This window comes from Miniopterus natalensis, chromosome X (assembly GCF_054644295.1).
Source record: "Miniopterus natalensis isolate mMinNat1 chromosome X, mMinNat1.hap1, whole genome shotgun sequence".
NCBI lineage: Eukaryota > Metazoa > Chordata > Mammalia > Chiroptera > Miniopteridae > Miniopterus > Miniopterus natalensis.
The window spans coordinates 72,288,822-72,360,910 of record NC_142103.1 but is presented as its reverse complement, the minus strand read 5'-3'; the positions used below and the strand labels follow the sequence as shown (position 1 = coordinate 72,360,910).

The following is a 72,089-nucleotide window of genomic DNA, read 5'->3' as shown; positions in this document are numbered from 1 at the left end:
GGATTGCATGCTGAAACACTTGAAAAAGGGCTTTTCCGGGGATTATGGAATCAGTATGAATCTTGGCACCCTTCGCACTTTGTGCGAGCTTGAGTGGCCCTCTTTTCAGGTCGGGCGGCCTTGGGAAGGAACCCTAGATGTCCCCACAATCCGCGGAGTCTGGCAGGTTATTACTGGGAACCCTGGTCACCCAGATCAGCTTCCTTAGGTACACTCCTATTTAGAAATAGCACAGACCCCTCCCCCTTGGGTACGGTTCTGCACAAATAGGCAGGGAGAGGCTAAGGTCTTCGTCGGTTGACCCAAAGGGAGACGAGCTTTCATGGGTGATCAAGAAGACGAGCCTCCCATGATGCAACCCCCTTATTCCAGGGGAGAACCCACGGCCCCTCCAGTGCTAGATCAGGACACCCCACCACCGTCGGCATCGCCTCCAGCCCACGGAGGAGAAGGCCCTCTCACACCCTGACCCGCTGGAAGACTTTGCCCACGTCAGGGGGCCCTTCAGATGCCAGCCAGAGAGTCCCGAGAGCCCGACAGGCGGGACAAGGACGGAACAGTTCAGCCTGTCGCATCCATGATGTATCACATCCCCGGGAGGCGCATTTGGGCATTCAAGACCACCTAACCAAACGCAGAGACTCTGGTATTCCAGTCAGATGCCAATCAGCCTGGAACACCCCTTTACTGCTTGTCAGGAAACCCGGGGGCGGATACCGGTCAGTTCAGCATCTCCGCGCTATCAACAAAGTGGCTGTCTCTTTGCACCCGGTGGTCCCAAACCCGTGCACCCTTCTCAGCTAGGTCCCTGGCACTGCCGTGTGGGTCACCTGCCTCGCCTAGGAGCCGCCGGGTTCTGCCGGATCTGGATTCCGGGTTTCTCGGCAATGGCGAAACCCCTCTACATGCCCTAAGGGGCACAGACCGAAGCCCGTTGGGCTGGCCAGAAGAGACAGAGGAAGTATTCCGAGGCATCAAATCAGCCCTGGGACAGGCCTCGCCTTAGGACTGCCTGACATCGAGAAACCATTCAACCTGTTCATCCACGACAAGGACAAAATAGCCTTGGGGGTAACTCACACAGCCTGTCGTCCATGGCAGAGACCCATCACATACCTGTCTAAGAAGCTGGACCCGGGAGCCTCTGGATGGCCTCCCTGCCTCCCTGCCTTAGCAGCCACTGTCCTCCTCATCTAGGAAGCTGACAAACTCACGCTAGGACAGGGGTTAAGCATCAAAGTGCCCCACTCGGTCGTGTCACTTATGAACGGCCAACGACATCCGTTCCTCTCGAATTCTCGCCTGGCACAATAAGCATTCCTACCAGGACAGAAAAGCCGAGAGGCAGCAAAGGCCCTCCTACGGGAAATCATCCCCAGGTTTGGCCTGCCGCTGAGCATCCACAGTGACAACCGACCAGCCTTCGTAGCTGAAGTCATCCAGGCCCTTGGCATATTGTGGAAACTCCACACAGCCTACCGCCCTCCGAGCTCAGGGAAAGGATAGGGCATGAACCGTACCCTTAAGGAAGCATTAGCCAAGTACAGCCAAGAAACCGGTCTCCCCTGGGTAGACCTATTACCCCTATCCCTGCTGCGTGCCCGCTGCACCCCTGGAAGATTAGGTCCCTCCCCTTCTGAATTAGTATATGGAAGGCCTCCCCCAAGTTTAGGAAGCATCCCGGGGGACCTACACCAGGTAGGAGACAGGAGTCTGACAGAGCAACTCCAGGCCCTAGGAGCCACCCGTCAGAGTTACAGCGGTACGTAGTTGAAAGAGCCCCCATTCCCTTAGGAACCCCGGTACACCCATTCCAGGCCTGGAGACCTAGTATGGATCAAGGATTGGAAAAAGGAACCCCTCAGGCCACGCTCGACGGGACCCCACACCATAGTCCTCACCACCCCCACTACTCTTAAGGTTACAGGTATCACCCCGTGGGTCTATCATTCCAGAGTCCAGAAAGCCCACGACGCGCCTGAAGAGGGACACTCAGATGACTGGAAGGCCGACCCAGACCCAGATGACACCCTCAGGATCCCGCTAAGGTGAACAACTACCTGACGGACAGTGGAGACCTCTGTGGTTCCTGCTCCTAGGTGTACTTGTCACCCTGATCTTCGGACTCGACCTCGCTGCGACTGCCCCTCCTAATCGGACCGTACTCCCTAGAATTGTACTGTTTATTGTTGGCTCTCCCCGGGCATCATGTATGCACTCACTCTGCTTCTGCTCCTTGGGACCCTGGTGTGCTCTGAGGCCCCCACCATGCCTCAGTGTAACTGTAAAGAAAGGGTAAGAGGCAACTGGGCGGAACATACAGCCTACACATACATGCCCGCTGCCTGTTACCAAATCAGCCAGGCTACCCTGTGCACCTACCACAGTAAGAAGTATTGGACCGGGCAGATTTCTACTCACACTAACAACTGCGGGAAATATGGCCACAAAGGAAAGAGAGTGTGTTGGACCTACCTTACTCATTGGGGAATGTCAGATGGGGGAGGAGTCCAGGATCAGGCCCTCGAGGCTCAGATCCAGAAAACCATGCAGAAGACCATAGACACCTTGAAGGCCCTACATGAAGGGACAGGACACAGGGACCCTAGTCCCAGGCAGTTGGAATGAAACTCTTAACGATGAGAATCAGACAGCACCCCTTGGGCCTGCTGTACGGGGGGGTCCAGGTGAACCCCACAAGTTCCAACCTCACATGCCTTGTAGCCCTGTGACAAACTCTAACCGTACCATATAGACTATGGTAGGGATCCCCCAGACATGTGTTCACTGAACCAGACTCTTGCACAGGAAACACTCTGTGCACCACTAGAAATCTTCCTTTGTGGCACCTCAGCCTACAAATGTCTAGAGATGAACTGGACGGGAATCTGCATAAAGGTCTTTCTCACCCCTGACATCTCGATCCTCACAGAGCATGAGTTCGAAACTGCCTTAAACCACCCGGCCAGGTCCAAGCGGGCAGCCTTTATCCCTCTTCTGATCTTGGCTGGTATAGCAACGGGAGTAGGTACAGGAGCAGCTGGGCTAGGGACCTCGGGAGACTTCTACCATAAACTGTCACAGGAGCTCAATGATGACATAGAAAGAGTCGCCGACTCTCTCTCGTGTTCCTCCAAAGCCAGCTAAACTCCCTTGCAGCACTAACTCTCCAGAATAGAAGAGCCCTTGACTTACTGACTGCAGAGAAAGGTACATGCATTTTCCTAGGAGAAGAATGCTGCTACTTTGTAAACCAGTCAACAATAGTAATTCCTAAAGTAAAAGAACTCAGAGCAAGAATCAAACAACATAGGGAACAAGATGCCGCCAGAGGGTGGTGAGGATTAGGGCAATGGTCCTCCTGGCTACTCCCCCTCGCGGGATCCCTTGTCACCATCCTTTCTGTCACAATAGGGCCCTGCATCCTTAACCTCCTAATGAAGTTCATCTAACCACAGCTAAGATTCTGGCCTTACGTGGGCACCGGCCGCAAGATCACCTAGATGACGCGCTCTGAAGCACGTCTCAGGGGCATCAAAGGGGGACTGACAGAGAAGATTTAGTTTAAAGGTGACCGGGTCTTCCCCTGCTTCATCTGGCCACATTTCCCCCAGGCGACAAGCTGGATAGAAACTTCCCAATAGAAGGCTCACCCCGCCGTCATTTTAAGCAAGTTCTGGCCTCTACAGAGATGGAAGTATGTACCTTATATAACCTCTTACCTGCTCATGTTCGGGACTCAGACTTTGGCGTTGGACTCCTCTGGGTCCGCCGGCGTTAAGTCTCCTGGACCCAGAGCCTCCGAGTGCCACTTGGTCTTTGTAAGGTGAACGTCTCCGGTTCCGGAACGGGGTGGAGTGGGAACCTGGTGAAAAGTGGGGACATCTCTAGTTTTCTCAACAGTAAAGATGGTTTCAAAAACACAATAGGCTGATGAAAGGATTCAGATTTACTTGTGTACGAGGAGACAATGTAGATTAATTAAATTCCAGTTTTCCTTGCTTCAAGCCCTGTCTCAGAAAACTTTTCTCTTCCCTGATGCACCTATTTTGTTAGCTCCTATAACCCTCAAAATGTAAAAAGCAAAAAGGCCCACAAAAACAGCTCTGAAAAACTCCATTGCTAGAAAGAGATTGCACCAAGCCTGGGAGCGATAGCCAAGCTGAACCAATTCCCAGCCATTCCAACCACACATTTTTGAGAGTTACAAGACACTGAAACCTCAGCAATACCATAGTCATGGACCTGTCTCTTTCCCTGCACACGGACCTCTCATCTCTTTACCCTGTACAACCTCCATTTTGTTCCAGCTCAGAGAGTGACCTGATCTTATAGACACAAACATCAGCTGAATGAAGCCACTAACCTCTCTTTGAATCTCTTTTACTAGGTTTTTCCTCCCTAAGTTCTACCACTAATTTCACCCTGATTTTCTAGCGTCCAAAGGAAATAGCTCTAGGAGATCACTTGCACGAATTACAGTCACTACTGGGTGGATACAAACATTTCAAGGCAAGAACGAGTGTTCCTGATAATGAGATTCCAGGGAAACCTCTCCCCTCAGTCATCATAGCGTTCATGTTATACAGACCCCATGAGCAGTTATCTAGCAGTTTGCCTTCTCATCTGTTAAATGAGGATAATTATACTAACCTAAAAGAGAAGGTTTCTGTCATAAATGGCACCACATTACATACAAAGGACTTAGAGGAGTGCCTGACACAGTGTATTCTCAATACATTTCAGTGACATGATTTTGCGCAGCCAAGAGCACAAACTGTGGAATCAAAATTTTAGGGGGACTAAAGAATTTCCCTACACCCTTGGATTACAAACAAAGGGTGTCTGTGCCAAAATAATACAACCATGTATCCCATTAGATAACAAATATTAAAAAAGTATGAGTTTCAATTTGAAAAGATATTTTGCGGAAAAGTCAATAAGCAGAAATATGGAGTCAAATTTCTATACAGTTTCATTGTTTCAGTGATGCTGCAGTCCATGCACTTATATACCCCAGCGTACAGTCTAGTGTTTGGGAAAAGGGAACAAAATTCAATGGCTTTAAAAATGATGGAAGTTCTCTTTCAAGGAATCTTTTCATTACCACTATGGCAGGAAGAGTAACTTGAGAGCCTTGGGGACCTAGGCTTAGAGCTTATTTTAGTGCCTGGTACTCCTGAGGGCGGCCCGGTCTATTCATCTTTATAATTTCATTCCTCTCCATGCTCCCTGTCATGTGGACTGAGCAATGAGAAAATCTTAGAGACCATGTAGTCCAGGGCATGCCATACTCCTTGTCAAAGTAAAACAAACATTTCCTGGAAAGAATTCCAATATATACCAGAAAAAAGAGGAGTTTCTGTACTGGCAGCAGGGACTCTCACCACACCCTTCCCTAGATGTGCCCTCTGTTCAACCAACAGCTTAGCTTGAGTCTTAGAACTGAGGAAACAGCAGGCCCAGAAAGCAGAGACTCAGAGAGCAAAAACGGGAAAGCTGGCAGAGCTGGAACTGGGAGGGAGTTCTCTGGAGCCCTGGCCTAAAGCCCTGCAGGAGACCTCCAGGAAGAAAGTATTAGGGAGCAACTGCAGGACCAATCAAAGGACACTCTGTGCTAAAGAAGTTGTCATTATAAATGAGATCAGATGATTTGTGTACACTACTCCGTAAATTGAAACATTTGGTAAGAAACATGGGCCTTTTTTTCAGTTATGTGAGAGGCCTGCCAAAGCAGCCTCAGTAGTGTTCTGTGGACTTGAGGAGAGAAAGACTGTTGCAGTCAGACCAGGCTTGCTTCATACACACTACTCACTGTCAGATGTCCCTGTTCCCAATTCCCATAGCATGTCGGTCACACGGCCCCTAAGTCCATGTTCAGTGTGTTTTCCTTTGTGCACCCTGCCCCTCATTACATGGCCGAAATCAATCATCCAAGGTGGCAGGCTGGGGTGACTGTCGTTTTTAACCACTGGACCAAAGCACCTCATGTGCATAGGAGAACTGAAGTTCTAACCAAGTGAATATGCCGCAGGGCAGCTTCCCTCTGGAAGGACTCTCAGTGTCTTGACAGGAGATGAAGACAGGGAGCAGCAATGAAAGATGCACCTTCTCTACCAAGGCCAGTCTGTGCTACTTCTTGTTCCCTTAAATCTCACTTGAACTTGTTATGGAACGAAGGAAAGAGCCCTGGAACTGGAAAGACCTGGGCTCTGTCCTGAGTGTGTCACCAATAGGCTCTACATAGCCTTCAATTAGTCAACTGACCAGCCTGAGGTCAGAGAATGTGATTTTTAGAAATGCTATTCACATAGAGAAATGCTGACGTGCAAAGGCCCAGATCAAAAAACAAAAAACAAGCACACAAAGAAAAACACGCAGAAAACTTCTTGTATATTATAATCTAGGAATAGGGAAAGAGATCTTATCTATACATAAAGAAAAATATAATTTGAAAACATTCCCCAATATTTACTGAGCATCCCCAAATGCTAGGCACTCCTGCGGGTGCTGAGGGAAGGGGCAGCAGACATGCACTGCAGCCCCTGCTCTCCCACAGGGGCTGTGCTGCCATCTCTGGATCACAGGTCATTACATATTCAACTTAAGATTGACAGAAACTTTTGACACTTTGCAATATGTCTCCATTATTTTTCAATCAGATAATGAAAAATGTAAAAACAACTTTGGAAATGTATAAATGAATTGAAAAAGGAGGTTGAAGTCACGATGCAAAAATAAACCTTAATATGTTTAAAATGCAACTTTTGTTTGATCAAAAATGTCTAAGAAATTGAGCACAAAATACTCTTTGTGTGTGTGTGTGTGTGTGTGTGTGTGTGTTGGCTGTTGTCATTTTTTAAAAATTTTATTTTTGCTTAAAATATTACAGATGTCCCGTTTTCTCCGCAATGACCCATTCCACCCTGTCCCATCCCCTTCCCCAGTTCCTCTCCCCACCACTGTCCCTGTCCTTGGGTTGTGCATATAAATTCTTTGGTTAATCTCTCCCCGTCAACCCACCAGCCCTCCTCCATCCTTCTGAAATTCATCAGTGTGATCTATGCTTCCATGTCATTGAATCTATTCTGTTCATTATTTTATTACTTTCCTTAGATTTCACATATAAGCGAGATCATGGGATGTTTGTCTTTCGCTGCCTGGCTTATTTCACTCAGCATAAAATTCTCCAGGTCCATCCATACTGTCCCAAAGGGTACGAGGTCCTTCTTCTTTACAGCTGGGTAGTATTCCACAGTGTAAATTTCCCACAGATTTTTTATCCTCTCATCTACTGATGGGGCCTTGGGCTGTTTCCAGATCTTAGCTATTGCAAACTGTGCTGCTATGAACATCGGGGTGCATATCTTCTTTATGATTAGTGTTTCCGGATTCTTATGATATATTCCTAGGAGTGGAATCACTGGGTCAAAAGGCAGCTCTAGTTTTAATTTTTTGAGGAACCTCCATACTGTTTTCCATAGTGGTTGCACCAGTCTGCATTCCCTCTAGCAGTGTACCAGGGTTCCCCTTTCTCCACATCCTTGTCAACACATGTTGTTTGTTGATTTGTTGATGGCAGCCATTCTTACAGGTGTGAAGTGATACCTCATTGTGGTTTTAATTTGCTTCTCTCTGATGCTTAGCAATGGTGAGCATTTTCTCATATGTCTCTTGGCCATCTGTATGTCCTCTTTGGAGAAGTGTCTATTCAAGTCCTTTGTCCATTTCTTAATTGGGTTGTCTTCCTCTTGCTGAGTAGTATGAGTTCTCTGTACACTTTGGAAATTAGCCCCTTATGAGAGATACATCCTTGACCAATATGTTTTTCCAGACCGTGGGGTCCCTTTGCATTTTCAGGCTGTTTTCTTGAGCACAAAATACTCTTCATGGTCAATATTGGGTAATGGGACTGTGGTTTGAATTACTTTATTATATTTTATCTGCCCCTCAAGTTTTCTTCAGTAAGGTTTGAGTGACTGCCATAACTGAAGTATATATTCATAAAGGCCCAGAAAACCTAAAATGAGTTGGAGAAAGGCAATGAGAACCCCTTCAGAGAAGCAGAAATAAATGTTGCTAAGCAACCTAAGCAGCCGCCCAGAAGAAAAGGCAATTTGAAAAGCATTGTTCCAGTGTATAGAATACCCAGGTTCACTGCAGAACCCACTGAGGGAGCAATTTGGCTACAATGGGTCCTGAGGTTTTGAGGCTCAGAAGTTGCCTACTAGAGAAAAGAGTCTAACAATTTTTTTCAAACAGGAAAGGAGGGGAAGAGGAGGCTTGCGTTGATACCTGATGCAACACTGCCCTCTGCAGTCCACAGAAACTTAAGGCCGCAAACTGCAGGGTAAATTAACCGTCAGGGCTGACATTTTGTTTGCCTAAGAGGCTCCTTGGCCTGCAGACTTTGCGTTGGAGGTTGAGAAGTATCGATAAAAGGAAAAGAGCCTGCAAAAAAGGCCCCAGGAGGCCTCATCCCTAGTGCCATCCAAAGTCCAAGTTAATCCGAAAGCGGTGTCTAGTTGGTGCTGGGCTCTGAGTGCCCGGCCGCCCGCCCGCCAGCCCGCAGGAGCTCATTGCACTCAGGCAGGCTACCTGCCAAAGTCCACTGGAGGTTTAGGCCCGGATCCCGCTGCAACCTATCAGTTTACGGGTCTGAATCAGGACGTCCAGGCCCTTTCTCCCCACTGCCTCAGGCGCCCCAGCGCTCCACCTGTGGCATCTGTACAAGCGCCGTTGTCATCCTCGTCCGGGCTCCCCCTCTTCCCCCACTGTAGAGCCCACAGCCTCTGGAGTAGGGCGGCGGGAAGACTGGCAGCAACTTCATTGAATCCTAGTGCGCATGCCCAGTACTGGCCAATCAGTGCGCAGCCTGGTCAGCTTGAGCTTCCCTTAAGGGCTTCCGGACTCCCAGCAGGTGTCGCTGTGATTCTAAGGGCGGGACTATGCCATTGACTTTACTGGGACGCATTGGCTGGAACCTGTAGGTATATTCCCTAATTTTCCTGGGTCTTTTCATAGTCCCCCTGGGGTTCAGCCTTGGATCTCCTTGGTCTGCACGAGGAAATCGCGGAAAAGACGCTTTAGTTGCGTGATTGGGGGCCTTCAGTTCCTCCGATCAGCTGGTGTCTGTGTTGCACCTTGCAGCTGTCCTTGCTCACCTCTCCCCCTCCCTTCGCTCGTATAAAAACAAGCATAGGCCAATTTTTGTACAAGAAATGGCGCATTGTTTGCGAGATTAAGCGGGCCTGACTGATCTTGAGGCCCAGTTGCTCCCTTAGGTGGTATCTCCAAACAAAACCTTGTGCCCCGGTTCCACTATTGGTATTTCGCCTTCTCAATGTTCCTCATTGGTTTTCCACAAGTTGTTTTGACCCTTTATCAATGTTCTTCAGATACGTTCGTCATTCAAAACTCACTGTAGAAAATTTGCAGGACTGATTAAATATAATAATCTAAACCACAGTCCCATCACCCACCGCTGAGCATTAATATTTAGTGATGGATTTTCTTAGAGATTTTTCATACCTTAAGGTGCTTTTTAAACACAATGATATTCATATGATATTGTCACTTCCCCATAATTTATGAACCTGAGATTTTTCACATTAGTTACCTTTTGTAAAAATCATTTGAAAAGACCTGAGCATGTTTTTATTCATTTCGCTTCCTAAAAATCCACGTAGTCTAAAAGAGTGAAAAATTATATTTAAAGGCTGACACAGAAATCAGAAATAACCCCTGACCTGTAATCTTCCCAAAGAAAGAGGCTGTATTTTTTGCTGTTTTTGCTCCCCATTGTATTTTCAAGATGTCAAGAAAAGAGTGCCCACCGCAAAAGAAACCACGAACCAAGTGAAAAGACCACTTATGGAATGGAAAAACATATTTACAAACCATATCTGTGACAAGGGGTTAACATGCAAGCTATATAAAGAGCTCATACAAGTAACAGGAAAAATCCAAGTAACCCATTGTAAAACTCAGTGAGTACCTGGATAGATATTTTTCTAAAGGGGTATAGGAGAGGTCAACAGGTGCATGAGAAGATACTAAAGATCACTAGCTATTAGGAAATGCAAATCAAAATCACTATGAGTTATCACCTCATGCCTGTTAATATCGTCACCATAAAAAAGACAAGAAGGTAAATGTAGTAAAGATCAGTGTTAAAGTTTTTGTTGGTGATAATTTCATAAGGTATATAAATAACAAATAAGTATGCTGTACACCTGAAACTGATATAATATTGCACGTCAACTATATGTTAATTTTCTTAGAAGAAATAAAAAGCACTAGTCTGGTTGTGCAGTAAAGGCAACCCTTGTGCAATGCTGGTGGGGATGTAAATTGGTACTGACACTGTGGAAAACAGTAAGTATGATCCTCAAAATGTTAAAAGTATAACTATGATATGATCCAGCAATTTGGATTCTGGGAATATATCCAGAAACACAAACAAAAGAGGAAAAAGAAAACACAAGCTTCAAAATATATCTGCATCCTCATGTTCATAGCAGCATTTTGTACACAGCCAAGATAAACAAGCAGCCTAAGTGTCCACAGATGGATGAGTGGACAAAAAGTTACAGCATGTATATATTCATACAAACACACACACACACACAGAAGAAAATTATTCAGTTATTAAAGGAGAAATTCTACCATTGGGAACTACATGGATGGACATTGAGGGCATCATGCTAAGTGAAATAAGTCAGAGAAAGGTAAATCCTGTGTGATTTCAATTATATATGGAATTAAAAAAAAAAAGTCTTAGGAAAAGAGATGAGACTTATGGTTGCCAGGGGCGGAGGGTGGGGAAAAGGGAAATTGGAGGAAGGTGATACAAGGGCAGAAGCTTCAGGAATAAGCTAAATAAGGACGAGGGATGTAACTGCAACAGGACGGCTAGCTAACACTGCTGTAGGATGCCCTCTTCCCCAGTGAGTCTCTTATTTCATACTCATGTTGGGAGCAAGCATCTGATCACTTTCAGGTTCTTCTCTTTGTAAATACTTATTGTTTCATAATCCTGGGATCACACTGTATGAACGACTTCGTACCTGGCTTGTCCTCCTTTTTCATTTAGCACTATGTTGTGAGAAATAACTGTTTTTACATGCTTTGGAAAGTTTTGCTGGAAAACAGCCTCAAAATACAAAGCAACCCCACGGTCTGGGAAAACATATTTACCAAGGATCTATCTGATATGAGGCTAATTTCCAAAGTGTACGAAGAACTCATACTACTCAGCAAGAGGAAGACAAGCAATCCAATTAGAAATGGGTAAAGGAGCTGAATAGACACTTCTCCAGAGGACAGACAGATGGCCAAGAGACACATGAGAAAATGATCAACTTCGCTAATCATCAGAGATGCAGATTAAAACCACAATGGAGTATCACTTCACACCCGTCAGAAGGGCTGCCAACAACAAATCAACAAATGACATGTGCTGGCGAGGATGTGGAGAAAGGGGAACCCTGGTACACTGTTGGTGGGAATGCAGACTGGTGCAAGGACTATGGAAAACAGTACGGAGAATCCTCAAATAATTAAAAATGGAGCTGCGTTTTGACCCAGTGATGCCACTTCTCGGAATATATCTTAAGAATCTGGAAACACTAATCAGAGAGAATATAGGCTCCCGTATGTTCCAAGCAGCACTATTTTCAATAGTTAAGATCTGGGAACAGCGCAAGTGCTCATCAGTAGATGAGTGGATAAAAAGCTGTGGGACATTTACACCGTGGAATACTATGCAACTGTAAAGAAGAAGGGCCTCGTACCCTTTGGGACAGTATGGATGGACCTGGAGAATATTATGCTAAGTGAAGTAAGCCAGGCAGAGAAAGAGAAACATCACATGATCTCGCTTATCTGTGGAATCTAAAGAACTTAATAAATTGATGAACAGAATAGATTCAATGACATGGAAGCATAGATGAGACTGATGAATGTCGGAGGGAAGGAGGAGGGCGGGTGGGTGGAGGGGGAGAGATTAACCAAAGAATTTATATGCACAACGCAAGGACACAGACAATCGTGTGGAGAGGGACTGGGGAGAGGAGTGGGATGGGGTGGAACGGGTCATTGGGGAGAAAAGGGGACATCTGTAATACTTAAAACAAAATGAATAAAAAGTTTTGCTGGCTCTTTGACCCTCTTCCCAAGAGTCTTTTATTTCATACTCATGTTGGGGGCAGGAAAGCATCCTGCAAAGCAGTGTGCAATCGGCAGTGTCTGACTGAACTTTGGGGCCCTCTGTAAGGAGCCCTGAGACCCTGGACAAGCGACTCCTCCTGGGTGCCTCAGTTTCCACAGGTGTAAAACCAGGGCGATAACAGCATCTGCTTCACGGGTGGAGGCCAGCATAGAGCACCCAGCAGCTCGTAGCTGGGCCCTTGCAGAGCTCATGTTCTCGCCGTGGCTGCTGTCTCCAGTATTCCCTGTGATGTGTGTAGTCTGTACACAATTCCCAGCCACGAGACCGAGTGTGATAAAAGGCACTCTTTAAATTCACTTACAACAGTTACCTGTTCAATTACCCATGTCTGCTTTGTGGTGGAGAACTCACGAGTGCCTTGGAGGGACATTCAGTGAAGGAGATATACATGAGGAAAGCACATTGATCCCTTCCTCTGAGATATCCTCCCAGAAAATGAAAAGTATATGCAGTCACATCTAGAGCGACCTGCTTTCCTGCGCGGTTTCACTCTGTGGCCCAAAGCAGGCAAGGCCCTTGCTCATCTACCTCTTGTGTCATTTTCATCCCTGTTCTTTCTGATTCCATTCCCCTGACAAAACTCCCCACTAAAGGGCCTCAAAGACCAAAAACAAACGAAAATTCACAATACCAAACACATCACAAGGGATTTCGCTTTCCCAGGCCCGAATACACATTTTTTCTGTGCTTATGGACTAGCGGTGTTAGCACACGTAGACCCTCTTCTATAATCTCGCTCATTTGCGGCCTGAGCTTTCTCTTACCAAAAATGTCCTACTGCACGGATTCGGATTCAGTAGGTCACCCAGGCATGAACATTACTTTAAACTCCACACATAAAGGTAGAGGTGCCAGCTGTGGGAGCAAAATTCTTCTTCAGATGGGATGGCAGGGGCCAAGCATTAGAGGGGTTGGGGCGGGGCAGCCAAGAGATTTTACCTCAAAGAAACAGATGATGGCAGGGCTTCCATTACAGCGGTAACTCCCACTTTCCAGAATTATTCTACATGTCCACACTAAAAGCCACTTGTTTTTGGCACAGAAAACCTGTATGAAATCTACTTGTTTTGTGAGTCTTCCAGCAACCTGACTTGGCCCCATGGGGAGGGCCAACTGCTCCCTTGATCCTGTCCAGTGGGGCCCGGAGTTTACAAAACGCACTGAGAAGATCTGTGATATAGTCACTCCATTATTTACCCCTCAGGGCGTAAAGGAAATTCTTCTGATTGCTGTCACTTGGGAATGTAGCCGTAGGAAATTGTAACCCACCCCACCATCCTTTCGACATTCTCCCTGTAAATGTAGCTTGTAGATAAACAGCATGTTTGTACAAGAATCCTAGGAACTACTTTCAGAAGATACAGACTCTGACCTTCAGTCATCCTAGTTCCCGGAGGTTTGCTGACCTTCAGCCATAGAACCAGGATGAAGACCAGGGTGATGCTCACCAGACCATCACCTGACCTGTTTCAACATCCTTATGGGGATGGACTGGCCCCCAGGAAGAGAACTTTTCAACCCCCTCCCCTTGAATTCTTTGCTCTGCTTTCCCTCTCTCTCCTTGTAAAATCCGCTGCTTGCACTAAGATGTGGTGGCCATGTGGAGATGGGCTTTTGGTGGAGAGTCCCCATCTTCTCAGGTGTCTGACACTCGACTGGACCACCAGCATCTGTCTCACGAGTTTACCTGTGATCAGAAAATCTGGTTTTGAGAAATGCTGATGACATAGACAAATGCTGATGAGCAAAAGTCCAAACTAAAAAACACACAAACACAAAACAAAACAAAAAAATCTTGTAGAAAACTGTATATTATAATCAAGGACTAGGAAATGATGTAATATATACATATGTAAGTGTGTGTGTGTGTGTGTATATACATATGACCAGAAAAGTAACATTTGAAAACATTCCACAGTATTACTAAGCACCCCCAAAATGCTAGGCACTCCTGCGGGTGCTGAGGGAAGGGGCAGCAGACATGCACTGCAGCCCCTGCTCTCCCACAGGGGCTGTGCTGCCATCTCTGGATCATAGGTTGTTGTGTCTTCAAATTAAGATTTACAAAAACGTTCAACAGTTTGCAATATGTCCCCATTATTTTTCAGTCAGATAACTAAAATATAAAAACGACTTTCCAAAATGTATAACTGAGTTTTCAAAGAGGAGGTTGAAATCATGATGCAAAAATGAACGTTAGTATCTTCAAAATGCACCTTGTGTTTGATGAAAAATCTCTAAGAAATTGATCAGAAAATACTCTTCATGGTCAATGCTGGGTGATGGGACTGTGGTCTGAGTTACTTTATTATATTTTTTCTGCCTCCCACGTTTTCTACAGTGAGGTCTGAGTGACTGGCATCACTGAAATATATATTCATAAAGGCCCATAAAACTCAAAATGGGTTGGGGAAAACCAATGACAATCCCCTTCAGAGAAGCAGAAATCAATGTTGCTAAGCAACCTCGGCAGCATCCTAGAAGAGAAGATTTGAAAAGCAAAGCTTTCCAGGCTATAGAATACGAGTTTTCACTGCTGAACCCAAAGAAGGAGCCGTATATTCAAGATGGGTACCTCGTCTGCTGAGGCTTCTGAGTCTCAGAAAGTATCTACCGATTATAGAAAGGACTCATCCCAGTTTTGCGGGCGGGGAACAGGCGACTTGTCCAAAACCAAGATGCGCCACTGTCCTCTGCAGTCCCGAAAACGTGATGGAAAGTCAGTCGTCTTGGCTGACATTCCTCCCCAGGTCAGAGATCCTCGGGCTGCTGAAGTCAAGGGCGATGATGACAAGTGTCAGTGAATGGAAAACAACCTGCCCCAAAGGCCCCCGCAAGGCCACTTCCATAGTCCCGCCCTCAGAACCAGGGCAATGGGGCCTGAAGAGCAGGCCCGGCGAGGGGCTGACCGGAGCAGGTACTGCATTCCGATTGCAGGGTTCTAGGCATGCGCGGTGGAGCCCAGGGAGGTTGCTGCCAGCCTCCTTCCCAGCCTCTGCTGAAGGTTTTTGTCCAGGATCAGGACACAGAATGGGGCAGGCCCCGCGGTCATGGCCCACAGTTTGAGCCTCGATCTAGCATCCAGCAGATCGAGGTTCGATTGCCCGTGAGGGCACTTGCCCGGGTTGCGGGCTCGATCCCCAGCAGGGGCTGTGCAGGAGGCAGCGGATCAATGACTCTCTCATCATTCACGCTCTATCTCTGTCTTCCTTCCTCCCTCTCTAAAATCAATAAAAATGTATTAAAAAAAAAAAAAAAAAAAAAAAAAAAAGGATGAGGCAGGCGAGAGAATGGGATCTTTTTGCAGAGCCAGTGCTGCTTGAAACACATGCGCATCTGTCCTCACTGTAAATCATCTTCTAAGAGGTTGACACCGAATCTCCCACACTCTTGTCATCTATTCCACATCGTCATGATCCTATGGCATTTCAGCTTCCTGCATCTTGGCGTGTTCTGTCTTGTTTTGGGGACAGTAAATAACATAGTGAAAAGCAAACAGCCCTCTGCTTCTAATACCCATGTCTCGATTCCTTGGAAGCCAAGCTTCTAGGAAGTGTAGACTGCAGTAGATTTCCCTTTCTGTTACTTCTCCATTCCTCCTCAGTGACGGTTCAGGAGAGAGCAGTGATGCTAAGTGCAGGACTGAAGCCCCTGAGCAGGTGGAAGACATGGGATCCTGAGCACATGGGAGGGCTGGCTGCAGTCAGGAGCAGGCATGCCCAGGAGCAGCAGAGAATGTGAGCGCAGAACACGTCCAGTGTGTCTGGGAAGCTCGGAGAAGTCTCCCCCATTGCTCCTGTCTTGTGCATCAGAATGGAAGAGGGTTGCTAGAGGGTGAGGTAGTGATGTAGGTAGGATGAGTGAGGCAGGGAGAAGCCATGGTCTCATTTTCATGGATTTAGGACAACTCAGTAAGGTTAAACATTTTTATCCTCTGCTCAGGTGCACACATACAGCAGGGTTGACCCATTATTGGGGTGCAACAGAATAGGGAGAAAAGATACAGAAAGCCGTAATTTATAGGACTTGGTAGTCTGGGAAAGGCTGTCCCTGCTGGAAGGTGAGGAAGGCTGTGGGGTGCACACTAGAGGCCATCAGACTTTGAAGTCTTTTTAAGTGGATATTAGAAAGAGGGAGCCGGCTGAGCCTTGCACAGTGTTGAGGTGTTGACAGGGGAATGCTGGCAGTGGCCGTTGTGGAGGGGAAGGGGCTTCATGGCATGACCCCTGTGCAAATGCCGCTCAGGTGATCAGGAGAACACCCCTGAGGTCGGAGTCTCCAGGGCTGACCTAGTCAGGCTTCTGGGCCTTGATAATACCAGGAGGTTCTCCAAGAATGAGGGCTGAGGGGAGGTAGGTGATTGTGCCAAGGGAGCAGGATGTTCACAGGCTGGGGTAGGTGAAGGGTGAGCAGGGAATTTGTACGGCTCCATCCGTGGGCAGATTGGGCAGTTGAGGCACAGGCCCTGTCCATCAGCTGGCTGTTTGCAACAGGGCCTCAGAGGAAACTGGTAGCTGACAGAGGCCTCGAGACTGGCAGTGGCTTCAGTTTTGCACAAGGCGCAGGTCTAGAACTGTCCAATGGGAATGCAGCCCCGGCGGCAGGGTGCATTCTGGGACAAGCGACTTGAAAGAAAGCAGCTCTGGTTCCCAGGGCGGGACTGCGGAATATGGCGGCGGTGGTGTAGTTTCCCACCGGTTCCTTGCGCTCATCCCTGCTTTTTCTTACTATAACTGTCATAAAGTATGGTGAGCTGAGATATTGTTTATCCTGTTTTCTTGGAAATCCAGCAATAAATGGGAATTTTCCTGGAAGAATGAGCTGTCTATGTTTCTTTTGCCAGCAGGTGGCAGTGTTGCTCTTTTTTTCGGTCTTGCTTACATCTCCCCCGCCCTTTGTGCTTAAAAAAAATTATAAGACAATTTTTCTGCAATATGTGCTGTGGATCTTCCGCGATTGCTCTGGCCTGAGTGATCTGGAGGCCGCATTGTTCTCTTAGGTGATATCCAGAAAGAAAACTTTGTGCTCTGGATGTGCAATTTTTTTTTTTTATTTTATTCTCTGAATGGCCCTCAAGGCTTTTCCCCAAGTTATTTTGACCCTTCATCAGTAAGTTCTTCAGAAAAGTTAGTCACTCAAACCTCACTATAGAAAATTTGGAGGACTGATTAAATATTACAGTCTAAACCAGTCTCATCACCCACAACTGCCCATTAATACTATTTAGTAATGCATTTTCTTACAGTTTTTCATCCTTAAGTTCTTTAGGTGCTTTGTAAACACCATGACATTCCTATGGCATAGTCTCTTACACATCTTTTATTAAACATTGATTTTTCACATTGGTTTTTTTGAAAAATCATTTGTAAAGAGTTGGACATGTTTTTATTCATTTCTATTCATAAAAGTAGCCTAAAAGAGTTAAAAATTATATTTAAAGTCTTACAGAGAAATCAGAAATAACCCCTGACCTGTAATCTTCCCAAGGACCTGGGCTACATTTTTTGCTCACCATTGTATTTTCAAAATATCAAGAAAAGAGTGCCCACTGCAAAAGAAACCATCAACTAAGTGAAAAGAAATGGTAAAAAAGTATTTGCAAACCATGTACGTGACAAGGGGTTAACGTGCAAACTATATAAAAAGCTTGTACAACTCAATAGCAAAAATCCAAATAACCCTTTTAGAAATCAGCTAAAGACCTGAATAGACATTTCTCACCAGGTACATGCAAAGATGCTCAAGACCACTAGCCATTAGGGAAATGCAAATCAAAACCACCTCAAGCCCTGGCCTGCGTGGTTCAGTTGGTTGGGCATCATCCCGTGCACCAAGAGGCTGCTGGTTCAATTCCTGGTCAGGGCACATGCCAGGGTTGGAGGCTCTATCCCAGGTAGGGGCGTGCAGGAGGCAACTGAACGGTGTTCTGCTCTCACATCAATGTTTTTCTTTCTATCCCTCTCCCTCCCTCTCTCTCTAAAAATGAATAAAAATATTGTTTTGAAAACCACTATGCGATGCCACCTAATGCCTGTTAATATGGTCAACATAAAAAAGACAAGATAAGTCCAATAAACATCACTCCTAGACGTTTTGTGGTCATCACTTCATAAGGTACACAAAAATCGAATAACTATGTTGTACACCTGAAACTGATAAAATATTGCATGTCAACTATGTGTTATTTTTTTTTAAAGACAAAAAATAAAAACATGCTAGTGAGGATGTGCAATAAAGGGAACCCTTGTGCACTCTTGGTGGGAATGTAAGTTGATGCAGAAACTATGTAAAAAGCATGTAGGATCCTCAAAAAATTAAAAATAGAAATATCATATAACCCAACAATTCGGATTCTGGGAATATATCCCAAAAAGCAACAAAACAAAAGAAACAAAAAGAAAATAGAAGCTTGAAAAGAGACCTGCATCCTCAGGACATAGCAACATTTTTTACAATAGCCAAGATAAGGAAGCAACCTAATTGTCCACTGATGGATAAGTGGACAAGAAGCTGTAGCATGTATCTATATGGATACACACAGAGAGACACTGGCATATTATTCAGCCATTGAAAAGAATAAATCCTACTGTTTGCAAGCACATGAGTGGGACCTTGAAGGCATTATGTTAAGTGAAATAAGTTAGAGAAAGATTAATCCTGTATGATTCACTTTTAAGTGGAATCTTTAAAAAAAGAAAAGTCCAGGGAAAAGAGATGAGACTTGTGGTTGCCAGGGGCAGAGGGTGGGCTGAAGGGAAATTGGAGGAAGGTGATGCAAAGGCAGAAGCTTCAAGTATAAGCTAAATAAGGACGAGGGATATAACTGCGACAGGACGACTAGCTAACACTGCTGTAGGATGCCTGGGGAAGGGGTTGAGGGAGTCAGGTCTAGGAGCTCTCATCACAAGGAGGAAATTGTTTTCTTTTTGTCCATATTTACTTCTTTCTATTGTATCTGCATGAGAAGATAGGTGTTCGCTGAACCTACCGTGGTAATCATTTCACAGTATATGAAAATCAAACCATCACGCTCCACGCCTGACAGTCACACAGTCATGTGTGTCAATTATTTCTCAATAACACTGAGGGGAAAACTGTGTGTAGCAGTGTGTTCTCAGTATATATATTTTAAATAGTTGAGCAAGCATCTGATTTCTTTCAGGTTCTTCTCTTTGGAGATACTTATTGTTTCATAATCCTGGGATCACACTGTATGAACGACTTCCCACCTGGCTTCTCCCCCTTTTCCATTTAGCGCTTTGTGGTGAGCAATAAGTATGTTCTGACGCGCTTTGAAAAGTTGGCTGGCTGTTTGACCCTCTTCCCAAGAGAGTCTTTTATTTCATACTCCTGTTGGGGGCAGGAAAGCATCCTGCAAAGCAGTGTGCAATCGGCAGTGTCTGACTGAACTTTGGGGCCCTCTGTAAGGAGCCCTGAGACCCTGGACAAGCGACTCCTCCTGGGTGCCTCAGTTTCCACAGGTGTAAAACCAGGGCGATAACAGCATCTGCTTCACGGGGTGGAGGCCAGCAGAAAGCACCCAGCAGCTCGTAGCTGGGCCCTTGCAGAGCTCATGTTCTCGCCGTGGCTGCTGTCTCCAGTATTCCCTGTGATGTGTGTAGTCTGTACACAATTCCCAGCCACAAGACCGAGTGTGATAAAAGACACTCTTTAAATTCACTTACAACAGTTACCTGTTCAATCACCCATGTCTGTTTTGTGGTGGAGAACTCACGAGTGCCTTGGAGGGACATTCACTGAAGGAGATATACATGAGGAAAGCACATTGATACCTTCTTCTGAGATATCCTCCAGAAAATGAAAAGTATATGCAGTCACATCGAGAGCGACCTGCTTTCCTGCGTGGTTTCACTCTGTGGCCCAAAGCAGGTAAGGCCCTTGCTCATCTACCTCTCGTGTCATTTTCATCCCTGTTCTTTCTGATTCCATTCCCCTGACGAAACTCCCCACTAAAGGGCCTCAAAGACCCAAAACAAATGAAAATTCACAGTCGCCAACACATCACATGGGATTTTGCCTTTCCAGGCCCTAATGCACATTTTTTTCTGTGCTTATGGACTAGCGGTGTTATCACCCATAGACCCTCTTCTATAATCTGGCTCATTTGGGGCTTGAGCTTTCTCTTACCAAAAATGTCCTACTGCACGGATTCGGATTCAGTAGGTCGCCCAGGCATGAACATTACTTTAAACTCCACACATAAAGGCAGAGGTGCCAGTTGTGGGAGCAAAATTCTTCAGAACAGATGGCAGGGGCCAAGCATTGGAGGGGTTGGGGCGGGGTAGCCAAGAGATGATTTTACCTCAAAGAAACAGATGATGGCAGGGCTTCCATTACAGCGGTAACTCCCACTTACCAGAATTGTTCTACCATTTCCACACTAAAGGTCACTTGAGTTTGGCACAGAAAGGTGTATGAAATCTACTTGTTTTGTGTGTCTTCCAGCAACCTGATTTGGCCCCATGGGAAGAGCCAACTGCCTCCTTGATCCTGTCCAGTGGGGCCCAGACTTTACAAAATGCACTGAGAAGATCTGTTATTTAGTCACTCCATCATTTTTCCCTCAGGGCATAAAGGAAATTTTTCCGATTCTTGTCACTTGGGAATGTAACCTTAGGAAACTGTAACCCACCCCACCATTCTTTTGACATTCTCCGTGTAAATGTAGCTTGTAGATAAACAGCATGTTTGTGCAAGAATCCTAGGAACTACCTTTAGAAGATACAGACTCTGACCTTCATCATCCCAGTTCCCGGAGGTTTGCTGACCTTCAGCCATAGAACCAGGATGATGAGACCAGGGTGACGCACACCAGACCGTCACCTGACCTGTTTCAACATCCTTATGGGGATGGACTGGCCCCCAGGAAGAGAACATTTCAACCCCCTCCCCTTGAATTGTTTGTTCTTCTTTCCCTGTCCCTCCTTGTAAAATCCTCTGCCTGCACTGAGATGTGGTGGCCATGTGAGGGTGGCTGTTTGAGGGGAGACCCCTTTTTCTCAGGGTTCTGACACTCGAACAGAACTCTCACCTTTTTACGAGCAACTGTCTCATCAGTTTACCTGTCTGTGGTCAGGAAATGGAATTTTTAAAAAGGCTAATGACGTAGACAAATGCTTACTTGCCAAGGGCCAAATTCAAAAGAAACGAACAAGTAGAAAAATGTACATGATAATCAAGGAGTAAGAAAAGATGGAATAGATATATAAGGAAAAAAGTAACATTTGGAAACATTTTGCAGTATTTCCTGAGCATCCCTAAATGGTTGGTACTGCTCCACATGCTGAGGGAAAAGAGTGCAGCGGACACGCACTACAGGCTGCTCTCCCAAAGGGGCTGTGCTGCTACCTTTGGATCACAGGACCTGGCATCTTCAATTTAGGATTTACAGAAACTTTCAACAGTTTGCAAAATGTCTTTTGGTCGCTAGATCCCAAGCCCTGGTGGGGGCACAGGCAGGATGGAACCTATTGTAGCCTCTCGCTCTCATCTTTCCCCCTCTTCCTCTCTCCTCCCCTTCCACTGGCTCTGAAAAGCAATGGAAAAAACATCCTCTGGTGAGGACTAAAAAAAAGAAAAATCTCTAAGAAATTGATGACAAAATACTCTTAATGCTCAATATTGGGTAATGGGACTGCGGTTTTAATTAGTTCATTATATTTTATCTGCCCCCAAGTTTTCTACAGTGAGGTGTGGGTCACTGATAACTGCAGTCTGTATTCATAACGGTCGTAAATCCCAAAATCAGTTGGGGAAGGCAATGAATACCCCGTTCAAAGATGCAGAAACAAGTTTCGAAGCAAGCAAGATGCAGCTCCGAAGAGAACGGCAGATGAAAAGCAAAGCGCTCCGTGTAAGGACTAGAAGCTTCCAGTGCCCAACCCGCTGAGGGAGTAATTCAGCCAAGATGGCGGCTGAAGCTCGGGAAGGAGCGACCAATGAGAATTGAGCCTCGGCTCATTTTTTTCCAGTAGGAAGGGCGGGGAGGAGGAGGCCTGTGCCGCACGTGAGGCAACACTGCCCTCTGCAGGCCACAGAAACCGAAGGCCGCAAACTTTATGAGAAATCACTGTTCCTACCTGCCGTTTCTCGCTGGTCAGAGACCCGCTGGCTGCTGAAGGGAAGGGGGATGATGACAAGTACCAGGGAACCGAAAACAACCCGCTCACGGAGCCCCACCCGGCGGCTTCCACAGTCCCTTCAGAGGAACCAGGAGCTCGCAGACCCAAGGTGCTGCACCCTGATTGGAGCGTTTCTGGGCATGCGCAGTGATTGCAGTGAGGTCGCTGCCAGCCTCCCTGCCAGCATCTATTGAAGGTTTTGTCTTAGATCTGGAGAAAGAGTGGGACAGCACTGAGGATGGGGTTTTCTTGCAGACCCATTTATGCTTAGAACCCCTGCACATCCGTCCTCACTGTAAAGCATCTCCTTTGAGGCTCATGCCAACTCTCCAACACTCTGTTACCTATTCAACATGCTCAGAATCCTTAAGGATTTCTTCTGCCCGCATCTGGGGTGTTCCGCCTTCTTTGGGCAAAGTAAAATATATACTGAAAAGCAAACAGCCCTCTACTTCTAATACCCATTTCTTGATTCTTTGGGAATCAAGCCTCTAGGAAGTGTAGACTGCAGTAGGTTTCCCCTTTCTGTTACCTCTCCATTGCTCCTCAGTGAAGGTTCAGGGGAGAGGAGTGATGCTAAGTGCAGGAGTGAAGCTCGTGAGCGGGTGGAAGACAGGGGATCCTGAGCACAGGGGAGGGCTGGCTGCAGTCAGGAGCAGGTAAGCCCAGGAGCAGCCGAAAATGCCTGGGCAATAACGGCAGATTGTGTTTTGGAAGCTCTGTAAATTCACCCCTGTCTTCTCATTGCTCCTGTCTTCTCCATTAGATTGGAGGACGGTTGCTAGAGGGTGAGGTAGTGATGTAGTTCGGATGAGGCTGAAAGTGAAAGACAATGCTATCCTGTTCATGAATTTAAAACAATTCAGCAAGGTTACAATTTTTTTACTCAGGTGCTCACATACAGGCAGGGTTGTGTCCCTAATTCGGGCACAGTAGGAGGGCATAAATGGGGGGAGATTGGAGTAAGAGGTTGTGTAAGATGGGGAGTTTATAACCCCAGGGAGGCTGGGCAAGCAGCAACTTGGGGGAAGGTGAGGAAGGCTGTGGGGGTCCACACTTGAGGCCCCGAAAACTTTGAAGATTGTTTAAGCAGAGAGATTAGGAAGCAGCTGGCTGAGCCTTGCACAGTGTTGAGGTGTTGACAGAGGGCAATGCTCGAGGTGGACATTATGGATGGGCAGGGGATTCAAGGCATGACTCTGCACAAGGTGATCCTCAGGTTTTCAGAAGAACAACCCTGAAGTTGGAGAGGCTCCAGGGTTGATGGAGTCAGGCTTCTGGGCCTGATAATACCAGGAGGTCCCCCAAGAGTGAGGGTTGAGAGGAAGTAAGTGATTGTGCCAAGGGAGCAGCATGTTCACAGGCTAGGGTGGGTGAAGGGTGACCAGGGAATTGGTATAGCCCCATATGTGAGGCAGATTGGGCAGTTGAGGCACAGCATCTGGACATCACAGTTCCTTTCCATCAGCTGACAGTTTTCAACAGGGACACAAACGAAAGTTCTAGCTGAGAGTTGCTCAGAGACTAGCATTGCCCTTACTTTTTCTCCAAAGGCAGGTTTAGAACCCCGCAAAGGCCAAGCAGCCCTTTGTCCCCTGGTAGGTTCTGTGTCCTGGGACTTCCCTTATTGTTGATATTTTTTCCAGGGGGGGGACTAAAGAAGAGGTGTTAGTGTTGTTTTGCAGTAGTCTGTGCGGTTCATCCCTGAGGTGTCTGACCATCACTGTCATCAGGTATTGTCTCCTGACATATCATCTCTAGTGTTTTGTTTTCTGTAAAATCCAGCAAAAAACAAGACTTTTCCTTGAAGAATGATGGGTCTCAGTTTCTCTGGCCACCAGGTGGCAGTGTGGAAACATAAAAATTTTCCTTCCCCCTCCTTTTATGTTTGAAAAAAACAGCTTGAAACCATTGCTGAGAGAATTGCTCAACTCTTTCAGCACAGGAGCTGGCCTGCTCCTTCCTGGGCTGAACTGCTCCATTCTTCCTGGTCCCTATTGAAAACCTGGAGCATTAGTTCCAGAGCATCACGTATTTGTGATTCCCTGAATGGTCTGCTCATTGGCTTTTATCTGTTTATTTTTCAGTTACCCTAGTCAAACCTCAATGCAGAATATTTGGAGGACCGGTAACATAAAGTAATGTAAACCACAGTTTTATCACCCACCAATGACCATTAATAGTTTGTGAGAAATTTCTTTCCAGGTCTGCCCATCCATACAGGTGTATTGCACACAGAATGAGATGCCTGTTGCATTGAGGCTTCATATCTTTTACTGATCTCGGGTTTTTCGCATGAGTTAGGTGTCCTCAAAACCACTGGAAAGGACCTGAAGAGTTTCTATTCACTTCTCTTCTTAGTAGTCTATGTAGTCAAAGTGAAAATGCACCTGGCTGTGTGGCTCAGTGTTTGAGCGTCCACCCATGAACCTGGAGGTCATGCTTTGATTCCTGGTCAGGGCCCATGCACAGGTTGTGGGCTCCATCCTCAGGAGGGGCACACAGGAGGCAGCTGATGAATGATTCTCTCTTGTCATTGATGTCACTATCTCTCCCTCTCCTTTCCAGTCTCAGAAAAGAACCAAAAAACGGAAAATGTGATATTTGATAACTTAGAAATAAGAAATAGCATATGACTCCTATCTCAACTTTAAATACCAACCTGTTACCTTCCTAAGGATAGGAGCTATATTTTTCGCTTTAATTTGCTTAACACTGTATTTTCAGATAGGAAATCCACTTGTTTTGTGTGTGTTCCAGCATCCTCACTTTATTGCCCTTATGGGTGAAGGCCAACTACGCCCTTGGTCCTGTCCACTGGCCCTGGGAATTTACAAAGCCCACCGACATTTGTCATATGTTCATGCCAGTATTTTTCCCTCAGGGTGTAAAAGATATTCTTCCTATCGTAGTCATTTGTGAAGACAGAGAAAAGTCAAAAGAAAAGAAGAGTAATCACCCATATCCCAACCACTTTCAACATGCTTTGCATATCATCTTCAGCTTTATATCCTTGGGATATTTCTGTATCCAGTATTGAATTGTGAAGATTTTATGGTTGACGTTAGGTCCTTCAGATATTTTCTTGAAATTCTACTTTATTTATACTGAATCAAATGTATATTTCACTACTCCTACATGGTTTTTGAAGTACAAAAAATAATGATATTACAAACTTTTTGAGTAAACCTATGCCCAGATTTTAGACAATCTGCTTTGCACAGAATTCTACACGTTGCCACATATTGCCACATTCCTTTACCCAGGAACATAAGTCAGGGCGTGCATTGTTGTATCTTGCAAGTATTGAGAATTAAATCTGGCAATTTGCTAAATTTTGAGGTAAAATATATGTCGTATAGTTTAAAGTTTTTTTTTTATTATTTGTAAGATCCAAAATCCTTTTATACATTTAATATCAATGTATTTACTTGAAATTCTCCTTATGTAATATGATTAATGACTATTCATGTAAGGAGATTTAATTAATTTTAAATTGAATACTTGAGAAAATACGAAAAAAATTTGAGAATTATAAAATAAAATGAAAAAAAGAGAACAAAACCCAAATGATGGTAGACATAAGTTTAATAAATTCACTAAGGCAATGTCTAACTTGCCTTCCTTCTCTTCACTCCGATAGGAATACTTCTCTGGGGCACCCGATCACATGTAATGAAGCCCTGCAGCAGTGCCCTGTTCAAACAGCTCATCCAAGCTACGGACAAAGACAGAAGACTGAAGAACAGACAGCTCCTCCAACTCTATACAAAGGCCTTCTTGCCCAGCTGAGTGTGGCTCAGCGGTGGAGCGTCGAACTAGGATCCAGGCGATCGGGGTTTGATTGGTGGTCAGGGCACATGCCGGGGTTGCGGGCTTGATCCCCAGTCGGGGGCGTGAAGGAGGCAGCCGATCAGTGACTCTCTCATCACTGATGTTTCTATCTCTCTCCCTCCCTCTCCCTTCCTGTCTCTAAAATCAATAAATATATATTTTAAAAAAATACACAGGCCTTCTAGACTGAATTCCTGAACCTTGTACATCCGTGGGCTACCTTCTGAAAAGAATCAGGTGAGAATGAAAGGCCTTCATCTTGTGTAAGAGGACACAATGTAAAATGCTTATACCAGGACCCAGCTCTCCTTCTTTTAAGCCTTGTTGCCTTAAAATGTTTTTCACTTCCCTCCCCTGGTGTATGTCTTTTGTTAATTCCTTTAACCCTCAACACTTAAAAATCAACATAGCATATAAAGAGAGCTCTCTCCAGCCGGTGTGCCCCGTGGTTGAGCATCAACCCCTGAACCAACAGGTGTTCACTTTGATTCCGTCTGGGCACAAACCCGGATTTTGGGGTCCATCCCAAGTGGTGGGAGTCCAGGAGGCACCAGTGGAAGTGTCTCTCATTGATGTTTCTATCTATTCCTTTCCCTTCCTTTCTCTTTACAATCAATAAACACATATTTAAAAATAAATAATAAATGAATAAATAAATAAGTATGAACTCTTGGGGCAGTTGCTGGAATGAGACTACAAGGACCGAAGAGGCACGAAGAACCTGAATCAGATTCCAAGACGGTGGCAAACTGAGTGGAAGCTACACTGACACTCTACTGGAATTACAACTAAAATTTAGGAAAACCATCCTGAATAATCAACTGCAACTGAAGATGAGCTGGAGAGCACCCTCATAAGCAAGGAGGAAAAGTGGAGACCAAATGGAAACTGGTGGGAAGTGCAGAGGCGTGAGAGGGATGGCTGGGCTCCCATAGGCAGCAGCTGAAGGTCTGGAGGGAGATCTCAGCTGTGGGGGTTCCCACTGAGGACTCTGGGGCTTAAACCCCAGGCTGGGCTTCCCAGTGAAAAGCACCAGAACTGAGGTGCCCACATAACAACTGGTTGTGAAAAGCAGCAGGGTTTCTGTCTGCCAGGCAGAGACAGCTGGAAATGCAGGCACCCTCTTAAAGGGCCAACACACAGAATTTCCTGCGCAGCCACTCACCTTGGGCTCCAGCAGAGGAAAGGCAGAGTGGACTACAGCTGTGTGAGGAGAATTCAGGGTTGTGGGCACTAGAGATAGAGCTCAGAGGGCAGCCATCTGGAATCCTCTGCTGAGTCATTCCCCCATACTTCAAATGCCAAAAATTCAAGACAAAGAGAGAATATTAAAGGCAGAAAGAGAAAAGCAATCTGTTACCTACATAGGAGCTCCCATAAGGCTGTCAGCTGATTTCTCATCAGAAACTCTACAGGCCAGAAGGGAATGGCATGAATTGATTATTCAAGATAATGAAAAGCAAGGATCTGAAACCCAAGACTACTGTATCCAGCAAGGCTACATTCAAAATAAATTGTGAAATAAAGAGCTTTCCAGAGAAAAAAAAGACAAAAGGAGTTTATCACCATCAAACCAGCATTGCAGGAAATGTTAAAGGGACTGCTGTAATAAAAAGTTGAAATAAAGAGGAAGAGAAACACATGCATAAAGAAATACAATGGGAATAGATAAGTACCTATCAATAATAACCTTAAATATAATTGGATTAAATGCTCCAATCAAAACATAGGGTAGGTGAATGGACAAGTAAACATGATCCAGTTATATGCTGTGTACAGGAGTCCCACCTCAGAACAGAAGACTCACACGGGCTGAAAACAACAACAAACTTCTAGAGGACTTTAAAGGAGAGATCAACAGCAATACAGTCATAGTAGGGGACTTTCAGCACCCCACTGACTTTACTGGGTAGGTCTTCCAGACAAAATATCAAGAAGGAAACAGTGACTCTAAATGACACACTAGACCAGATGGATTTAATTGACATTTACAGAACATTTCACCCCAAAGCTGCAGAATATACATTGTCCTCAAGTGCACATGGGTCATACTCAAAGATTGTCTACATGTTAGGACACTAAAAATCTGTACAAATTTAAGAAGACTGAAATCATATCAAACATCTTTTCAGACATTTACATCATGGAATACTATGCAGCTGTAAAAAAGAAGGATCCCTTACCCTTTGAGACAGTAGGGAGGGACTTGGAGAGTGTTATGCTGATCAAAATGAACCAGTCAGAGGAAGACAAGTGTCACATGATCTTACTCATATTTGGAATATAATGAAGTAAATAAGCCGATGAACAAAATAGATCCAGAGACAGAGAAGCATGGAAGAGTCTGACGAATTTCAGAGGGAAGGCAGGGGTGGGTGGGAAGAGAACAACCCAAGAGCTTATATGCATAACCCATGGACACAGATTATAGTGTGGTGAAGGTCTGGAGGGGGGGTACAGGATGGAGGGGATTATTGGTGGTGGGGGAAGAGGACATTTTTAATACTTTAAACAATAAACATAAATCTTTTATTTATTATTATTATTATTTTAAAAAATATATCTTTATTGATTTCAGAGAGAGGAAGGGAGAGGGAGAGAGGGAGATAGAAACATCAATGATGAGAGAACCATTGATCGGCTGCAACCCGCAACCCGGGCATGTGCCCTGACCGGGAATCGAACCCTGATCGCCTGGATCCTAGGTCGACGCTGAACCGCTGAGCCACTCCCGGCTGGCCAACATAAATTTTTTAAAAAGAAGTTGAATCCATTGCCAGCCATTGCAATGACTCATTTGTGACAAGGAAAAGAAATGGAAACCTGAGGAACACCAGAGTCATGGACCTGTCTTTGCCTTTCCCTCTAAATGGACCTCTCATCCCCTTTCCCTGTACAACCTACATTTGGCTTTAGCTCAGAGTTACCTGGTCTTACAGAGATAAACATTAGCTCAATGAAGCCATTAACCTCAGTTTGAATTGCTTGTACTAAAATTTCTCACCAAGTTCTACCATAAATTTCACCCTAATTTTCTAGCATCCAAAGCAAAGAGTTCTACAGGATCACTTGCATGACCTACAGTCACTACTGGGTGGGTAGAAAACATTTCAAGGAAAGCACCAGTGTTCCTGATAATGAGATTCCAGGGAAACCTCTCTCGGTCATCATAGGGTTCGTGTTATAGAGACACCCTTCACAGTGATCTAAGTAGCAATATTCTTTCTCATCCGTTAAATGGGTATAATCATACTAACTTTACATGTCAGGTTTCTGTCACCACTGGCACCACACTAAATACAAAGGACTTAGTGGAGTGCCCGACACATAGTATATTCTCAATACATTTTAGCCCCATATTTTTGTAACACCTAAGAGCACAAGGTGTGGAATGATAATTTTAGTGGGGGATAAAGAATTCCCATACATCCTAAGATTACAAAAAAGGGTGTCCGTGGGAAAATAATAATCCAAAACTGCCATTAGTTGACAAATATTAAAAAAAGTGTGACTCAAATTTCTATAGAGTTCCATTTGTAAAAATTTATTGTTGCAAGTATTACAGATGTCCCCTTTTTCTCTCCATTGACCCCTCTGCCCCACATCTGCGCCCTGCCCAGGCCTTTTCCACACTATTTTCTGTGTCCATGGGTGATGCATATATGCATATAAGTTCTTTGATTAATCTCTGCCCACCCACTCCTCCACCCCCGCCTTCCCTCAGCGATTAGTCAGTCTGTTCCATGCTTCTATGTCTCTGGATCTATTTTGTTCATCAGTTCATTTTGTTCAAGAGATTCCATATATGAGTGAGATCATATGGTCCTCCATGTGTTTGAATGTTTTTGAGTGTTTTTACTGTAGTTAATTTCTAACTTTATGCCATTGTCATCTGAGAAGATGCTTGATATGATTTCAATCTTCTCGAACTTGTAGACACTTGTTTTGTGTCCTAATGTGGTCTATCTTTGAGAATGTCTCATGTGCACTTGAGAGTAATGCATATTCTGCAGTTTTGGGGTGAAATGTTCTGTAAATGTCAATTAAATCCATCTGATCTAGTGTGTCAGTTAGAGTCACTGTTTCCTTCTTGAACTTTTGTCTGGAAGACCTACTCAGTAAAGTCTGTGGAATGTTAATGTCCATGACTATGATTGTATTGCTGTCTAACTCTCCCTTAAAGTCCTCCAGCAGTAAAATACATCTAGGTGCTCCTATATTGGGTGCATATATGTTTACCAGGGTTATATCCTCTTCTGCGATCGTTCCCCTTAATATTATATAGTCACCTTTATTGTTTTCATTTTGAGGTAGGTTTCTTGTAGACAGCATATACTTGGGTCACGTTTTCTATTCCATTCAGCTACCCTAGGTTTTTTTATTGGAGCATTTAATCCATTTACATTTAAGGTTATTATTGATAGGTACTATTTTAATTCTTTTTTAAAGTTTTTATTGATTTCAAAAAGAGAGATAGAAACATCAGTGATGTGAGAGAGTCACTGATCGGCTACCTCCTACACACCCTTTACTTGTGATTACACTTGAACCCGGGCATGTGCCCTGACCGGGCATTGAATTGTGATCTGGTTCATGGGTCAACACTCAACAACTGAGCCACTCCAGCTGGGTCCATTTTAATTATTATTTTTTAAAAATGTTTTAAAATAAATTTGTCTTAATTTATCTTTATTGTTGAAAATATTTCAAATGTCCTCTTTCCCCCCAGATTAATCCCCTCCACCTTGCACCCCCTACTTCAAGCCTTCACCAGACTTTTGTCTATGTCCATGGGTTATGCATATAAGTTCTTAGGTTATTCTACCCCCACCCAACTCCCTGCCTTCCCTCTGAGACTAGTCAGTCTGTTCAATGCTTCTATGTCTCTGGATCTATTTTGTTCATAGGTTTATTTTCTTCATTATATTCCACATATGAGTAAGATCATGTGACACTTGTCTTCCTCTGACTGGCTTATTTCGCTTAGCATAATACTCTCCAGATTCCACCATGCTGTTTCAAAGGGTAAGGGGTCCTTCTTTTTCACAGCTGCATAGTATTCCATGGTGTAAATGTCTGAGGAGATGCTCGATGTGATTTCAGTCTTCTTGAATTTGTAGAGACTTGTTATGTGTCCTTACATGTGGTTCATCTTTGAGAATGACCCATGTCACTTTAGAAGAATATATATTATGTAGCTTTCAGGTGAAATGTTCTGTAAATGCCAATTAAATCCATCTGATCTAGTGTGTCATTTAGACTCACTGCTTTCTTCTTGATCTTTTGTCAGGAATATCTATCCAGTAAAGTCAGTGGGGTGTTAAAGTCCCCTACTATGAGCGTATTGCTGTCGATCTCTCCTTTAAAGTCCTTTTTGCAGGCTCCAGGACCAACATCAGTAGTTGCTGAAGTACCACAAAACTATGCTTTTGAAATCTCTTCATGTCCATTCCCCACATACAGCGATTGAGCTATGTTATGTCTGTCAATCACTACACAAGCCCTTTTTGGGGGGCCATGTTTTCTTATCCATTCAGCTACCCTATGTTTTGATTGGAGCATTTAATCCATTTATAGTTAAGGTTATTATTGATAGGTACTTATCTTTTGCCATTGTATTTCTTTATGCATATATTTCTCTTTCTCTTTATTTCAACTTATTATAGCAGTCCCTTTAACATTTCCTGCAAAGCTGGTTTGGAAGTGGTAAATTCCTTTAGCCTTTTTTTTCTCTGGAAAGCTCTTTATTTCACCATCTATTTTGAATGTAGCCTTGCTGGATAGAGAAGTCTTGGGTTTCAGATCCTTGTTTTTCATTACCTTGAATACTTCATGCCATTCCCTTCTGGCCTGTAGTGGGAGCTCCTTTGTAGGTAACAGATTGCTTTTCTCTTTCTGCCTTTAATATTCTCTATTTGTCTTGAATTTTTGGCATTTTAATTATGATGTGTCTGGGCATGGGCCTCTTTGGTTTCTTCTTGCTTGGGACTCTCTGTGTATCTTGAATTGTGTCATTTTTTCCTTCACCAGGTTAGGGAAATTTTTTGTCATTATTTCTTCCAATAAGTTTTCTAACCCTTACTTACTTTCAACATCTTTTAGCAGTCCTCTGATACGAATATTGTTACAAGTCATGCTATCCTGCAGCCCCCTTAAACTATCCTGTTTTTAAATTGTTTTTTCTTTTTGGATCTCTGGTTGAGTGATTTTTTTCTACTGTCTTTCAATTCACTGATATGATCCTCATTTCCCCTAATCTGCTTTTTATGCTTTCTAATGCCATCTTTATTTCTACCACATAGTGACATACTCCAGTCCAGCACTTACAGTTTTTTGGAGGGTCTCTGTTGCAGGTCAATGTCAGACACTGTGACTGGCCTTGAAAATCCATATGAAGCTTTCCACACTCCACAACTTGTGGATCCCTCTGCTGGAGCTGGGTGCTTTTGGAAAAGACCAAGAAGTGCACCCAGGTCTGCTTTTCCAAGCCCTCGGTCCAGAAGCAAATCAGTCAAAGACTCAAAGCATACAGGTATTTGCTTTTGTCTGCAGGCTAATTGTTAATCTTTTACTGAGCCTCAGGCTGTAGACCACTGCAAGGCATAAATTCCACAAGGTGGGGCAATTGTTGCTTACCTCCTAGGCAAAAGCTGCCTGGATGATAAAGGTCTCCTGAGAAAGAGGTCTCCTGCAGTATTGGGGAATGACTCAGGATAGGAATCTGAGCGCTATCGTCTTAGCCCCCAGCCCTGGATTCTCCTCACACAGCTTTAGTCCACTCTGTCCTCTTTCTGCTAGAGCCCAAGGTGAGTGGCTGCACAGGAAACTTTGTGCATTGGCCCTTTAAGAGGGTGCTTGCATTTCCAGTCATCTCTCTTGGCAGACAGAAACCCCTGCTGTTTTTCACAACCAAATGTTATATGGACATCTTTCTCAGTACTGGTGCTCTTGGCTGGGGAGTCCAGCTTGGGGTTTAGTCCTCAGAGTTGTCAGTGGAAACCTCCACAGCTGAGATATCTTTCAGGACCTTCAGTTGTTGCCTGTGGGAGTAATGCCTGTCCTCTCATGCCTCCGCACTTCCTTCCAGACTCTATGCAGTCTTCACTTTTCGTCTTTGGTTATGAGGGTCCTATCCTGCTAGTCTTCAGTTGATTATTCAAAATGGTTTTTCTATAATTTAGTTACAATTCCAGTTTGGTCCTGGGAGAGTGTCAGTGTAGTTTCCATTTAATCCACTGCCATCTTGGAATGTAGAGTTACATTTTTTAGTGATGTTGAAATCCATGCACTTATATAACTCAGGATACAGTGTAGTCATTTGAATAACGGAGCCAAACTACTTTAGCTTTAAAAAAGATGTGAGTTTGGCTTTCAGATAATGTTTTCATTACCACAAGGACAGGTATAGTAATTTGACAGCATTGGGGATGTAGGCTTAGAGCTCATTTAGTGTCTGGTACTCTTGAGGATGGCCCAATCTATTCATGTTTATAATTTCATTCCTCTCCATTTCTCCTGTTATGTCTGTGGGACTGAGCACAGAGGAAATCTTTGAAATCATGTAGACCAAGAGATATTATATTCTTTGTGAAAGTAAAATAAACGTTTCCGGGAATGAATTTCAATCCACACAAGAAAAAAGAGGAGTTTTTGTAGTGGCAGTAGGGGCTCTCTCACCACACCCTTTCCTAGATGTGCCCTCCTGTTCAACTAACAACTTAGCTTGACCTTTCTTCTTAGAACTAAGGAAACAGCAGGCCCGGAAAGCAAAGAAAATTAAAGATCAAAAACAGGAAGGTTGGCAGAGCTGAAACTGGGAGGGAGTTCTGTGAAGCTCTGACCCAAGGCCCTGCAGGAGAACTCCAGGAAGAAAGTATTAGGGAAGAACTGCATGTCCAATCAAAGGACACCTCTATGGTAAAGAAGTTTTCAGTATAAATGAGTTCAAATTATTTGTGTATGCTATACTTTAAAAGGAAACTTTGATAAGAAATATTGGACTTTTTCCAGTTATGTGAGAGGCCTTCCAAAGCAGCATTAGAAGTATTATGTGGACTTGGGGAGAGAAAGACCATTGCAGTCAGACCAGGCTTGCTTCATACACACTACTCATTGTCAGATATCCCTGTTCCCAATTCCTATAGCATGTCGGTCACAGGGCCCCTTAGTCCATGTTCTTTTATCCACCCTTCCCGTTACTACATAACCCAAATCAACCCTCCAAGGTAGTAGGCTAGGGAGAATGCAGTTTTTAAACACTGGATCAAATCACTTAAGGATGTGTTGCAGAATCAAAGTTCCATGAAGTGAATATGCTTCAGGGCAGGTTCCTTTTGGAAAGGCTCCCAATGTACTGACAGCTAATGAAACCAGGGAGCAACAATAAAAGATGCACTTTCTCTACCAAGGTCATTCTGTGCTACATCTTGTTCACTTAAGTCCCATTGAAGTTTTTATGGAATGAAGGAAAGAGCCTTAAGACTTGGGATCTGTCTTGATTCTGTTACCAACAAGTTAAATGGCCTCCAGGTAGTCAAGTGACCAGTCCGAGGTCAGAAAATCTGATTTTAAGAAATGCTCATGACATAGAGAAATGCTAACCTGCAAAGAGCCAAATGAAAAAACAATAAACAACATGTAGAAAAATTTTTTGTATACTATAATCCAGGAATCTAGTACTAGGAAAAGATGAATTTTAATATATCTTTATTGATTTCAGAGAGAGGAAAGGAGAGGGAGAGAGAGAGAGAGAAACATCAACGATGAGAGAGTCATTGATTGAGCCCGCAACCCGGGCATGTGCCCTGACCGGGAATCGAACCCTGATCGCCTGGATCCTAGGTCGACACTCAACCGCTGAGCCACGCCCGGCAGGGTGGAAAAGATGAATTTTAGATATACATACCGAAAAATGACCAAAAAATAAATTTTGAAAACATTTCACAATATTTATTGAGTACCTGGTAAGTGCTACAAACTCCTCCAGGTGCTAAGGGAAAGAGTGCAACAGACATGCACTACAGCCCCTACTCTCCCAAAGGGGCTGTGCTGCTATCTCTGGATCACAGGATATGGCACCTTCAAGTTAAGATTTACAGTAACTTTCAATAGTTTGTGGTATGTCTCCATTATTTTTCAGTCAGGTAACTAAAAATATATAAGCGACTTTCAAAAGTGTATAACTGAGTTTTCAAAGAAACGGGCAATAAAATCCCTGACATTACTCTTAGGAATATTTTTTCTGATATATCTCTTCAGGCAAGAGAAACAAACAAAAAATAAACACATGGGACTTTCAACAAACTAAAAGGTTTTTCACAGCAAAGGAAACCATCAACAAAACGGAAAGGCAACCTACTGAATGGATGAAGATATTTGCCAATAATACATCTGATAAAGGGTCAATATCCAAAATTTACAAAGACCTCATACAACTCAACACCAAAAACCCCTCAAACAAACCCATTAAAAAATGGGCAGTAGACCAGAATAGACACTTCTCCAGAGAGGACATACAGATGGCCAAGAGACATATGAGAAAATGCTCAACGTCGCTAATCATCAGAGATGCACACTATAACCACAATGGGAGATCACCTGGCAGAATGGCTTCATCAATAAATTTACAACAAGTGTTGGTGAGAATGAGAAGAAAAGGGAACCCTCGGGCACTGCTGCTGGGAACGCAGACTGCTGCACTCACTATTTAAAACAGAATAGAGGTTGCTCAAAAAATTAAAAATGGAACTGCTTTATGACCCAGCATTGCCATTTCTGTGTATATATCTGAAGTTACCCAAAACACTGATTCAAAAGAATATATGCACCCCTGTTCATTGCAGCCTCATTTACAGTAGCCTCGATATGGAAGCAACCCACGTGCCCATTAATAGACGAGTGTGTAAACAAGCGGTGGTACATGCATACAACGGAATATTACTCGGGCATAAACAAGAATGAATTCTTACCATTTGCAACAGCATGGATGGACCTAGAGGGTGTTATGCTAAGTGAAATAAGTCAGAAAGGGAAAGAGAAATACCATTTGATTTCACTTATATGTGGAATCTAAAGAACAGAAATTAAAAAGCAAAACAGAAACAGACTCATAGATACAGAGAACAGACTGATAGTTGCCAGAGGAGAAGGGGTGGGGGACTGGGTAAAAAGGTGAAGGGATTGAGAAGTACAGATTGACACTCACAAAATAGTCATGGGGATGTAAAGTACAGCATAGGGAATATAGTCAATAATATTGTAATATGTATGTATGGTGCCAGGAGTGTACTGGAAATATGGGGGAATCACTTTGTAAAGCATATGATTGTCTAACCACTATGCTGTACACCTGAAACTAATACAAAATAATACTGAATGTAAACTGTAATGGAAAAATAAATTTAAAAAGAGGTCCCTTGCCCGGCTGGTGTGACTCTGTGGTTGAGTGTAGACCCATGAAACTGGAGGTCACGGTTCCATTCCCAGGCTGGGGACAAGCCCGGGTTACAGGCTAGATCCCCAAAGGAGGCGTGTAGGAGGCAGACGATAGATGACTCTCATCACTGATGTTTCTATCTCTCTCCCTCTCCATTCCTCTCTCAGAAATCAATAAAAACATATTTAAAAAAATACAACATAATTGGAATCATTAGTAAAAAAAACCCCACAAAGATAAAATAAATAATAATAAAAAGAGGTATTCTTTCCGCAGAGATGGCCTAGGGTACAGTGAGACATATGGTGTGTCCTAGCTCCCCTTCCTGCAGCAAGGTACAGACTCACAAGCGACACATGCCCCTTCCCCAACCCTCACAAAGAATTGGGGATGTGGGGTAGAAATCTGAGTGAGCATTTTCACTGAAGCTCACTGAGCACATCTACACATGGACCATTCACATGTTTGCATATCAAATCACTTACCAGACTGGAAGGCTCCTTTGCTCCCCCTATTCCAGCTCAGAGGGCGGGCCCTGCTTATGATCAGCACAGTGGGGCAGAATAAACAGACCAAAGGGCCCCTGCATCTGAGGGGCACCCGTGAAATTGGGATGTCAGCACACTGTCCCCACACGCTCCTCTTGTACCCACATCCAATCTGTCCCTGCGAGAGGGGACCTTGGGGTCCTTGCGTCCTCCTGCCTTTAACCCAGGACAACGTTTATCTAGCATGCCATCAACGGACCCCTAAAACATCACAGCAAGAGGAGAGGCCCAGCCAGACTCACCGAGTGGAGGAGCTGATGAGGGTTGTCACTGAGGCGAGCAGGGTCTCAGCAAGGCCGTCCTTGTCTACACAGGCCATGCCAGGCTCCTGTCCGTTAATGACAGGGGCCTTCACTCCAAGGCCTGAGTCCTGGAGTTGGGCTTCAGGAAAAGGTCTCCGGGGCCAGGAATGGAAGGCTGCGGGAAGGTGCAGAAAGTCATTATTTTTATTAGGAGAAGGCGGTGTTTTCCTTCTTATTTCTTTGGAAGGTAAATCGTGCCAGAGTCCTCCCTAGAGCTGAGAGGCTGGGGTGAGAATCGCAGTAGTTGCTGACAGACCCAGAGTATGTCCCAAGATCTCTTGCTCAGCCTGCTGTGTCCTCAGGGAACCTCCTCTTCAAGGGGGAGGCTGCCCTCGTCTCCTACACGACTGGGCCCTGAGCAGGGGCACTGCCTTTTGTCCAGGGAGAGCAGCAATCAAACCCTCCTGGTGATGGGCAGGTCTCAGGTCTCTGCTTTTGGGCACCTCGGGTGCCCCTGGCCCCTTCAGTGTGTTTGCCACAGAGGAGAGCCCATTGAATACTGCAGACCCAACAATTACATGTGAGAAACGGGGTCAGGGGTGACAGGCTCACTGTACATGGGGCTCCGTGACTTAGAAGACCTTTCATCCCATTGCCCCATTTGGTTCCTGCACCTCAGAAAATCATACCTTCTACCCCCTTCATCTTAAGGAGAAAAAGTGTGCTGAGGCTGTAGAGTCTCTCAAGGGGACAGCCGGGTCTAGTCCCAGAGAAGCCACAGTAATCTTGGGTTTCAACCTGGTGACCTAACGCAGTCAACTAGTGGGAAAGTCCTCGTTCTCCATTTTCATGGTCATGGCCTCTCCTCATCTGCTTTTGTCATCTTTTGCTGTCTCAAATCTGGTCCTTCTCTACCTTACCCCCCAAACAGGGGTTAAGGAGTTTTAGACGGACAGGATTCCCCCACAAAGACCTTGAGTTCTTATAGTGCCTGACTGTGGCCAGGTAGCAATGGCAGAAATCTCAGTGGATTGGGCCCTGCTCCTTCACCAGGGAGCACATGCCCCCAGTTATGTCACGGTGGCCTGAGATCTGTGACTCTCTTCCACTTCCAACAACCCGCATGGACCTTGGCGCTGCATCCCCTTTGCTGTCATCTGAAAGCTAGATGGATACCCCACCTCTGCAGGGGCCAGAATCACAGGGGAGTTCTTTTCTACTGCTCCATGGCCCGGCCCTCTGTTCCTCATCTGAGGGACCCCAGAGCACAGCCTCATCACCACCAGATAGGAGTGATCAAGGCCAATCTCATCACCAGGGCTTAGATTTACAAATGCTTTAAGTCCATCCAAGTCCAGGACACAGAGAAGGTAAACTCCTTCTATGTTCTCATAGCTTCCTGTTCCTCTGTGTTCCTGAAACAAGAAATGTCTTTGCAGAAGACATTTTGTGTGAATCTCTGGGCCATTCAAATGCCCATGTCTCCAGCTCCTGCCATCACCCCAAACCCATGTCCTAGCATCCCCTGCCCTCATCTCAGTATAACTCACCTTCCCTCTTATGCTACCTTGGCCCAAACCTCCCAATCCTTCCATTTTCTGGGGGACATCCCATACCCTGAAAGCACACAGCCTAACTCAGTCTTGCTCTCCCTCTCACCACCTATTGAGGCTTTTTACTTGGAAGATGTTGAATCTCCCCACCCATAGCTCAGTGCGTCACAGAGGTAAGAATGGCGTAGGAGTGAGGATGGGGTCTTCCTGCAGACCTAGTGCTGCTTGAAACCCCTGCTCCTACCTCCTCACCTTAAAGCATCTACTCTGAGGTTCACGCGAACTCTCCAACACTCTGTCACCTATTTAACATCCTCAGGATCCTTAGAGATTTCTGGTGCCTACAACCTGTGGTGTCCTCTCTCTTGTTATGGGGGACATACCATACCCTGAAAGCACACAGCCTCTGCTTCTCATACTTGTGTCTTGGTTCCTTTCAAGTCAAGCTTCTTGATAGTGTATACTCCAGTAGCATCCTTACTTGGTCACCTCTGGATCCTCCTAAGTGTCCCCATCTATGGAACATTCCTTTGCTAACTTTTCCAAAGAGCTCCATGTTGCCAAACTAAAGTACCCAATGCTGCCTTGGGCAGTCAACATTCCATTCTTCAGAACGCTCTCCTTTCTCAGTTTCTGTGACAGCAGCCTCTCTTGGCTCTCCTCCTCTCTCTCAGACTAGGTCTCTGTTGGTACTTTCTCTTTGATCCCTGTTTAAATAGTCTCACTCCCGACACCCATCTCTAGTTTCCAACCTTTGCCCTGTGCTCTTCTCATTCTACACATGATCCAGAGGTTCCCAGAGCTCTTACCTATCTGACTTCTCTTCATCTGTATCCCCTAGTATGCTGATGGCTTGTTGCATCACCAAGTCTACCTAAGCCATCTCAGCTGGGCCCCAGAGCCCCTACAGGCTGAGGTCTATGGGCATCTCCCCCCAGTTGTCCCACAAGCCCTGCAAATCTACAGGTGACGTGAAAGCTATGTTCCTTGTCCATGGGTGGGCACTGCCATCCACCGGTGCCCTTAAACCAAAATCCTAGGAATTCCACTAGGTGTTATCTCCATTGCCCCATGACACCCCTGGTCCTGTTCTGGAAAAGGCTAAACCATGATCCTCTTGTTGCCACAGTTGTTCCTAAAATCCCCTGTGAGGGCTCCTTCTTGGCAGTCACTGAAGGCGTCTAGGGGCCTATGTCCTGGGTTGGCTGGGTCCCTCACAGGAAGTCGGAGAACCTGTACCCTGTAATTTTCCCGAAACACTCATTACACGACATGTTCAGTTTTCGTTTTCATCAAAAACATCCTGACCTATTTGGTCTTTCCCTGAGAGCATGAGTTAACTGGAAAACATAAATTATGAAATGCTCATCTTCTACAAGCACTTGACAGGCATTGTCTACACTCAAGGAATCAGGACACGGCAATGTCAGCCCATCATGGCTGGAGGAGAATGTTTGCTGAGGCGAGTGTCCAGGGCTATGCAGGGAACAAGGGTTTGCTCAGTTTTATTTTTCATCATAAACATCCTGACCTATTTGGTCTTTCCCTGAGAGCATGAGTTAACTGGAAAACATAAATTATAATAAAAAGTGAAAAATGTAACTCCACAAATGCAGTGGAAAGACCTGACAGCTGATCCTTCTACATGAACCGGTGGAAATGTCAGCCATCTGTAATTCTCACAGAACTACTGTGACCTTTCTCATGAGTCCTCTCTATGTTTTACAAACTTTTCAAGTAAGTAAACACAAGGGATCTCGACAAGAAATAAAAAGTAGTACGTTTCATTAGCAAATGTGAGGTTTTACCTTTACGATTTTGGCTTCAGGAACATGGAGAACAGCAAGTACAAAGGGGGTTTTTGAACACACATTCACTTTGACATGTGCTTTCCTTTCCTCATCCTAAGGGATCAGCCCAGCCCAGCAGGTAACGATGAGAACCTGCTTTCTTTGTAAAGGAGTCTCACTGTTTCAGTGCTAGGTTTCCTCTGGCAAGGATGGTTCTGTTTTGACAGGGGCAACCTAGGGTTCACAGGAGAAGTGCCCAATAATGCTGCTGCTGGGGCCACCTTCCAGACCTACTAATTCAGCCTCTGGGGCCGGGCGCCAGCATCTGTTCTTTGAAGGACGCTCCCGGGGCAGCTGGAGGCACAGCTGCAGTGAGGAAGCCTGAGCACACGCTCTGCCTCACCTGTACTGCTCTCAGAATCTTGGACTTTACGGCCATGTTTGTTATTACTGAGAAATTTAAAAAATTGTGTGATGTGTCCTGTGTTTCGAGAGCAGCTTATGGAATACTTACTTTACATCACACTCATATTTAGAACAATTTCAAGGACTGAGGAGTTTATGCCATAACGCCCCGTTGCTTGCCTGACACCAGGCAGGCAGAGTGGAGGGAGAAGGGCCAGGCTGGTGGAAAAGCAGCTAGAATCTGTCGCCTTGGTTACCGCTATGCTGCGCATCCCCGCTGGGTCGCTGAGCTGGGGCAGGGGGCTCTATGAAGGGGCCGGCACCCCTCCCCACTCTGTGTGTCTTCCTGTGATCAGAGCTTGAAGCTAAGGGCAGAGGTTGGTTGCCAGGGAAAGAGAAGCTGGGTCTGTGGGACTCGTGAAGAAGAGAAAACACCTAAGTGGAATTCCAGGCGCAGGATGGATTGTGGGAGCTGCCCTCGCCGTGGAATTGCCACTCGACCATTATGTACCCCCGAAGGGCGCCTGTGCACGAACACACGGAGACTCAGTGAGACACGCCCAGACACACGCAGTCACCAGCACTCCTCCTGGCCTTATTGCACAGTGCCTCCCTCTGGTGGGAGCATCCAGGACACGTGCAGGAGGCAGGCGATGATGGGTCATGCAGGCAGGACCCAGAGCACAGAAGCAGCAGGGCCAATGGCACAACTTGCCCTCCATGATTGACTGGGACATTTGCATTACATTTTGCAAATAGCTTCATTGAGGTGTAATGTACAGTTAGTGTCCAATGCAGCGACTTTTAGTAAATTTAGAGAGTTGTGCCACCATCACCACAATGCAAGTTTAGAACATTTTTATCACCCGGAAGAGATGCCATGTTCCTGTTAGCAGTCAATCCCCATTACCACGTCCAGGCCCACACAGCCTCTCATCTAATTTCTGTCTCTCTACATTTACCTTTTCTGGGCATTTCATATCAACTGACTCATGCACTACATTTCTCCCAATATTTTCTTGCCTCCCGGTGGCCTTGGCTCAGTCTCTGGTCTAGAACTTGACACGCTGGGCATGTTTGGGCATCACTGGATCCCGGTTCCTAGTCTGTCACTTGGAAAAGTATGCTGTCTCAGGTGTGACCCCAGATTTCCTCCTATACCCCATACTTGGGTATGCGGACAGAGCCTTTAGGTGGGCAGGGGGTGGCTGCCGACTCCCTAGGTTACCCCTGCCCACCCATTCTCCGTGTGCCCTGATGTAGAAAAGTCAGCAGTTAGTTCCAACTCACCCCTCTCTTCTCCTGGCCACCAAGCCTCACAGGGGACCATGATACACTCTCTACCACATCTAGGGGTGTCAGATCTCTCTCCCTGATTAAAAGCTCAATTCCCCAGGGCAGGAACCTGCTCTGCGATTCCTCTTGCCCATGCCAACAGCCAGCCTAGCATGCTGGGGGGAGGCAAAGGGAGACAGTGGAAACCTTCACGGGTGGTAAACGACTGATTGTGGTTGGCAGGACTGACCTGGTGTGGCTGCTGGAGTGAGGCCATTCCTTTCTGACCTCTGCCAGCTGGGCATGGTCCCACCTTCTCTGTACTCTGCTTCCCACCTCATACACTGGGATGGAAATCTTGCTCAATGATGGGTCTGTGGGAAAGGATGAAATAAACTGACATGTGTAGCATATTATCTGACACCTAGCAAAGGACCAATGACAGTGAAATGCCACGTTAGCCCTGCTCACAACACAGCCCAAATCACCAGGCTGCAGTTAGGCCTTTGTGTTTCAAGAAAGATGGGCCCCGCTCTACTGATCTTCTCCCCTGGGGTTGTGAGACAAGCCTGGCAGGGTCCATGGAGCTCTCAGATGAGATCACAAGTTCAGAATCTAATGAACGTACCTGTTCTCAAGCCACTTCTGTCTGCAGCAGACACGTATATGTTTGCGGCAATACAGCTCTGGGGCCACCAGAAAACCCACTGACAGAATGCAGACTTTTTTTTCACTTCACTTCAGATGAGCTGCACCGTCACTGCCTGGGTACACGCCATCAGGTTCTGTGGGGGAAAAGGTAGATTTAACCATTCGTACGTGCCTCCTGAAATGAAAAGGTAGTATGTCCAAATCCCGACTCTTAATAACTCAATGCTGTTCTGGTTCTCATGCAGCAGGCATGAAATGCTGTTCACATTCACCAACCTGGGGACGCCAGGCACCAAGGAACAACCCCTGGAGGCTTAGGCCAGGGGCACCAGCACTAGCTCCCAGGACCCCCTACTGTGGGCACGGACTCTGCTTCCAACTCTCCCTGGACAGCAGGACTCTTCCATTTGCTCCGCCCGGATGATCTGAAGGTTGTTCCTGCCAACAGTGACTTGACCCTGTTCTCTGGACCCCTCCCTCTTCCCCCATTCCAGATCTGCTGCTCTGGGACTTATGTATAATGATCTCAGATCTGACAAAGAACAAACCAATATGGATGAACAAACCTGAGTTCTAAAGGCAGTTTCCTTTCATACGTATGTTTATGTGGTACCAACAACGAGGTAGTCCACCAGACACTCCTCCAAGGAGGAATGCCGCTCAATGTTCAGGAGCAGGGCAACATCTCCCTGCATCTGGCTCCTGTGCGGCATGGCTTACCCAAAGAACGCAAAAGTCAGCTACTGTGTTCCAGCTGCACATCTGCTCTCCACGCTTTCTTTAGCCTTAGAGTCTTGAAACTGATCTCATATTTGCATGCATGTATTCTAGTGCTCATGGGGCTGCTATTTGGAGGCAGTCAATAAAATGTCACAAAAGCAATGGGCACCACCAGGGAGGGCATTCACACTGCAGAGACACTGTCTATCTCATGGAGAGCAGCACGTGAAGGAAAGACAGAGATCTGGGGTGTTAAAGGGACACCATGCATCACGGGAGCTGGGATATAGGAGCTGAGGACCACCTATATGCAGTGTCCCTGGCCTCAGAATGCTCCAGAGCGGTCCAATTCCTGGCAGGAAAGGTCATGACCTTCCTAGGATCAGATCAACACATGCTCACGGGATTTCTGGTCAAAACCGGTTGAGTTCCTCCTCCGACTATGGCTTACTGTTTGGTCCCCAAAAAGAGTCCATGCCCAGCGTCCGGCAACTCCAGCGTCCCTGTCGAAACCGTCCAGGTCTCTGCCACATGAGGTGAGACTGTCAGTTTTGTTTTAACCACTGTTTCAGGAGCCTCTGGAACATTCTTTTGCTATCCTGGTGCCTTTCCAGTTGGCATGTCTCCTCTCCCTGCTGCTGTTGAGGCAGCCCTTCTGGCAGAAGGCCGGGCCGATTGCCACCCAGGCCGAGGGTCAAGCCACTGAGGCCCTGCATGAGGCTTTCCCAGGAGGAAGGATGTGGGGCCCCGTTCCTCTCCGCAAGCATCCCGCAAGCATTTGACTTGTGCCTCTGGCAGTATCAACATCTGCATCTAAGTCGATTCTGATCTCTATCACTGGATGAAGAGATTCTGGCTTCCCTCTGAAGCCGATCAGGTGCCAAGCAATCAAGGTGTCGCCCTCTCACAGGGCCAAGAAAAGTTTTCTTCCTCTGAGGGGACGTTGACCTTTCCCACTGCCTCTCTGGCAAGGTTTTCCCATCTCTGTACCGCTGCTGGAGGAGCCCCTCTGGTAGAGGGGCAGGGTCGGTGGGGCCAGGAATGGGGTTCGGGTCACTGAGGTCCATTATTAGCAGCTCTGAGAAGGAAGGAAGGGAGGGAGGCTGCTGTGACTTCCTGGGAAGTCTCTTCAGAGGTCATCGGGGAAGATGCAGAAATCCACATTGGGCTGCATTCCCGGAGTGGATCCGTGGAGGCCTAGGCTGTGCTCAAAGCTCCAGGCGGCCCTTGGGTCTGGACATGAAGGTAAGATGAAGGTTCCAAAGAGGAGAAGGTAGCAAGGGACATGTGCCGCCAGAAGAACCCAGAATGCAGCAAATGGTGATAAGAGAAGAAAGGAAATCCAGTATTATTCATCTTAACTTTTCTGCTTTTCCGTTTCCAAGCTGTAAAATGGAGATAATCATGAGCCTAACCTCCTAGGATCCTTCTGTGTGTTAAATGGGATGATACGTCTCAAGAGCTCCGCATACTGATGGCATACGGTAAGGGATTTAGAAATGAGATCCATTATTCCATCCATATGACATGCAATGAGAAATGATGGGCCACAGTCAACCGTGCCAATGCCCTCTGACTTTTTACAAACTATCCCCAAGCATAATTTTAACAACTATCAATGTGTGACTGACACACGCTCTTCTCGTAAGTGCTCCTAGTCTTTCAAAAAGTAGACTTTTACTCAGTTCTACGCATTTGTACCACACTGACACACACTTTAAAATTTTCACCTTCATCCTCACTGGCTGTTCATATAGTCAAAAGTTTGCTTGAGATTATGGAAATAAAAATTCCTAGCAAGTATAAATACAAATTTATTTTAGTAAAAATAAGAGCAGAAATCAATGACATTTCTAACAGAAAAAAGAGTAGAGAAACACAATTAAATCAAAACTGGTTCTTTGAAAGGATCGATAATATTAATAAACCTCTAGCAGATGCGGGGTGGGGTGGAGAAAAGTTACCAAGTTACCAACAGCAGGAGCGAAAGAGGTGATTTTCCTACAGATCCAGCAAATATGAAAGGGCAATAAGGTAATGCTACATTCGGCTCTCCATAAGGAAATGCAACAACTTAGAAGAAATGAATCGATTGCTCAAAAACCATAAAGTACGGAAACGTACCCAGATACAATAGTGTGCATAGTCTCATATCTTTTATATAAATCTAAATGATAATTAAAAATCTTTGGGAGAAAACAAGATGGCGGCGAAGGTAAGAGCTGCACCGGCCGCCTCCCGCAACCACATCAAAATTACAACCACAATACAGAACCACCATCACTCAGAGCCTCCTGAGATCTGGCTGAACAGAAGCCCCCCAACCAGGGAGCTGAAGAAGCACCGAGACCGGCAGGAGGGGCGGAGACGCGGGCGCGTGGGGACTGAATCGGAGACTCGCTGCGGGCCCACACCGGTGCCTCGGTTTAAACCCCGGAGGGACATCTCGGCGGTGGGGGTTTCCCGGAGGATTGAGGGGGGGGTCCCAGCCCCACAACATGCCCCAGCCCCACAGGAGGCCCCCAGCCCAGGGCTCCAGGGCCGGGAAGAGACGTCCCCACAACTCCGGGCTGTGAAACCAGCAAAGGCTGTGGCTGAGGGTCGCGGAAGCTGCTCCTCTTAAAGGGCCTGCACACGGACTCATCAGACGCGCTCCCTCTGAGCCTCAGCGCCAGGCAGCAGCTTGAAAGGAACCTGGGACATTTGGGGAGGAACTAACGTGCCTGAAATTGGGGCAAGAGGTGGAGGGGTGGCTTTCTCCCAGGCAGAAGGGCTGGCAGAGGCCATTGCTCCTTTGCCGAGTCCTCTCCGCACACAGCCACCAGGCGCCATATTTGAATCGCCAGCACCTGACTCACACCTTTGGCCACGCCCCTCCCCACCTGCAAGCTCCTCCAAGCCATTTCCAGGGGCTTTTCTGTGCAAGTGGCCTCTCCAGCCTCATGCTTAAGACTTTCCTAAAATCCCTCAAACAAGCAGCAGCTGGCCCAGGCCTAGCACTAGTGGCAGCCTGCATTGGCTCATAGCTTGGCCTCTCTTGGACAACACCAGCCCAGCACAAGTAGCAGCCATCTACGGTTTGCTGTGTAGCTCATGCTGGGTGGCCCTGGGGCAAGGCACTGGCAGAGGCTGACTTTGCACCTCCCAGGAGGCCTCAGAGACAGTGCACCCAGTGGTCATACTCGACCACGCTGGATTATGACCCTACCACATCCACCAGTCACACTCAAGGGGTGCACTTGGTGAACACCAAAGCTCCTCTGACGTAAATCCTGACCCACAGGGATGTCTCCAGCACAGCAACTCTTTGGCTGTAGTTGCAGCTGGTCCTCACAGCTGATTGGCCTGGGGGTCAATTCCTCCCAGGGACACCAACAGTAACCAAGGCTCAACTACAACAGAACAGTGCATACAGCCCACACAGGGGAGCTCCTAGAAGGCTCAGCTCAGGTGACTGGGAGGCTGAGCCACTGGACCCTACAGGACACCTACTACACAAAGGCACTCTACAAATTCCAGGAGACACAGCAGCTCTACCTAATACATAGAAACAAACACCTGGAAGCTGCCAAAATGTGGAGGCAAAGAAACATGTCACAAAAGAAAGAACAGAAGAAATCTCTAGAAGAGGAACTAAATGAAATAGATCCAAGCAAGCTAACAGATACAGAGTTCAGAATTTTGTTTATAAGGCTGTTTAAGGAGACTATTAGGGAAATAAAGAAAATCGATAACATAATAAAGCACGAATTTGAAATGAAGGCTACAAGAAGTGAAGTGAAGAATAATCTCCATGGAATCAAGAGTCGAACAGAGGACGCTGAGAATCAAATCAGCAATTTGGAACATGAGGAAACAAAAAACACCCAACCAGAAGAGAAAATGAAAAAGAATCCAGAAATAGGAAGACAGTATCAGGAGCCTCTGGGACAACTTCAAGAGGCCCAACATTCGTATTATTGGGGTGCCAGAAGGGGAAGAAAGAGACCAAGAAATTGAAAACCTATTTGAAAAAATGACAGGAAACGTCCCTTACCTGGGGAAAGAAATAGACTTACAAGTCCAGGAAGCACAGAGGGTCCCAAACAAGAGGAACCCAAAGAGGCCCACAGCAAGACACATCATAAGTAAAATTTCAAAGATTAAAGATAAAGAGAGAATCTTAAATGCAGCAAGAGAAAAGCTGTTAGTTATCTACAAGGGAGCATCCATACGGTTGACAGCTGATTTCTCAACAGAAACTTTGCAGGCCAGAAGGGAGTGGCAAGAAATATTCAAAGTGATGAAAAGCATGGAACTACAACCAAGATTGCTCTACCCAGCAGAGCTATCATTTAGAATTGAAGGTAAAATAGAGAGCTTCACAGATAAGAAAAAACTAAAGGAGTTCATCACCACCAGACCAGTACTACAGGAAAAGTTGAAGGGTCTTCTTTAAGAAGAAGCTAATGAACAAAAGAATCTGATGAACTGAATAGATCCAGAGACACTGAAGCATACAACAGACTATCATATTTCAGAGGAAAGAGGGAAGGGGGGTGGAGGGTGGGAAGAGATTAATCAACGAAGTTGTATGCATATATGCATAACCCATGGACACAGTTAATAACAGGGTGAAGGCCTGGGGAGGGGGTGGGAGCGAAGTGGAGGTGGTCAATCGGGGAGAAAAAATTAGACACCTGTAATACTCTCAACAACAAATACAAATTAAAAAAAAAATCTTTGGGAAAAATTCCCCAAGAGTAAATACCAGAAAGTAGCAATTCATAAGTTTTAAATTGCACATCATTCTGAATAGTGTGATGCAATCTCTTGCTATCCAACTCCAGTCCTCCCCGCCCCCAAGGTGGACCATCCATCCCTTTGCCCAGCATACCCACGCTGTATCCACTACCAGCCAGCTGCTAGTCACTTAGTAACCATCTCAGTTATCAGACCGACTGTTGAGGTATCGCAGTGGTTGTGCTCAAGTAACCGTCATTTAGTATAACAATGGCCCAGAAGCAGGAGGTGAGTGATGATGGCAACTGGATATACCAAAGAGAAGTCCTAAAATGTATATGTGTATACGCATAAACACAGTGGATCCAGGGTTCAGTACTCTCCATGGTTTTCGGCATCCACCGGGAGCCTTGGAATGTGTCCCCCATGGATAAGGGAGACAAAGAATATAGTGAGAAAATCATTAAAGAAATTAAAATGCTACATTAGAAAACATCCATTGAATGCCAAAGAAAGCAGTAAAGGAGGAACCAAGGAACAAAAACACATGAAACACAGAAGAAAAAGTGCAATGGCGGATGCAAGTCCACCTGTGTGAGTAAGAACAGTAAATGTGAACAGATTAAACAGGCCAATCAAAAGGCAGGCATCGATAAACTGGGTTGAAAAAACAAGGTGCAACTTTATGTCCTCTACAGGAGACACAGTTGACATTCAGAGATACAGATTGACAGTGGAAGTAGGGGAAGAGATGCATCATAAAACCAACAACACAAGAAGCTGGAGTGGGTAGCCAATATCAGGCACCTACTTTGAATATTAAACATCCATTTTTCATACCACGCAGCAATTCCACTCCTAGAGAATTCTTTCCAAGAGAAATGAAAACATAATGTCCACACACAGCACTTTTATTTGTAATGCTGAACCGAGAAGCCACCCGGAGAGTGCACAACTGGTATACGGACGAAAGGCAACCAACGCCCACACAAGGGACTGTTCCACAGTAATAAGAACGAACTACCGGCGCAAGTGACAGCGGGGCTGCGTCTCGGGGGCGCTGAGTTAAAGAAGGCGGATGCGAAGGGCTGCACATCCTCTGCGTCCATGTAGGTGGCATTCTGGAGCGGGCCCAGCTACAGGCACAGGGCGCACCTGCGGCAGCCGGGGCATGGGAGCGAAGGAAGGCGCCTGACAGCAAATGGCACAACGGAGCATTCTCAAGCGTTGGAAATTTTCTATATTTTTATTGTGGCGGTGGTTAGCAATCCTATACAGTTGTCAAGACTCTACAAACTGTACACTTCAAATGTAAATTATATCTCAATACCTCTGACTTTTTTTTTTAAACAGGTAAAGGAACCGTTAAGGAAAGTACTTAAATACTGGTCATTGTGTTCCATTCTGGCCACGAGTTCACACAAATAAAGTCTTATTTTGGAACCTGGTCCTCTTCTCATTTCCTTATGTCGGTGGGTGGCACCTCTGTACTCATTACCAAACACAGAAACTCGGGCTTAATGGTTTACATCTTCCTCTCCTCCACCTGGAGCCCAAATCCTTGCTGAGTTTTGTCCATTTCATTTCCCAGATATCTGTCTAATGCTGACACTTTTCCCCATGTCTGCTCCATCTGTTCTAGTCCAAAGGCTCTCTCCCTTCGATGGTCAAACCTGCTTTCTAACTGCTCCCTCACATCCACTCAGGGTGCCTGTGTCCGTCTCCCTTCCCCTCCCTCTCACAGTTGCAGGGCTGCCCATTACTTCTTATTTTTATTTTTAAAATATGCCTTCATTGATTTCAGAGAGAGGAAGAGAGAGGGAGAGAGAGAGAAACATCAATGATGAGAGAGTCATTGATCGGTTGCCTGCTGCACTTCTCCTGCTGGAGAGCATGCCCGCAACCTGGGCATGTGCCCTGACCGGGAATCAGACTGTGATCTCCTGGATCATAGGTGGATGGTCAACCGCTGAGCAACGGCGGCTGGGCTGCCCATTACTTTTTGTTTTGTTTTGTTTTTGTTTAAAATATTACAATGTCCCCTTTTCTCCCCAATGACCCATTCCACCCCTTCCCATCCCCCTCCCCAGTCCCTCCCCACCACTGTCCGTGTACTTGGGTTGTGCATATATGTATATAAATTCTTTGGTTAATCTCTTCCCCTCCACCCACCTGCCCTCCTCCATCCCTCTGACATTCATCAGTCTGATCCATGTTTCCATGTCATTGAATCTATTCTGTTCATCAGTTTATTAAGTTCTTTAGATTCCACATATAAGTGAGATCATGTAATGTTTCTCTTTCTCTGCCTGGCTTATTTCACTTAGCATAATATTCTCCACATCCATCCATGTTGTCCCAAAGGATAAGAGAACCTTCTTTACAGCTGCATAGTATCCCATGGTGTAAACGTCCCACAGCTTTTTTATCCTCTCATCTACTGATGGGCACTTGGGCTGTTCCCAGATCTTAGCTATTGTAAATTGTGCTGCTATGAACATAGGGGTGCATGTATTCTTCCTGATTAGTGTTTCAGGATTCTTAGGATATATTCCTAGAAGTGGGATCACTGGGTCAAAAGGCAGCTCTAGTTTTAATTTTTTGAGGAACCTCCATACTGTTTTCCATAGTGGTTGCACCAGTCTGCATTCCCACCAGCAGTGTACCAGGGTTCCCCTTTCTCCACACCCTCTCCAGCAGGAGTCATTTGGTGATTTGTTGATGGCAGCCCTTCTGACAGGTGTAAAGTGACCCCTCATTGTGATTTTAATTTGCATCTCTCTGATGATTAGCGATGTTGAGCATTTTCTCATATGTCTCTTGGCCATCTGCATGTCCTCTTTGGAGAGGTGTCTATTCAGGTCCTTTGCCCATTTTGCCCATTAATTTTTAGATAAAGACCACATTCCTACACAAGGACCTCAAGGCATGGCCTAGCCCCTGCCTACCTCTCTAGCCATGTGCAAAGCAGAGCTCCCTCCTTTGTCTCTTTTACTGGCTCCTTTCACATCTTCCAATTCCCCAAGGTTTTCCACTTACATTGTCCCCTCTTCCTGAAGGCTCCTGAGTAGCGAACTCCTGTGCACCCTTCATATTTCAACTCAGCCGATGCCTCTTCGAGGAAGACTTCCCTAAAGATCTAGCTAAAGTCATTTCTTCCCAAGCCCTGGAGTGCGCCTCTTTGGTACCACCAATCACAGGAGTAACTTTTATACTTATTTGTGTGATCATTAGATTCACTACTTTCTCATGATTTCACTTAAGCCCCATGAGGGCAGGAATGTGTCATTTTATTTTATTTTATTTTATTATTTTATTATATTCATTTTATTATTTTATTTTATATTATATTTTATTATTTTATATTATTATTTATTTATTATTTATTTTATTTTATATTTTATTTTATTTTATTATTTTATTTTATTTAACACCCGGGCACCCAGCACAGTGCCTAAACCATAGATGGAGCATAGTGAACCGTAGTTAAATAAATGAAGAGTCTTTCTTTCTGTTTGTTAAACACACACACACACATACACACACACACACACACAAGGTTATCTTCACAGTTATCCAGAACAGTCAGCAGTGTCTCAGCAGTCACTCCGACCTGGTCGACGAAGGCGAAGGCACGGGTGGTTTTGCTAGAAGCTTCTGCGTCTGCCCATGATAAGGGCTGAGGCCCTCGTGCCTTCAAACACTCAGTGCCCCCTTGTTAACGCTGATGGCGGGTCCTCAGAACTCTCATCACTAAGTGCAGCGCTGCGCTCCCAGACCTCAGACCAGGACGCGCTGTCACCACCATAATGGACCACTGCGTCCTCTGACCGCAACAGCAGCAGAAAACGGCACTTAGCTGCCTGTTCCCTTTACTGCGCTCTCACCTTCGCAGTGACTTCTCGTTTCTGCTTGGAGTCACCCGAGATTCATTGCTAATCCCAAGATTCACTGACAATCAATCTTAGATTATTAAGACAATGAATCTTCAGAAAAACTATTTAAAAAATCATAATAGAAACACTGGCTGTGTAATGATGATGTTACAGCAAATAAAACAATAAATAACATTATTTGGAGATTATCTAGAGGTTCCCACTTAGAGAAAATGACTTACTGCATGGTTATTCCCTTCCAGCACTTTCTAAGCATTTTTACAATTGTGAGACTGGGGGGGGGGGGATGGTAATGTGTTTCTAATATTGTATCTGTTGCTTTCCTGGCTCAATTAATACCACAAGCTACTTTCCATGATGATAATGACGATGACATTGTTGGTACCAACATCAACAGCAGCAAATTCGTGTAGAGGCCTTGCTAGGAAGCACAAACCGTTCCTTGTGACGTGTGTACGCTGACTGGTCACCCACAGTATTTCATGCACTTAGGAGACATCATGTCCAGTCCGTACGCACATCCGATGGAATCTGATGAATGCTACTGCGCATGCTCACCTGCCTTTGATGCAAACAGCATCTGACACTGGGGTGCATTCCAGAGTTCTGGGTCAGATCCCCCATTTCTCTAGGTTCTCTCTGGGCTCAGTACAGCTCTGAGCCTTCCCTTGCTGGTAGCTGACTTTGGGTAAGTGCTTCACTTTTAAAAATGTGCACTGTGCAATCCACACCCAGGGAATCTCCGTGTGGCCACCACAGTGCCCTAGAAACAGTGATTTTTTACTCTGCTGGGGGACTCTCAGGGGTATTGTTAAATCCTCTGGTAGCCAGCCTGCCTCCAATGTACTGACCCTTCCTGGGAGAGACACACAGTTGAGGAGACCAACCTGAAAGCAGCCAGGAAGACAACATATGAACACAGCGTGAGAGTCAAAGCACGGGCAGGGCAGTGGATCTCTGAGAGGACGTCACAACTCCACTGGCCTTCCCCCCGAAGGCTGCAGTTTATCTCAAATCCATTCTCCTCATGGCCGCTGGACGGCCGTTGGGACAGGAGATGACATCTTAGACCCCCATAATGGCATAAGCTTTTCTCGGGGACCATGTAAGACATGACGTGAGGTTATGCGACCTATTATCCCACCTCCTCTCAGCCTTTGGTCCTTTCTGGCACCCAAGTCCATTCCACGCGAGCCTAGAGCATCCGCAACTAGAGCAAATGTCTTCCCTTCACCTAGCAGACGCCTTCGCCTGACCCGAGGACATCGCCTCTCCCTCTCCTTTCAGCTGTCTTTTCCTGATGTCAGCTGCTGTCCCAAACCAGACAGCTTTCTCCACTAGCTTCAAAACCCAGACTGGACCCTTCCCCTGGTGTCCCAGCCTGGAGAGGCCTTGTTCTCACAGGGAACGACCCCAGTCCCAGGAACCAAGAGCCCCAACTCATACAGAACCATCCTGGGCATCAATGATGGTATTATCCAACCATAAGAAAGAAAATGCTGCCTTTTGCCTTTTGCAGCTATGGATGGACTTTGAAGGGTTTATGCTAAGTGAAATAAGTCAGACAGAGAAAGACAACTACTGTATGCCGTCACATGTGTGGAAACTAAAAAATCCAAACCCATCGAAATAGAGGTTAGAACGGTGGTTGCCAGGGCCTGGGGGAAATGCTCACCACAGCTACAAACTTCCAGCTACACGATGAATAAGTTGTAGGGATCTGACTGGCCGCACGGGGACCACAATTAGCAACACCGTATTACATACTGAAAGATGCTGAGGGAGTACATGTCACATGTTATCACCACACACACGCAACGGTAATTATGAGGGGATGGAGATGTTAACGAACCTTATTGAGGTCACCATTTCACAATGTAAATGTGTATCAAATCATCCCGTTGTACACCTTAAACTTACGTATGTTACATGTCAATAATGCCTCAAAGCTGAAAAAATAAAATTGTCCCGACTGTCAAGTGGGTCCCTTCAAGCTATTTTGTGTGCCCTCTGACATCTTCCCATGAGTCCTTGGAGTTTCCCTTATTATCGACACCGCGCACTGAGCCAGATTCTCTCCTCTTTCCCTCCGCAGTGCTGGAACCAATCATTTCGTGGAGCATCGTCTTTCGAAGCCTGATCTGGGGGCTAGGTGTGCTGTTGCTACTGGAATGTTGCTGTGACCAAAACTATTGGAATATACGAGGTACACAATCTCATACCCACCCGCCCACGTAAATATATGCACCTATACCTTTGCCCTATCCACGCAACCGTGTGTGCGTGTATTGAAAACCACGAGTTCCCATGGAGGCCTCCGATTCCAGTCTAACGGCTCTGAGTCTGTTCTGGTGTGCTTCCTTTCCACATCGGTAAGTCCCCTTCCCGAAGCCAGGGGCACGGCTGCCGGTGTCCTTATAGACTTCCTGAGTCGATGAATCCCGGTGGATAGAAGCCGGCCCTTCCCCCCACAGAGGCCATCCTCCCTGCTGTGCTGAAGAATCCCCCGGCCTTGACCTTCACAACCCCCTCAGCGCTGCATCCCTGAGCCAGGCAGCCTTGCGCCACCCGACCCAAAGGACATCCTCCTTACTGCCTGGGGCTCTGTCACCCACTGCAGCTTGTCCCTACCTGTGGGTGCCCTCCTCCCTGTGCCCGGGCTCTGACCCCCAGAGTTGCTTTCCTTGCTCTGCCACACCTGACATGATCGCTTTAGGACAGAACTGCTCTGGTGCAAAAGGGAAGGGGCGGAAACCAAAGGGCAAGGAAGGGGGAAAGGTGACTACGTCTTATTAATCAATTATTAAAGTGAATCGGGCCCAATCAGGGGAATGATATGAAGCCCCTGTCTTGTTTCTCACTGTTTTCCAGCTTCCCCTTCCTGCCTCTCCCCTCTGCTCCAGGTTCGCTGTCTTTGCTAACATCCTCCCCTCCATCAAGAGTAGGGACGTTACCATGGGCATGGTTCCCGTACTCTCGTCTACGTGACTCCTGTGCTCTCATCTATGTGATTCCTGTACTCTCGTCTATGTGATTCCTGTGCTCTCGTCTACGCAGGCTGGCTGGCTGACATTCAGTGGGGATGGTGTCCTTCCTGAAGCTATGACACTCAAGCCCTCGCCTCATGACACAGTTGAACGTTTCTCCCTCTTTTAGCAATTTCAGGTGTGAGCAGGAGAGCAAGTTCAGGCCACTTCTTGCAGCCTCAGGTTCTTCGTCTGGAACATGAGCATGACCCCAACTCCCTCAGAGCTGGAGGAGAAATAGAGATGGCAACGCCAGACACCTCTCAGGAGCGCTGTGTGTCGAATCCAGTGATGACGGCTTCACCGGCATCACGGGCCCCCCGACCTCCGGGAGCACTGCGAGTGCCTTTCCCCCTCAGCACTGTTGCACTTGCTGTTCCTTCTGCCTGGCATGCTCTTCCCTCAGGTCATCTGCGGCCTCTCTCTCACTTCCTCCAGGTCTCTCTGCTCAATCACCTTTTCAGGGAGACCTTCCCTGAGCACCCTGAATAAAATACTCTTTCCCCTGACCTGTACTCTTCTCTCTCCATAGCACTTGCCACTCACATATGTTATAGATTTACTGACAAACTCCATGAAATCAGAGACTTTGCCATTTCTTTCTCTGTTGCACCCCAACTCCTAGATCAGTGCTCACACACATGCAGGTGCTCAGAGAATCGTTGCGGAAGACTGGAACCCAGGCTCTTGACACACATTGCTAAGATGTACTGTACGCTCCAGTATGGGCACTTGCCTCATTTTATTGATTATGATACATACCGAGGCTCGAGGAGACAAGTGACTTGCCCAAGGACACACAACCAGGACTTGGTGCTCCAGGCTTTGGAATCGTACCTGCCAGGTTCCAAAACCCTCAGTTCCTGGACAGAGACTTCACAATCAAAAAGATAAAAGATATTACCAGAGACAGGCACTCACATACCCAAAAACACTAAAATAGCTCACTCAACACAACCTAAAACACATTGCAAAAAATCTCTGCATGAGAGCGCACAACTTGAGTCATAGCCTCCCAAACAAAGCAGAGAGCATACTCACTGTGACAACCCCTGCCCAAGAGACCAAAGCCCTCATCCCAGGAAAGAAAACTGCTGCCACCCCACATCCTAGAGACAGACTCCCAAAGCACACAGACAGCCCCCCAACTTAATACAGACACCGCACAAACAGAAAGACAGCAGCTCAAGTAACTCAGAAACACCATGGAACCTTAAGATAATGTCCCCTGACAGATCAGAGAAACTACACCCTGGACACAGACCTCCAAACAGCTTAGATACTTTACACCTTAAGATAAAACCTCCCCCACCTCCAAGCAGTTCAGTTTGGGACCCAGTCTGGCCATCAGTTTGGGACCCAGAATCGCAGACTGGTCAGAGACTGCATACCCGCAGGTGCACACACCCACACAGAGATCTCACATCCAGGGACACAAATGCCCAAAAGCTCAGAAAATGCACACCCAGGGATAAAGGCACACAAAGTCTAAGAGGCGCTTGGACCACGGTGCACAACATCCACTCAGATAAAATATCCCGTTCACTCAATCCCCCAAAGGCCGGAGAGATCGCGCGTACCCAAGCAGCATCTGTGATGTCACACCCAGCGATACATGTCCCCAAAGGCCTGACACGCTTTACTTCCTGGGCAGACACCAATCCCGCTCAGAGACCTCGCTGGACCTTAACTGCCTGCATGGGTAGGGCTGCCGGTGCCGGGCTAAGCGCGCCCCGCCGGGCTGGGGACCGAGTCAGGGCTAAGAGCTCGCGTGGACACAGCGCCGCGTCCCCCGCGCTTCCGGCCCGGACTCCGGCTACGAGCCAGCGACGGCGCCGAACCTCGCCACTGCCCGGGACCGCGTCGTCAGCCCCGTCGGGACAGTCAGTGGGGGGAGCAGTCAACTCCGAGAAAAACTCTACACTCTGAAAAGCCACATCGAACACGCGCACGCGCCTCACCCTCAGCTCCGGGTCCGCAGTCGTCGCCGCCCCGGAGAGATGGCCCCTGGGAACTAGGTGGGCGAAGAAAGGGGCCCCGGCTAGGGGTCCAGCTGGAGCCAGCCTGCGCCCTGGAAGGGCTTAGTCTGTCAACCTGGCCGCGGCCAATCACCACCCGGCACGATCCCTGTCCCCACCCTCCACATCTGGGAAGCAATCTCTCACCCAGTGGCGGCCCAGCTGGATGTGACCACCTCGAAACCCAAGGGTGGAGCTAGAGAAGTGGAAAAAGAGGGGCGCAGCCTCAGACCAGGTAGCTTCCGGAGTGGACAGTCCTACCTCTGAGCCCCTCAGTGGTACCTCCCGGGAAGGAACTGTTCCCGCGGGCGCCTCCTGGTGGTGGGGACCGGGAACAGCTCGTCCATGCGGACGCCCAAGGACCATTCTAGGCTGGCAGCCAAAGGGTGGCGGGGCAAAGGCAGATGAAAGCCTCACAGGTGCCCTCGCTGGTTTGGCACAGTGGTTACAGCAGCGGCCCTCGGGCTGAAGGGTTGCGGGTTTGATTCCAGCCTGGTTCCATCCCCAGCCCTGGTCCGGAAACACACTTTGGGGAGACAACCAATCCACGTCTCTCTCTCCCCCACCCCCACTCTCTACTCTCTCTCTGAAAAGTAAAGGAAAAAATATCCTCTCGTGAGGATTAAAAAAAAAAGACAACTGCACAGTTCGCTGCAGTCTTGGACTCCAGAAAAAGTCTTCCTACACTGAAATTTACCTCCCTGCAGTGACCAGTATGATAGCAGGGGCAATACAAGCGTTCCCTCTGTGCTGGGCATAGTGCTTGCTTGGGCCTCCCTGGGTAACGAAGAATAGGTCCTGGGGGGAGGGGCACGCAAAATCCCCTCAAGAGGCAGGAAGGCTTGAGCTCCTCCCTGGGGTCAGAGTCCTGGTGTGGGCGGGCAGGATCTTTGGATGTGTTAGGAAAGGGCCATTTCCCAAGGACACTGAATTAGTGAGATAGGACCAGAGGCGTTGTCACCATCTTGTCACCCCTGAACGTGTTCCCTAGCAGAAGCCTCGGCCTGTCTAGCTATGCCTCTTGCCACAACTTTGCATTTGTTCATTCATTCTCTCATTCAGGTTTAATAAAGGACAGGAAGCATTTATTTGAACAAAAAGAGTTGCCACCGGGAGCTGTAGGTCCAGGTAGCAACCCATACTGCACTCTGAAAAGAACAAAGTAAGGCGGGGTTTATAAAGGCAAACCCCACAAAGCCTAATTCTTTCATGCAAATGAACCAATGCTGGCTAGGTTAGCAGGGATTGGTTAGTTACAGTATGGAACAAGGGAGGCAAAAACTACAGGAAGGAGGTAAAGTCCATTAGTGTCCACACAGCAGTTGTTCCAGGATGTGCATGGCTATGCCCCGTGCTGAGTTCAGCATTGGGTTAGCAACTTCCTAGCAGCTCTGGGGCCTGAGGCGCGGGATGTGCACAGACCCCACTTCCCTGCGAGCCCCCGACTCCATGGTAAGGGACTTTCTTAGCAATGCTCATGCGGTGCAATTTACTTTCCTTCTTCACGTTCATTCTCTCCCAATCACATCAGGCACTCTAACGGGAGTTAGGAATAGAGCCGTGTGGGAAGGGACAGAAACCTTCCTGGAGCTTACATTCTATTGGAATCGTACTGCACGAAAATTGTAAGCAATCTGTCAGGTGTTGTTAATTGCTGCCATTAAAATTAAATAGGAGGGGAGCATTTCTAGAAAGAGTGGTCAGGAAAGTTTTTCTAAGATTGTCACATTTGAGCTAAAACCTTGAGGAGATAAATACCTGGGAGAAAAGCATCCCCGACTGAGGGAGGAGCCAGTGGCCAAGTGGGGGAGTGGAACTCAGGCTCACGTGTGTGAGGAACAGTGTGCAGGCCCGTGTGGCTGGCACAGCATGATCGAGGGAGAGAAAGGTCAAAGGTGAGGTCGGAGAGGTAACACCTATGGCCTTGGGCCACAGTGAGGACTTTGACAGACTCTGAGTGGACCCCGGGAAGTTTTATAGCAGAGAAGACCCATGCCTCTTTCAGAGGCCAGATGCGCAGGGCACCTGATATATGAGGAGGTGCTCCCGGTGTGCCCCAAGGATGAACCCCAGCCCCAGCACCTCTCCACCTGCACGTGCCTCCCCTGGACGGTCCTGTGCACTCAGGATCGTGTGTGCTGCCTGCCCACAAAGACGCACATAAAAGGATGGTACGCTCAGGAGAGGTGGCGTGAGGACCCTCATGACATGAGTGAGGTCACACCCAGGCTGGTATGTGGGAGAGACAAAGTAACAGGCCCAGAGGAGAGGGAGAGAAAGAAAGAGAGAGCATTAGACAGGACAGAGAGGCTATTTATGGCAAGACAGTGTTGCCACGGAATTAGCGCCCCCTGTGGGCCCGCAGCCCTGCTGCTGATTGTTGTGCTGCCTCTTCAGGGGAAAGGACACCCCTCCCCTGGGACTGTGTCTATTGACTGACTCAGCTGCCCATGGCCTGGGCCTCGGTCACACTGTGTTCACACACATCAGGACACTCTGCCCATCTGGACAAGGACATGTTCCAGTCATGGGGAGGCTCATGCTGTACACAGGGTCCCCCAGATCTCCTCAAGCCTTTGATGGCCCTTTTGCTAATCCCAGTGCCAACAATGCTTTAAAGGGAGAACTGGAGCCAGGGGACTGTACATTTGCAGTGGCACCTGTGCCAATTCATGAATCTGAGGCATTTCCCCACCTCCGTGGAGTCTCCCCTCTCTGCCTCCCACCACCCCGTCCACAAGTAACGTGCAGATCACATTCCATACATCAAGTACCAGGCATGGTGTGTGAGCGAGACAGAGGGACAGACCTGACAGCGAGTCAGTTACAGGGTCCTTGTGGTCCTGGGCAGACTTCAACCTTTCCCCTTCCTAGTCACGCCCCCTGGCCTCAGCTGCTCTGAGCCCCCCCCTCCCCCCCGCCCACTTTCTCCACGGAGCCCAGGTTACATCCATTCCTCCCCTCTCAGGAGCTGAGATCTCCCATCTTCAATGGGCCCCAAGGGCCTCATCTACAAACGGTGACCCCCTCTTAGGAATTCGGGCAGATTTCCTGAGTTAACATGTGGACATAAGTTTGTCACAGGGCTGAGTACAGGAGGGGTGATTTCAGCACGTGGTGATCTTATAGTATTCTTACCATGGGCTCCTTCGAGCTGCACATGCCTAAGGATGTGCCTTGCCTGAGGGTGAAGATCCTCAGCTTTCATCTCTTTGGCACCAGGGCAGGGGTGGCAGAAATGTCAGCCAAGGTGGATTCACAAACCTAGTGAGAGCACTGAGCAAGTGAGGTCCATCTTGCTTTTCTGCCAGCAACATCCTGGGATGCAAGTACAGGAACAGCTCAGAGCCCCAGCCCTCTAGACAAAGAAAGACTCGTCCATATAGTTCAGAGATCTCACGACCCGAGACGGAGACCCACGCATGGTTCAGAGACCTTCACACTAGACACCAACCACAAACAGCTCAAAGATGTCACAGCTGAGGACATAGACCCCAGCCAGCTCAGAGAATCCCTACTCGAGGGCTCAGCTCCCCTTCACTGACAGGTGCCACGTGCCTGCCCACAGGGTCTACAGGCTGCACCCAGGGGCACAGGGCAGCAAATCCACAGCTCAGAGCTGCTGTGTAGACAGTGACAGTGAGCCTTCGTTCTGTCCACCCTGTGGGTGACAGGCCTGAGTTGCTGCAGTCCCCACTGTCTGCAGTGAACACCATGTCCTTGTGAGGAGGGCTGAGGAGGGCCTCTGGGGCAGAGGGGTTCTGAGGGTGACCTCTCATGCCTGATTCCTGGGAAGGGCCGCGGCCTGACCAACCTTGCTCACCTCCGGTCATGGCGAGCTTGGCATCCTGCCCCGTGGGAGAGGGTGAAGCTCAGATCCACAGGAGTTGGCCCACACCCTGTCTTCTCTGCCATTTCTCAGCACAGGCTGTGTGGTACTGGATCCTCCAGTGATAAGAGCTCTCCTTCTACACTGCCTGAGGCAACCCCGTTAAATCCCTGGGAACATCCGGCCCTTTCCTGTAGCTCCTCCTGGTGCAGCCGCCACACCTCTCTCCCCAAACCTCCCCAATCCCCTCACCAGCCACCAGCCTTCGCCTTCCGCCCCGGGGGCCTCTGACTCCCTTCCCCTGGCTCTTTTCAAGGAGCCTCAGTTATATCCACTCATCCCCTTTTGAGCCTCCCTCCCAGCACCCAGCTCGGCCCCAGAGGCTGCCCTCGGGGCCCTCCCTGCTTCCTGGAAGCGCAGGACATTGTGCAGGACAGATTCTCCTCCTGCCCACACAGGGACGTGTCATTTATAAAGTCCCTGTTAGAGCAGAATGAAAATCTCTGGGACTTAGGTGAAACTCCAGACCCAGGGTGGGAGTCCAGGGCGATTGCTCCAGGGCTGGGGGGAGGGGACTGTTTCTGAGAGGAGGGTCCCAGGAAGGGGGATGACACGTGCAGTGCTGTGTCTGTGAGCACAGGGAAGGGACTCTCAGAGCGACAGTGGAGCCTGAACATGAGGAGTGCCTCCACTGCCTTAGCTGGCCGGGCTCTGCCCCACCTAAGCTGGGCTACCTGAGCCAGTTACATGCCTTCTCTGGGCTCAAGTGTCCTCATCGGTGACAGCGTTTTCTTCCAAGGGGCCTAGTGTGGATTGAGATGGAACCTAAGGAGTACTTAGGATGCTGCAAATCAGATCCAGGATTCCCTAAAACTCAGAGCCCTGCCCACCAAGAGTCAGCTGACTTCTAGGTGGTGATGTCACTAAGCCCTGCCACTGGGCAGCCGATCACATGATGGAGGCTGGGTGCCACTGGCCCACAGTGCTCAGGGCTAGGAGTCCAGAGCACCAACCACAGTGCCCTCCTGTGCAAGTGCAGAGACCTGGCTTTGGGTATCTGACCCATCCCCTGCAAGAGCCACAGCTGTGGTCAGAGGGGGACCGCCCAGAGGGGGCTTGGATTCCTACCCTTCCTGGTCCCACAACCAATCCATTGTCCTGCCACTGGCTCCCCTTTTATTAAAATCTGTAGTAGATGAGGGTGGCCCAATAGAATGGGAGCGGCCCCCTGGGAAGCTAGAAAAAGGGTGTCGCCAGAGACCAGGATGGGGGCTGGGACAGCAGACCAGGGTCATCCCCACTTCTGTCAATGGCCGGGGCTGATCACCCTGGGGTGGGGCGGACTTTACTGACCCTTCATACACATCCTTTGTATTGTTACAAAATCAACCCCCCTCCCCTGCAGTCCTTCCTGTAGTGGTGGCTCCACCTCTCCACCTGCAATGGCACCTCAGGTGGGGGACAGCTCCATCCTCACACCCCACCCCCACACACTCCTGGCTGGTGACACCCAGGAGGGCTGTGTCTCACTTCTGTTCTGTGGGTTCTTCTGGTGGTTCGAATGCCACGTGAATCTTGAACGTGCCTCAGAATCAACGGAGGGCATTGCCTAACCTCCCCGCCAGAGTTTCTGATTCAGTGGGTCCAGGGTGGGGCCCAAGACTCTCCATTTCTAATCAGGATCTGCCTCCTGGTCACACAACTCACTGATTTCCATCTCCCTCCACCAGGTTACTAGTGAACCGGCCCTTCTCTGTCCCTGCCTCCCTCCTCGCTCCCCAGCTCACCCAGATGAAAACCCCTTCACCAGACCCTGAAGATCTGGAAGGTGCGAAGGTCTGAGCATCCAGTCTACTGCCATGGAGGTCCTGCCCCAAGAACGGTGTGAGGACGCCAGTCAGCAGGCTTTTCCTCCCCTGCACCACTGATGGACAGCAGGGTGGCAGCATCTAGCAAAGCGAGAAAGCCTTTCAGTGCAGGGCTGAGAGGGCAGGCACGTTTGTCCTTCCAGTTTCCTCATTCTCCCAGGCCTGCACTTAGTAGGTGCTCACTGGGTGACTAGTGACTGACTGAAGCTTGACGCAGCAATTCCACGTAAAACATTATATCATAACCACACACACGCACAGAGCTGCCTGCGCAGGGAAGGCAGGAGCAAACACGTGGGCGGTAAGTGAACGATGGGCTCCGGTGATCCCCAGAGTGCCCACTGGCCATGGACCAGAGGAGGGACTGTGTGTACTGATCAGGACATGTTGTTACTGTGGGGGTGGGGGGTGGAGAGCAAGTGGGAGATGCTCGTAGTGGGGCCAGGTGTGTGTGTCTGTGTGTGGGTGTCTGGGTGGTGTATGTGGGTTAAACACAGGAATACGTTTGAAAGAAGTAAGGAACCCCCCAGAACTCAGCCCAGTGGTAGGTGCAGGAGGGAGAGAAAGTGGAGGAGGGGCATGGCCTGTGCAGTGCCCATGCTGAGGTACTGATGGAACTTATACGCCAGCCCCACATCCACATGTTATTTGTGTAACTCTTTATCAAGCAAAGTCATGTGACTGAAAGAGTACCTGAGCCACAGAGCATTTACACGTGTGAGGGCATCTGGAGGGTGTCAGGACACGGGGACCTCACACTTGCGTGCCGCAAGGCCCAGCTGATCTCAGGGTGGGGAGCAGCACAATGGCTGGGCGCCTGTTCCTTGCCCATCAGGCTCAGAGGGGGTGCTCACAGTGCCCCCCATGGCCGGGCACCAACACTGTGGGAATGAGATTCCTGTCAGGCCAGGGTTTATGATTTTCCCAGAGGAGCTGGAAGTCCGGCTTCTTGTCATCTCTTGTTTTTTATCTAGTGATACAAACAAATTAAATGGACTTAAACTGTGGTCCAGTCTATCTCTGTATAAGCCACACAGAACAATGTTTCTGGCAGTGGGATTAGATTTGAAACCTCCACTCAGATGGAGGGTTCTCTGGAACCCTTCTGGAGCCCTGTCACAAGAGAAGGAGAGTTCAGGAAATGCCTTTGAAATAATGAAGGAAGGAAGGAACAAACAAGCAAACAAACAAGTGAATTCAGGCGCTAACTTCCAGAGCTGCAGAAGGACCCCTGTTCCGAGCCAGGGATGTTCTCTGTGATACCCATCTTGGCCTCTTTCTCCTGTGTTCTTGGGGTCCTGCATTGACACTCTGATCCCCACTATCTGGTGGGCATCACCAGCAGCCTCCTGACGGCTTCATGCACTTGGAGTGTCTTCCCAGTACCCACTGCCCACAGCAGGCCACTCTGATTCCTTCTCCTCCGTTTCCTCCCAGGCAGAGCTTGCTCTGGGATGGACCTCTCCATGCCCTACGTCCACCCCCAGCCATGACCAGGAGCTTGGTGTTGTCCTGAGTGACAATCTCAGCGTGTCCTCTTCGCATCAGCTGTGTGAGTGGGGGCCATTCCCTTTCTCTCTCTGTGCCTCAGTCTTCTCCACTGTGAACCAGTGCCAATCCTCACAGGTTGTCATGAAGAGTGAATGAGGTGATCCCAGTAAGAGTTTTCCCAGGGACTGGCACAGAATAAATGTGAGAGGAACATTAGCCAGTATTATTCTTGTTGTTTTGGCTGTTATTATTGTTTCCAGAGATGCTCTATTTTGACCATCAGTTAACTCCTCTAATACTCATAACATCTTTGGGAGGTGGTGGTTATTATTAGTCAGTATTTCCTGCTGATGTAGTGTGCCCGAGCTAACTAACTTGTTCAGGTTCACCAGAGCCAGGCGAGGAAGTGCCAGGACTCATGCCCAGGTCTGTCTGTCCCCAGAACTCCTGTGCATAACCCCCAGCTGTGTCTTATTCCACAGCTGTAGCAGTGACAGTGGCAGCCACTGATATAAGAATGGCAGGCAGAGCCCAGCAAAGAGCCCACCTGCACCGTCTCTGAAACAAGCATGAGCCCCACAATATGAAGTGGAAAGGCTCGGTGCTCGCAGCACTGTCAGGCTCAGTGAGCCATCTCTGTGCAGGTACTATGGGCTGGAGAATCCATGCTGTAGGTTTTTCCTCCAGGGACCTCTTAGCCACCTGCAGGATCTTGTCCAAGGCTGACCCTCAGCAACACCCACCTGTCCCTGCATTGCTGGGTGGGATATGCTGAGACCCCTTGTCCTAGGGTCCCTCTGCCTCAGGGCTCAGCTGACCCTTCGCAACCTCATTCCTAGCACTCGCCCCTTCGAGTGGCTGCAGCAACCCACATTCACTACCTGATTCTGTTAATAGACCAGTGGACGAGGAGACTGAGGTACCAAGGGGTTAGGCAATTGCCCATGGTCCCGCCCCTGCAAGTCCATTGCAAACCTGTGAATGCTGACCTTTCTGACTCCAGGTGTCCTGACCTAAAACAACATTCTCTCTGCCTCTAGTAGCAGTTGCTCTTTAAATGGTGTTCAGGTACCATGTGCTTTATACACGATGTCTCTAAGATCCTCCTCCTCATAAAAGCGTAATTGTGACGATAACAACAGCTATTACATTTTTACACCAACAGAGCCTCGAGAGTTTCTCCCAATCTCTTCATCACAGGAGACACGTACACATGTCATGTGAGAAAGATAGTTAATCTTCTTAACACTTCATTCAAGACCTAATTCAAGACTAAAGTAAAAATTGGTTTTGGCCATGATGGAGTGGCCAGGTCTGGAAGAGTTTATTCTCCCACTTTAAATAACTGAAAACTACAAGAGACTGTTCAGACTTGGTGCAACAGGCAGTGTGGGACGTTGATACCTGAGAGGAGAAAACTGAGGTGAGCACTACAATATCCACAGCTTACTTCCCAGACAGGGTTTCCAGGCATCAGCGCAGAGAGAGGGAGTCCAAATAGAAGCCTGTGGCCCAAGGTGTCCCAGAGTTGAGGAAACAGATGAGAATCCAGGAAGGCCAAGAGAGGTAGAATTGAGAGGGGGTGGAGGGAGAGAACATGAGAGAGCATTCTGGAAATCTGCAGAGGGTTCCCATGGAGACTCCAGCTGATTTTTGGTCAGTGCCCATGTGTGAGGAAACTATCCAAATATCCAAGGTTGGGAAAAAACATGAAAAGGAGTGCATGGAACAACCCCAGGGTTCACAGAGGGATGGCAATACTTCATCTTTCTCACCTGTTGGAGGTAAGAAAACCTTAAAATAAGCAGGGTAGGTGTAGTGTTCTCAGCTAGTTATTACCTCAGTAGTCAGGAACTTTCACCCTAGACTAAAGACTGTTCTGATCCCATTTAATAATGCTTGAGAGCAATCTTCAAATGGATGAAACTGTTTCCAAGTTACTGCATCCTATTGTGACTCTCAAAGTCACTTAAAGGAATCATTACTATTGTTATTATAAAATCTGGAACCCAAACAAGGTAAAATTCACAATGTTTGGCATCCAATAAAAAATTATTAGCCATGCACAGAAACAGAAAATGCAACCAAAAATGAAGAGAAAATCAATCAATAGAAGAAAGACCCACAGCTTACTGAAAAGAACACAAGTGATAAAATTAACTGACAAGGACATTAAAATACCCTTTATAAATGTTTTCTATGTGTTGAAGAAAATAGAGGAAAAAGTGAGCATGTTATAAGGAGACTTGAGGTTATTTTTAAAAGACCCAAATTGAACTTCCAGATATGAAAATAAATGATCTGAGATAAAAAGTACATTGGTTGATGAAGAGCATATTTAGACATTTCAGAAGAAAAGTTTATTGAAGACAGAATGAGATTTTTTAAAAGCATACAAAATGAAGCTGGCAACATTTTAAAAGGCTTTGTTAAAAATGAATGGAGCAACAGTGGGCTGTTGAATAACTTCAAGTAGCCTAATGCACATATTTTTGAAGTTGGATGTGGACACAAAAAGTATTTACAGGCTCAGTTGTTTGGTCTTCATCTTCTGCACCAAAAGGTTGTTCGCTCAATCTCCAGTAGGGGGCATGCAGGAAGCAGCCGATTGATGTTTCTCTGTCACATGGAAGTTTCTCTCTCCCTCTCTTCTCCTTTCTCTCTAAAAATCAATAAATTATTTTAAAAATATTTACAGGAATAACAGCTGAAAAATTTTCCAAATTTAATGCAAACCATACACCCACATGCAAGTAACTCCATGATCCCAAGCACAAGAAACATAAAGAAAACTAAACCAAGGCACATTATAACTCAAATGTTTAAAAGCTGTGAAAAACAGAAAAACTTCAAAGCAGCTAAAGGGGTAGGGAGGAGACTCATTACGTAAGGTGAAACAAAGATAAAATGTAACAGAAACAATGGAAACTAGAAAACAGTGAAGCAACATCATTAATATAGTGAAAGAAAAGAATTGTAAAAAATTTGAAAACTGAGATTAAATAATTTTCAATGATAAAGACAAAATAATGAAGTTTTAAAAATTTGTTGAAAGTATTACAGATGTCCCCCTTTTCCCCCTTCACTTTGCACCCCCCACTCCAGGCCTTTACCACACTATTGTCTATGTTCATGGGTTATGCACATAGGCATATAAGTTCTTAGGTTAATCTCTCCCCATCTGCCCACCCGCTGAGATTCGTCAGTCTATTCCATGCTTCTATGTCTCTGGATCTATTTTGTTCATCAGTTTATTTTGTTCATTAGATTCCACATATGAGTCAGATCGTGCGATATTTGTCTTTCTCTGACTAGCTTATTTTGCCTGGCATAATACTCTCCAGGTCCCACAAGGCTGTCTCAAAGGATAAGGGATCCTTCTGTTTTACAGCTGCATAGCATTCCATGGTGTAAATGTCTGAGAAGATGCTTGATATGATTTCAATCTTTTTAAACTTGTAGACACTTGTTTTGTGTTGTAACGTGTGGACTATCTTTGAGAATGTCCCACGTGCACTTGAGGAGAATGTATATTCTGCAGCTTTGGGGTGAAATGTTCTATAAATGTCAATTGAATCCATCTGAATCTAGTGTGTCATTTAGAGTCACTGTTTCTATTTTGATTTTTTTGTCTGGAAGATCTATTTAGTAAAGTTAGTGAAATTTTAAAGTCCCCTACTGTGACTGTATTGCTGTTGATCTCTCCTTTAAAGTCCTTCAGAAGTTTTTTTCCCCAGCCTGTGTAAGTCTTTTGTTCTGAAGTGGGACTCTTGTAAGCAGCATATAACTGGATCATGTTTTCTTATCCATTCAGCCACTCTATGTTTTGATTGGAGCATTTAATAGGTACTTATCTCTTGCCATTGTATTTCTTTATGCCTATGTTTCTCATTCCCTCTATTTCAACTTCTTTTTACAGCAGTCCCTTTAACATTTCCTGCAATGCTGGTTTGGTGGTGATAAACTCCTTTAGCCATTTTTTTTTTTTCTTTTTCTGGGAAGCTCTTTATTTCACCATCTATTTTGTATGTAGCCTTGCTGGATAGAGTAGTCTTGGTTTCAGGTCCTTGTTTTGTATTACCTTGAATACTTCATGCCTTTCCCTTCTGGCCTGTAGAGTTTCTGATGAGAAATCAGCTGACAGCCTTATGGGAGGTGTTTTGTAGGTAACAGATTGCTTTTCTCTTTCTGTCCTTAAGATTCTCTTTGTCTTGAATTTCTGACATTTTAATTATGATGTGTCTGAGTGTGGGTCTCTTTGAGTTCTTCTTGCTTGGGACTCTCCGTGCCTCCTGAACTTGTGTGACTTTTTCCTTCACTGGGTTAGGGAAGATTTCTTACATTACTTCTTTAAACAGGTTCTCTAACCCTTTCTTACTTTATACATCTTCTCTGACACTCCTATGATGTGAATATTGTTACTTTTCATGTTGTTCCACAACTTGCTTAAACTGTTGTCCTGTTTTTAATTATTTTTTCTTTTCGTTCTCTGATTGATTTCTTCTACCCTGTCTTCTAATTGGCTTATCTGATCCTCAGCTTCCCCTAATCTGCTGTTTATTCTTTCCAATGCTTTTCAATTTCTACTATGTCATTCTTAATTTCCTTCATAGTTTCCATTTCTTTTCTCATGCTGTTGAGTATCCTTATGAGCAGTATTCTGAACTCTATATCTGATAGATTGCTTATCTCCATTTCATTTAGCTCTTCTGGAGAATTATTTTGTTTTTCATTTGGGGCTTGTTTTTTGTCTACCCATTTTGGCTTCTTGTTTGGGTTTTTTTCTAGGCATTAGGTAGATCTGCTAAGACTTCCAGTCTTTTGGATGGTCTCTGGTGCCAATTCAATCTCAGATGCTATTTGTGACTGGCCTTGAGTACCCTGTTTAAAGCTTTCCACCATCCACACCTTGTGGTTCCCTCTGCTGGGTCTGGGTGCATTTGGAAAGGACCCAGCTGGGCACTGAGGTCTGCTTTTACAAGCCCTGGGTCCATAAGTAATCAGGCAAAGACTCAAAGCACCCATAGGCTGATTGCTATTCAGTCTCTTAATGAGACTCAGGCTATAGAAACTCCACAGAGTGGGGTGAGAGGTTTTCAGTGTGTGGGGAAAATGCTTTCTCCCCAAGCAAAAGCTGCTTGGATAGTAAATGTCTACCTGAGAAAGATGTCCTCTGCCATAAGGGGAAATGGCTCAGCAGAGCAATCCAGATGGCTGCTCTCTGAGCTCTATCCTCAGAGCCAGCATTCCTGGATTTTCTTCACAGAGCTCTAGTCTACTTTGCCCTCCCTCTGCCAGAGCCCAAGGTGAGTGGCTGCACATGAAACTTTATGTGTTGGAACTTTAAGAAGGTGCTAGCATTTCCAGCTGTCTCTCCCTGGCAGACAAAAACCTGCCTGCTTTTCACAGCTAGATGTTATGTGGGCACCTTTCTCAGTTCTGGTGCTCTTGGCTGGGAAGGCGACCCTGGGGTTTAGGCCCCAGAGTTCTCAGTGGGAACCCCCCACAGCTGAGATCTCCCTCTGGACTTTTAGCTGCTGCCTGTGGGAGCCCAGCCAGCCCTCTTGCGCCTCCGTACTTCCTATCAGTCTCTATGCGGTCTCCAGTTTAAGTCTTTGATTATGAGGGTGCTCTCCAGCTCATCTTCAGTTGATTATTCATGATGGTTTTTCTATATTTTAATTGTAATTCCAGTTTGGTCCTGGAGAGTGTCAGTGTAGCTTCCATTCAATCCGCCACCATCTTGGAATCAATAATGAAGTTTTATAAATACAAAAGTTCAAAGAATTCATGAGCAAACCTGCATGATAAAAAATGGTTCTAAAAGTCCTTCAGATAGAATGAAAATGGTATCAGATGGAAATTAGAACTTGCACAAAGAAAAAGCACCAAAAATGATAAACATGTGTAAATATAAATCACTTCATTTCTTATTTTTTATTGAATGTATTGGGGTGATATTGGTTAATCAAATTATATACGTTTCATGTGTACAATTGTTTAATACATCATGCGTATATTGTATTGTGTGTTCATCTCCCCAAGTCAAGTCTCCTTCCATCACCATTTTACCTCCTTTACCCGCTTCTACCAACCTCCACCCCCTTTTCCCTCTGGTAATCACCATACTATTGTTTGTGTCTTTGAGTTGCTTGTTGTTGTTTTTTTGCTTAATCCCTTTACCTTTGTCACCCAGCTCTCTTCCCTTTCTCCTCTGGCAGCTGTAAGTCTCTTCTCTGTATGTATGAATCTGTTTCTATTTTGTTAGTTTATTTTGTTCATTAGATTCCACATATGAGTGAGATCATGTGATACTTTTCTTTCTCTGACTGGCTTATTTTACTTAGTATAATATTCTCCATGTCCATCCATACTGTCCCAAAGGGTAAGATTTCCTTCTTTAAAAATTGACAGTGTTTTAAAGCTAAAATAATTCCATATTGTGAGGTTTATAACAGAAATAAAAGTAAAATGTATGCCAACAAAAGCAAAAAGGCTGGCAAAAGTAAAATAGAATTGTACAATTGAAAATTCTTATGTTCCATTCAAAGTAGTATAATATTACTTAAAAATATATTGTGATAAATTGTAGATATATACTTTATGTTAATTAAAAAAAGAATAAAAAACATTTTTCAACTTTATTGAGGTATAACAGACAAATGAAATTGTAGTATATTTAAGGTGCACAATGTTATGATTTGACATAAATGTACATGGTGAAAGTGTTCCCATCATCACATCCATCACCTCACATATTAACCTTGTTTTTTGTGAGAATATTTAAATTCCACTCTCTTAGCAAATTCAATTATAGATCCTTAGACTTTATTCCCCTCCTAACTGAAAGTTGATACCCTTTTACCAGCCTCTCCCATTTTCCGCACCTCAACCCCACCCTCTGGCAACCACCATTCTACTCTCTGTTTCTATAAGTTCAACTTTGGTTTTAGATTCCACATATAAGTGATACCACGCATAATGCCCTCCAAGTTCATCCACATTGTCGCAAATGGCATGATTTCCTTTTTAAGGCTGAATAATATTTCATTGCGTGTGTGTGTACATGTACATCACATTTCCTTTATTCATTCATCTATTGACACTTAGGTTGTTTCCATACCTTGGCTATTGTGAATAAGGCTGCAATGAACATGTGAGTACAGACATCTCTTCAAGATAGTGATTTCATTTCCTTTGGATATATACCCAGACGTAAGATTGCTGAATCATATAGTAGTTTTATTTTTAATTTCCTGAGGAACCTCCATATTGTTTTTCATAGTGGCTATACTAGTTTACATACCCACCAACAATGTCCAAGGGTTCCACTTTCTCTACATCCTCATTAGAGTGTGTTAACCTCTTTTCTTTCTTTCTTTTTTAATATAGTAATAGCCATCTTAGTAAGA

General features: G+C 46.4%; 1 protein-coding gene and 1 pseudogene across 1 annotated transcript; both read right to left on the bottom strand.

Annotated features, from left to right (window-relative positions):
- Positions 1–31,590: 31,590 nt before the first annotated feature.
- Positions 31,591–31,717, bottom strand: LOC148090565 (U11 spliceosomal RNA; annotated as a pseudogene).
- A 10,999-nt stretch (positions 31,718–42,716) lies between these two features.
- On the bottom strand, positions 42,717–57,836 carry LOC107546053 (protein FAM156A/FAM156B-like). The gene is given in 7 exon segments (XM_087813386.1): positions 42,717–42,830; positions 43,085–43,241; positions 43,828–44,930; positions 44,932–45,024; positions 57,313–57,485; positions 57,609–57,685; positions 57,772–57,836. Coding segments are annotated over 5 exon segments (966 nt in total). The 3' UTR covers positions 42,717–42,830; positions 43,085–43,241; positions 43,828–44,372.
- Positions 57,837–72,089: the final 14,253 nt, after the last annotated feature.